Below are 72,089 nucleotides of genomic sequence, written 5' to 3' on the forward strand. Positions count from 1 at the left end.
GCCGCTCTCGCGCACATTGTACTTTTCGCCCTCTTTTTTGTGTTTAATAATATACTAGTGTTCTTTATCCAGAATTGTGCTCGTTTAACCTTTCCTACCTCGCTATATCCTTTAGGCCTCAACAGTAACAATAAAATAATTCTTATATATGTATGTATGTATAAGTATTTTCTTGTGTTACGCTACCATCCTACTATTTCTTTCATAAATACATAATTATTGATGTAAAATAAGGAAGCGAATAAAAGCTAATAATAATAAATAATGTAAATCATAGCACTCATAATAATGCTATGAATGCTATGAACTATAATGCTATGAACTATAATTATAAAAAAAATAGTAGGATGGCAGCGTAGCAAGAAAGTAGTTATTATTATGAAAAAAATAGTAAAATGGTAACGTAACAAGAAAGTAGTTGCAAATATCATTATATAAATATATATTCGAGAAAGAAATAGAAGGATCTACATTTTCCAATGTATACTACATATTGCATATCACATGTATTTGCAACTACTTTCTTGCTACGCTACCATCTTACTATTTCTTTCATAAATACATAATTATTGATGTAAAATAAAGAAGCGAATAAAAGCTAATAATAATAAATAATGTAAATCATAACACTCATAATAATGCTATGAATGCTATAAGCTATAAATATAAATTCTTTATAATTTGTCTCTTTATTTATTAGCTTTATTTATTATTTATTCATTTCCTTATTTTATATTAACAATTATAAATAACAAGATACATTTTGCAATATTATACTACATATATGTGATATACTAATACATTTTTTTATAATATAATAATAACTATTTTCTTGTTACGCAACCATCGTATTATTTTTTCATAAGAATATAATTGTTATAAAATTAATTCTTACCTATATCAAAAGACACGTATGTTGTTGTTGTACATAACCCCGCACACTGTTGTACATAACCCCGCACGCTGCTAATATCGCGGAGCGTCACTAACGCCGCCTGTGTCAAACGTGAGAACTGGACAAGATTACCACTACATGCATCTATTGCATGTGTTGTATACGTGTGATATACGTGTAGCATGATACTACCATATTCTTTGCATGTGTTGTGTAACGTAGTAGTATCACATATCATACATATGCGTGAGCGTGGACGATGTTGATGATGATGATGACGTGGACGTTTCTTAAAAGAAATTTTTCATATTGAGACTTTGCATTATGATATTTCCGCTTACAAAGCACGTAGAGCAAAAATAAAGACACTTTCATTATATAAGTTAAACTCAAGCTATCGATTAAGCTTATTAAAAACTCGATCGGCCCAACCATTCTATGAGAACCGATAATCTGAGATTCTTAAGAACTGGCCCACTCGCGTAAAGATACACGGGATGCCGCGCGCGGAGTCGGCTTCGCCCAATCTAGGCGCGAGACACTACCGTGTCTCTTGATATATTTGCAATGAAAGGTGCTGTATGGGATACTTACACAGCTATATATATTTGATATATTTGATTAATAAGCTACATATTTTTGATACTATATACACTTAATGATAAAAATTAGTTAAGTTAAAATTCTATAAGTAGTAATTCTCATTGAACGTTACTTAAATCATTTTATTATTAATTTCTTTAATTTTGTAAATGTATATATATTTTTTTAGAGTTCTTATTTAGGATCTCTAGGAGGCAATAATATATTTTCTCGAACAAATCGAATGTTAAAACATATCTTTACCGATGATCTTGCATCTCAATATAACTTTTTGGGTTCTAGACGGCAAAAACTTGCATTTAGTAAATTGCAGTTGTGTAAATGTATTATAAGTAAGTATTTGCATTTTGGAAACAAACCGTTTTTTGAGACATTAAATTTAATGACTTATTTATAATGTTTTATGTTTAAAGATGGATTTTATATAACATATATCAGATTATTGGTCTAAAATTTTTTTGGCTTAAAATTTTACAGAAGAATAAACCGTTTAATTTTTAGTCTATCAAATAATTGTAAAAACTTGATTTTTTTCTGAAAATTTTTTCAACTTTTCTAAATTTTTATTTAACAGTTCTTTTAGAAGAAAATTTTTGAAAAAATTAAGAGAATTTGAAAACTTTAAAAATTATTTTTATTATTAACTACTATTATTTTATATTACACAATTTTTCACATCTATATAATATTATCTTTTAAAATCATAATATTTTCTCTCTTTAATAGTTTAAGCTTTAAAAATATGTAATTGTTTTTATAAAAAACTGCTTCTAAAATATTTTTTTCAGTTAATATCAAAAATTTTAAACTTTGCATACTCTTTCTTTCTCTCTTTCTCTCTCTCTCTCTTCCTTTCTCTCTCTCTCTCTCTCTCTCTCTCTCTCACTCACTCACAATATCATTTCTCATATTGAAATATGTCAGTATAGAAAATATATTATAAAATATTAAATTTGCATTTATACTTTTCTAAATTTTTTTTGTTATTTCAAGTTATTAATACAAGTTTTTTTAAACGGTATTTAGAAATAAGAAAACTTGTTATTTTATTTAATATTAAGTGTTAAATCTTTATAAGTGTATTAAATTTTTTATCATAATTTTTTTAGAAGCTATTAAGCTTTGTGATTCAGAATCTTCAGAAAAACAAGTTGAAGATGCTATAAAAATATGGCTTAAACATGCTCCACAACGAATAAAAAATAGGAGAGAAACTATCTAAATAATCTTAAGAAAACTTTTTAAAAAATCTTAAATTTATTTATATATAGTACTTTAATATCACTCTTAAAATGATAAAAAGAAAAGAAAAAGTAGAGAAACGTCAATTCTATAGACGTGTAGCATGTAATGTTCAATCTGTTCTAAATGATATAGTTTGTGATGATAAAAAACAAAGCCAAAATGTTTCGAACATTGAAGAAACTATTTTATGTGATACTTACAATTGTGATATAGATTTTCAAAAATCAAGAAATGTTACAGAAGTTTCTTCACATGATAATAATGATGTCAATGTACTAGATGTAGGAAATACATTTGATGATAATGATTATTTGTCTGATAATTCAGTTATTATATCTGACGAATGTTCTATTGATTTTAATGTTAATTTTCAATCTGTAACAGATAATTCAGAATCTGAAAGCACACACATTTTAGATTTAAAAACATCATTAGTACAATAGATTTTAAAATTTCAAATACCTCTTGTAGCTGTCAATAATCTTTTACAAATTCTTACTCCATTACATCCTGAGTTACCTTTAGATAGTAGAACTTTACTAAAAACACCAATTTCTATAGCGATTAAAAAATTAGAAAATAGTGAATATTGTCATATCGGTATAAAATCTGGATTAAAAAATGCCATTTTTTCAACAAGATGTTTTTTAAATAATATAGTTAATTTAAGTTTTAATCTTGATGGTGTACCTTTATTTTCTAGTAGTAATATCCAGTTCTGGCCAATTTCATGTTTGGTAAAAAATTTTGAAAGCAAATCATTTATTGTAGGTTTATTTTGTGGATCTGCAAAACCGAAACCTCTTGACGAATACTTAAATGACTTTGTTGATGAACTTTCTGATTTATTACAAAATGAATTTAATTTTAAATATTTAATCAAATATACATAATTAAAATTCACAGTTTTATATGTGATGCACCTGCGAAGGGATATATAAAATGTATTAAATCACATGGAGGATACCGTGCATGTGTGATAAATGTACAGAAAATGGTGAATTTCATGGTCGTGTGACATATCCAGGTACAAATGCAAAACGTCGAACAGATATATCTTTTCTTCTTCAAGAAGATAAAGGACATCATAGGTACTTCACCATTATTAAAGTTAGAATTTGGAATGATTTCTCTTTTTCCAATTGATTATATGCATAATGTATGCTTAGGAGTTGCAAGAAAAATGTTATACTTATGGATGGGAATTAGTCGAAATAACATTAAAGTAAAATTGTCCAGTCATTCTAAAAATTTAATGTCAGATTATTTAATTTTGTTAAGACCATTTGTAACCGTAGAATTTAATAGAAAACCTCGTAGTTTATTTGAAATACAACGTTGGAAAGCTACCGAGTTTAGAACTTTTTTAGTATACTTAGGTCCACTTATTTTGAAAGATATACTTGATTTAGCTATGTATGAACATTTTTTATTATTGAATTTTGCAATAACAATACTGTTACGTCCGCGCGACGACCTCGCGATATTTCGAAGACGCGCAACGCAACGCAACACTCGCACACACACTCGCGCTGGGAAATGAACAAGGCTTATTTAATAAGAGAACTCGGTAGCTTTAATAATCTCAGAATTACAAGAGCACGTTAATAAATGCAATGAAAGACCGCACGACCGTACAATTCGACAGCTGTCAATCCAACCCGATATCGCATTCTCAAACAACCACGCGTCGGTTGTTTATCAACAACTCCCCTTGACGACGATATCCCGGAAACGCTCAAAGGGGTGACACCCAGGGACGCAACACTGCCCTCCTTCTATAAGATTGTCGTCCCGACAATCAGCAATGGGGGCTGCTTCACCACTGACTCCACTCAAAATTCTTGTGCTCCAATGTCGACTGCAGGGCACCGACGAATCTTCTTGCTCTACCCTGGGCTCCTGCCCAGGTTACCGAGCGAAACGCCTTATTGATCCCAATCGACGAACACACTCCTCCAGACGGTTCCTTGCCCTCGTCGAGCTGCTGCTACGGGTTACCAGGCTACGTCCTTCTTAGTGTGTCGCGATGCCGACTCCAAGGTACCGACGAATCTTCCTGCCCTCCCCGAGCTGCTGCTACGGGTTACCGGGCGATACGCCTTACTGGACTTAATCGAACATCCACACTTCTCCAGAGTACTTGGACGGTTTCTTCTTTGAATGCGAGTGCAGATCCTTAATCGACTCCTCCTTGAGAAAAAGTTGACCAGACTCCTTCCTTCTCCTGTCGACCACAATACTTCGAAATTGCGTAGTCCCTCTCCTTTCCGGTTCATGATCGTCGTCCTCAGAATATCGTTGATACAGGATTCCTCAAGTTCTTCGAACAAGAGGGGGATATCCACCGTGGACCCATCGTCCCCGAAGGGACTCCTCAAGTCCCTGCCTCGCATTCGCCCTACGACCCACGGAAAAACCACGGATCAAAAACCGTGGATGAGGCAGTCTTCTTTTAGCGATTAACAACTTCTAAGGAATGATGTTTATCCTTCCGAGAATCCACTCCGAAGTGATTTTTTCCTTGAAAGAGAAAACACTTTCCAAGTAAATAATTTTTTAAATGGGATTTGGATGTTTCTTTATTTTTAATTAAAGATTTCTTAAACTCGTTTTTTCGTAAAAAGAAGCTAATCGATCTATATGAACTATCTTATTTTTATGCCTACTTGATTTTTGAATACAATATACCACATCATTTAATCCTTTTACCACTACATAAGGTCCCTCCCAATTGCTTTGCAACTTAGGAGTTTTCCCTACAATATTTTTAGGATTGAATAACCACACCTTTTGTCCAGGTTCAAAATGAATTTGACGAGCTTTCTGATCGTAAGAACCCTTAGTCTTAAGAGATTTTATTTTCATTTTTCCCTTACTGTAAAATTCATTCGTTCCCTTACTGTAAAATGAATTTCATCTAATTTCTTTTTCAATTTTCCTACATAACTTTCTTCCGAGAAAATTTCTTCACTTCCTGGAGAATTATCGCAAAGAAGATCTAAAGGTAATCTCAAATCTCGACCCAAACACAGCTCAGCGGGTGAGACTCCCGTAGTCTCATGTTTGGCCGATCTATAAGCCAATAAACTTAATCTGATATCGGAAATGATATTTATCAGACGTCAAAATAATGGTTTAAACTTGCAGAATGATACTGATCAACTCGCAAATATTTATTTACCAACGATTGACAACATGAAAAAAATGTAACCAATATACTGGTATGACTTTGCGTGTATCAATGTTATTTACCTTTTATGTTTAGTATCCATGCTAATAAAAATATTCTTAGTCGTTAACAAACGTCGACAAGCATGATAAGCTTGTCTCAATACTGACAATACATCGTCTTTGTCAACTGCGTTTGTGAGTATCGAATTATACGTTGTTCTTTTCTAAAACTGTATCAATCAAATAACTATATTTGTCAACCTTTAGTGTACTGAAGATGGTCCAATTCCTAGGACCGAAACGTTTAAAATAAAGAAGAAAATTTCACTATTAGAAATCTTTATAAAGCACCTTCCATCCGGCACCGGTTCTTATTTGCCCAGAATTACTTAGGATTTATAAAACTTAATCTAATCCAACGATCCCAATCTCGTTGACTATCCGCAACAAATTTAGCTAAATAATTTATTAATGTCTGATGCTGACGTTCAACCAAACCGTTGGACTGAGGATGGAGTGGGGTTGTCCTGGTTTTCTTTATTCTCAATAAACGTGATAATTCTTGCATCAACTGGGAATCAAAATTCCTACCCTGATCAGTATGCAGCTCAGTAGGCACATCAAATCTAGAAACGACTTCATTGACGAACACTTCTGCGACCGTTTTTGCTCTAAAATTTTTTAAGGGAATTGCTTCAACCCATCGAGTAAAACAATCTAAAATTACTAACAAATATTTATTTCCCGAATAAGAAGAAGGAAATGGACCAAGAATGTCCATCTGAATTCTCTTGAACGGAATTCCCATATTATTTGCTGAAGTGGTTTATGCGGTGACCTACCTAAAGCTTTAATTTTACCAAAATAATTTTCAAATGGAAATGCGGAAAAGGAATCCAAAGGACCATATTTTTCTACTTCATCAGATAAATGACAGAGTGCATGCACATTATATACAACAAATTCAACACCATAAATTTTTTTACTATGACTTATAAAGATATTTATCAAATTTCGTGTAAAATCAAGGCCAATTTTTGAAATAAGTTTTTTTACATAAAAGTATTGTTGCGTCCCTGGGTGTCACCCCTTTGAGCGTTTCCGGGATATCGTCGTCAAGGGGGGTTGTTGATAAACAACCGATGCGTGGTTGTTTGAGAACGCGATATCGGGCTGGATTGACAGCTGTCGAATTGTACGGTCGTGCGGTCTTTCATTGCATTTATTAACGTGCTCTTGTAATTCTGAGATTATTAAAGCTACCGAGTTCTCTTATTAAATAAGCCTTGTTCATTTCCCGGCGCGAGTGTGTGTGCGAGTGTTGCGTTGCGTTGCGCGTCTTCGAAATATCGTGAAGTCGTCGCGCGGACGTAACATTTTGGGGGCTCGTCCGGGATAAAGACGGACAACCATGGCGACGACGCGTTCCCCGAGAACACGTTCCCAGACTCCAGCGATTCCTCCTCTAACGAGTGACACGACAACGGAAAGCACGACGCTCCAAGCTGCTTTACGTGAGATCCGGCAGCTTCGTGAGGAGCAGCAACAACAACATACATCTTTTGAGATGCAGCTGCGACAGCGCGATGAAATGTTTCGAATCGAGGAAAGGATGCGTGGCGAACCAGCTAAGTCATTCTAATAATAGCTGTATAGGGGACAATGCCGGAATAAACGAAAGCGAGCGTTTCGATACTATTAGTTTAGATTACAAATTAAAACTGGACACGTTTGATGGGACTATTCCGTTTAGAGAATTTTTCACGCAATTTGAATTGATTGCGCAAGCTAATCGTTGGTCTGAAGATGCGAAAAATATCGCGCTAGTATCTTGTCTAAGAGGAAAAGCGCGATCGGTATTGGAATGTGTTGATGATGTTAAGGGGATCCTAATGCTGTTCTGTTTTATCGACCGAACAATTATATTTTTCTGCACCAAAAACTTTTTATTGGTTGAATAGAATAATAAATCCTTTTCCACGATTAAAGTACATATAGAAACAAAGTTGGAACCTATCGATTTTAAGTTAAAAACCAAAAAAAATTAAAAAGCAACCGTTTTTTATCAGCTTTTGTCGTCAGGTCGAAAAAGTATTTGCTTAATATAAAAGTTCTGCTGTTTATACGTACAATGTGAGATAGGTTCCTCCTAGAAATTGTATGAAGGAGTATTAGTGAACTTTTAGATGTGAGTTTAGAAGTGTAATAAATAAGAAAACGGTGCCCCAACTTTTTGTGCGTATGTGTGTGTGAAATCAAGGCTGAACAATAAAACAGAGCAGCAGATTAGTTGCGTGATGTCGCGATAGATAGAGCTGCAACGTGTCGAGCTGACAAAGACAGACATAATCGTTCTATCTTTGTCTCTTTCATGCGTGTGCGTGTAATATACATGTACACATCACATTGCAGTCGCGCGTATTTGTTTCTCTTCGTCGTTTACTCACTCACTCTGTCTCTTTCTGATCGCTCACTTTGTTTCGTCCGTCTCGCATTCTCTCTCTCTCTCTCTCTCTCTCTCACACACACACACACACACACACACACACACACGCGCGCGCGCGCGCGTATATATATTTGTAAAGTTTCAAAAACGGAAAAAGTACATGGGACATTCATAAAGTTCCATATCTTTGCCTATAAGAAAAAGAATGAAGTTGTTGAAACTGTGCATATTTATCTTTTTCTATATATAAATTCTGCAAAGTTATAAATTTTTCTCAGCGATGCAAGATGTCACATACAATAACCAGCATTATTTTTTTCAAAAAAAAAAAATAATTTTTATAAAAATTATATTGCACTTTCATAAAATTATATGAAATAAATTTTTGTATATTTTATTTCCAATAAAATTTAAACTTTTTTTCAAAAGATAATGTGATTTTTACAATAATTGTATCTGACATCTTGCATCGCTGAGAAAAATTTATAACTTTGCAGAATTTATACATATAATATGCACAGTTTCAACAACTTCATTTTTTTTATAGGCAAAGATATACTTTACAAAATATTATAAAACTAACCTTTTCTACGTTTCTGGGGTTCGTTGCCCTTACTGCCGGTGCGGTCAACATTGGCATTGGTGCTGGGGTCGGAATCGGTGTCGGCATCGCCATCGGTGCCGGTGTCAGCGTCGGAATCGGTGCCGGGGTCGGCGTCGGCGTCGGCATCGCCATCGGTGCCGGTGTCAGCGTCGGAATCGGTGCCGGGGTCGGCGTCGGCGTCAGCATCGCCATCGGTGCCGGTGTCAACGTCGGAATCGGTGCCGAGGTTGGCTTCGTCGTCGTCCTTGTCGTCCTTGGCATCGGACTCTGCCTGGATGCTGGCCTCGGCTTCGGCGTCGGGCTCGACGTCGACGTTGCCGACAGCGCCTTTCGCCCCGGTACACTGCCTTCGCTTCGAGCTGCAAGAAAAGATATATTGTAAAATATATTTTATTTAATTGTTAGGAAATGAGAGAGTGAGTGAGAGAGAGAGAGAGAGAGAGAGAGAGAGAGAGAGAGAGAGAGAGAGAGAGAGAGAGAGGAAAAAGAAAATACATATATTATATTATTCAATGGCTACGGTCAAGACTGCATTACGAATGCTTTGGGTATTTTCCGATTCACGCATGATGCACATAAAGTGACAGAAAATCTAGTCATGTCACACATATAGAGTTTCTGTTGCTTCATGCAAATTCAATAATATATATGTATATTAGAACATATATATTATAAATGAAAATGTATTATTATAGCCAATTTTTTAATAGTTTATATTTTTTTACTCCAATCTTTTCGCATTATAGAAAAACTAAAATATGAAAAATAGCCCTCCGAATAATTGTATTATTTATATAAGAGAATATCGATGTGACCAAAAAATTTATTCGGCGCGCAGTTCAATGAACTTGAAAGCAATAGTATGTAAAATCACAATAAATATTAGCACGAAGAAGATCTAGCTATGACCTAATAAGACTCGTCTTTATTAATTGTGTATTATATATGTTAAAAAAAATAGATAAAAATTGAACAAAACGCCTTTTTTATTTTTTTAAATGATCTTTCATTCATTTTTTCACTGTGTTCTTAGTTTACTTTGTTTTAGAAGTTATCAACACAATCTACAGTAATTACTACGATTGAAATTTGAGTTGTTTTGATTCTGATAAAGATAGTCGAATTTATTGAGAAGAAGCCGCATTCACCGTATTATTTATGGGAAAATTTCAAGGCAAATGTGGAAATGAAATCTATTGGAGTTGGCATTTTAGGATAATTACTAACTTTTCAGCTAGAATGCGGGCGAAAATAAAAACTTTTTTTTACACTAATATATTATGTATATATACATATATATATTGTATACATACAGTGTCCCATTTATGATGCACGCAAATATCTTGAAAAATATGCAAAATACGGAAAAACATTTCGAACAAAAGTTGTTTGGTTCGAAGGGGGACATAAGATGGTGCCATTGATTTGACCTTGGATAGTCAAGGTCACGTGAAAGTAACCTTCAATTTCTTAAATGGAACTACCTATTTTTTATTACATATTCTTGTAGCTATCTCGAGACCAAAACACTATAATAAAGTATTTTTTTCAAGTACTTTTTGAGTTAAGCTTGAAATTTACTATTTTTTGACATAAAATGTAAAATATCATATAAAATATTTATTTTTCGATTTTCTTTCCCTAATACTTTTATGCATTGAATACTGAGACCAATCAATTGGTGTAAAGAAAATAGATAATTGTTTAAAAAAATATATGTTAGTTGCAACATGCAGCTGCGTACTTTTTTCTTAAAGTAACTATGTTTTCTTTGCATCAACTGATTAGTCTCATTATTCCGTGCATAAAAGTATTAGGGAAAAATAATCGAAAAATAAATATTTTACATGATGTTATAGCCCTAAAAGCTATAACTATAATTATTAAAATCACATAATATAATTATTATTATTTTTGTATATATTACACAAAAATAAGTAAGACGCATGCTTGCAAAAGCGCTGAGGCAATAAGAATTTCGACAAGCATACGAAATCAGAAAAACGAGACTAACGCTGAGTAAGCACTGCGCTAATTAAGAAATTACCAAAATCGCAAGCAAAGCGTTCCATTAACCTCCTTCGCTTGCGACTGGTAACCCAATTATTAGATATAAAAAGGACCCTAAGACAACTCTCGAGGTCCCCAGTCAAGCTGTAGTAAAGCGCAAGTACGTTAATAACAAACCACGACACGATTGTGAACAAGTGATCTACGCAACAACTGTGTAAGCATACTTTAATTTGCGTCATCCCAAGACGCTCATATACTTTGTACAACTGACTATTTATATTAAATTTATTGTGAAACCACAAACGGGAGTGAGATTCCCCCTGACGTTCCCGAGCTTCCTAGTTCTAATTCGGTAGCGATCCCATAACTATCCTGTGTCTCACAAGGGCATAACAATGATATTTTACATTTTATGTCAAAAAATTGTAAATTTCAAGCCTTATAACTTTATTTGAAAAAAGTACTTTATTATAGTGCTTTGGAAAGATTTCGAGATAAGCTACAAGAATATATAATGAAAAATAGGTAGTTCCATTTAAAAAATTGAAGGTGACCTTCATGTGACCTTCAAATGACTATCCAAGGTCAAATCAATGGCACCATCTTATGTCCCCCTTTGAATCAAATAACTTTTGTTTAAAATGTTTTTCCGTACCTTGCATATTTTTCAAGATATTTGCGTGCATCATTTACAATAGGACATCCTGTATATGTATATACATATAATCTTGAGGAAAAAATTTCTGAAGGATAACAACGCAGTCTTTTGTTTATATTTATATCTTAAAAAATTTATTGTATTTTATAGTAGTTAGTGCTAAAGGCGATCTATTCGTGAGCTGGCTGTAACACCAGATGCGCTTTGCATGTGCGTTCTGGTTATTACTTCGTATCAGAGACGATCTATTCGTGCGCTGATTATTTTAAAAAATCCAGAGGCGATCAATTCGTGTGCTGATCATAAAATCCAGAGGCGATCCATTCGTGTGCTGGTCATAAAATCCAGAGGCGATCCATTCGTGTGCTGGTCATAAAATCTAGAGGCGATCCATTCGTGTGCTGGTCATAAAATCCAGAGGCGATCAATTCGTGTGCTGGTTATATTTTATATCAAAAGCAGTTTGCACCTGTGTGTGCTCTGTTTACTATCAAATATGAAGACATTTATTTTCAAAACATTATTTATTGTAGTATATGTATAATAGTAAATTTTTTGTATTAGATAAAAATTTATAAACAAAAGACTGCAGTTGCTTTTCAGATATTTAACTTTTCGAGATTATAAAATAATAAAATTATCTCTTCTTTTTATAGTAATATTTTACAAAATATTAATTCATTTATTTTTCTTTGCAGGCGACAACAGTTATTGAAGCTCAGCAATACGCAACAGCCAAATTACTCCAGGAGCACAGAAAAGAGTATTGACAATGAATCCATCGACTTTCAGAAATCGATTCAATCAATTTCCGAAACGATGGATTCAGAAGTTAGTACTGAAACAGTGCAATGCCTGGAGTCAATTTCAGAAACAGGTATGTGTCATCAAAATATCGAACTTTGCGAAGATAACAATTTTGTTATCGAAATTAGCCCTTTGGATATAAATCGTATCCAGGAAAGCATGCCTCAAGGGCGTCGCATTGTCGACATTTCTTATATGTGGAATGAACTCCAGAGATCATTCGATAATCATATGAAAAGAATAGAGTGCCAATTAAAAGATTGGAAACTCATAAAGACACAAACCAAAGGCCAAGAGGAAAATGACTCTAGGAATAGCACATGTAAGGATAGCAATGAATCCATCGATTTTCAAAAATCGGTGGAATTATTCTCCGATACAATGGATCCTAAAGTTAGTATTCAAAAAGTGCAATGCCTGGAGTCAATTTCAGAAACAGGTATGTGTCATCAAAATGTCGAACTTTGTGAAGATAACAATTTTGTTATCGAGAATAGCCCTGTGGATATAAATCGTATCCAGGAAAGCATGCCTCAAGGGCGTCGCATTGTCAACATTTCTCATATGTGGAATAAACTCCAGAGATCATTCAATAATCATATGAAAGGAATAGAGTGCCAATTTAAATATTGGAAACTCATAAAGACTACAACCGAAGAGTTCAAGACGCATTTTACTTTCAAGTGCCAAATGTGCAATACTGAAGCCGACTTCTGGTCAGAACCCGAAGAGCCGGAAACATTAGACATTGGTATGGCTGGTGTAGCAGGAACTGTTACAGTAGGAATTGGCTATGCCCAGCTGAAGGAGTTGTGTGCAGCCATGAATGTTCCTTGCATGTCCGAGCCAATATATATAAAAAATAGAGAAAAGTTAGTCGATGCTTTTGAAAAAACAGCCATGGAAAGTATGAAAATGGCTGGCGAAGTTGAAAAGCAACTCGCTCTTGAGAAAAACGAAGTTATAAACGGTATTCCGTATATAACAGTTGTAGCGGGTGGTAGTTGGATGAAGAGATCGTATGGCAATGCCTATAATTCTCCTTCCGGTATTGGAGCCATAATTGGTTACCACACGAGAAAGATTCTCTTCGTTGGTGTCCGCAATAAATATTGTGCAATATGTGATATGGCAGAGCGAAAAGGTATGGAACCAAAAGCTCACAAATGCTACAAAAATTTTGATCGCAACGAGAGCTCCACAAGGATGGAGAGCGATGCCATCGCGGAAGGTTTCAAATGTAGCCTCGAAATGCATGATTTTTAAAACAGTTATTGCCGATGGTGACAGTAGCGTTTATCAGACCATTATTGATAATAGATCATATAGTGAACAGATGGTCACAGTAAAAAAAATAGAATGCACGAATCATTTACTTCGCAATTTATGTAAAAAGCTCAAAGCTGTGGCAGAGACGACTCAGCCAAAAACGCAGAGACAGCGTGGCTTTATAGAGTCGCGAAAAGTTGTGAAAAGCAACATGTTAAATATCAGAAAAGAGGTAGAAACAGCAGCCGAGCTACGAAGAAAAGACCAACAAACACCTCAACATTGTAAGGCTAGGGAACTGCAGAAAGATATATTGAACATTCCTAGCCATGTTTTTGGCGAACATAAGCGATGCGAAGCACGCGGTCGTATATGCGAAGAAAATGATAATAAAACAAACAAAAATTATGTTCCATTTCTGAAAATGCATGGTCTGTATCAAAAAATAGAAAGCGCTATCACATATCTAAGCGGTTATTCCGACAGTTTATTGCTGAATTTAACCAATAATCCTGCAGAATTGTTTAATTCGATAATCTGCAAAGAAATTGGTGGGAAACGCATTCATTTTGGTAAACGAGGCTCTTATAATGCCAGAGTTGCGGCGGCAGCTGTGCAATTTAATACGCAACAAGTCCTTACAGAATTGCATAAGAGCATGGATAAAACTGTACCGCCTATTGTTGAGAATCTGGAAAAACAACGACAAATAAAAGTTGCGAAAACCAGAGAATCTCGACAAGTGCAAGGAAAGAAAAGAAATTCCAAACGAAACACAGGAACAGATCGTTACTATGGTTCGCAGTCTGAAAAACCAGATCTTCCATCTGATGTATTTGAGCAACTTCGGCAAAATCATGTAGAAAAATTGTCCGAAAATGCGATAAACTGGAAAAAAATTGAATTTGATACGAGAAACCAAAGTGACTCAGAATTATGGTTATCATTGAGACGAGAAATGTTGACAGCATCCAATTTTGGACCTGTATGTCGCATGAGACCGACAACGTCTTGCGCAACAATAGTAAAAGCCATTTTATATCCTTCATTCATTGATTCCGCAGCCCTAAAATATGGTCGCGAGAAGGAAGACGTAGCAAAGAAAGAATTGACTATAAAATTAAATAAAGAAATAAAACCTTGCGGATTATTTATTGATACTGAAAATCCTTGCTTGGGTGCTTCTCCTGACGGAATAATTGACGAAAATGGTCTAGTGGAAATAAAATGTCCTCTGTCAGCTGAGCATTTGACAGCAGAAAAAGTTATAGAGACATTGCCTCTTTTGAAAGGTATCTTTGATAAAAAAAAATCCACATAAAATGAATCGAAAGCATCGATATTTTTATCAAGTTCAAGGTCAGTTGAACATAACACGGCGAGAATATTGTATTTTTGCTGTTTGGACTTCACAAAGTATGAAAATATTGCGCGTTGATGCAGACAATATTTTTTGGAGAAATGAAATGCTGCCTTTCTTAACACGCTTCTATAACGAATGCATGCTTCCAGAAATCTTGGATAGTTGTCACAATAGACATAAGCCGATTAGAAATCCAAGATATATTATGGAAGCTAAAGAAGCAAAAGAAGCACTGACAACGAAACGAAGTAAGAGACAAAATAAAATAGAAAAGGAAAATGGCATAGAAGAGAGCAAACGATTCAAACCGAACGTTTCAATTGAAACAAAAATAACTGATATTGCTTTAAATAAAGAGCAAGATGATGATTGCATTATCATAAGTTACTCAGGTAACGAACGAGATATATCTGAAGATGATATAAAAAGAAATGAAAAACTTTTAAACACGTTTGCTCCTCTTTATTTGGTAAAGGATAATATCTTGCGTGCGATAAGTCAATTAAACGATGAATCGTTGGATCTATTTTTGCTTATTATAAGAGAAACTTCTCATTTCGAAACGCAAAGTGTGCTACATATAGAATACCCTCACATGATTAAAGCTAGTTGTAGTAAGAATAGCTTACAAATAATTGGAGGTAATTGTAGTAATCACTGGAGATGTATTTTCTTTGACGGCACCAAACTTCACGTATACGATAGTCTACCTGGCTGTACATACGATAAATTGGTAGCTAAAGAGAAAAATTATATACATCTTCGTTATCCAACAGTAAGCTCGAGTGACATAATTTTTGAAAAGGTTCAAACACAACCTGATGGCATATGTTGTGGAATTTATGCTGCAGCCTTCGCCACGACTGTAGCCTTAGGAGGCAATCCTTGCGAGGAAAAATACTCCGAAAATGTAAAATACATGAGAGAACATTTTTATAAAATTATAGAAAGCAATAAACTCTCGCCTTTTCCAAAATAATAAGAAATTATCATTTTAAAAAAACCTATTCTGGTAAGAATATAGACTTCAAAAATCTATATTCTACAATTGGCCAGAAAAAGCTGCATCAATCTCGATTGCAAATTATAATCGGAGAGACGAAAAACATATTGGTTGCGTTCTCACGGGAATGGACGGGGAGGGGTCCATTCTATATTTAAATATTCAGAATATTGTAAAAATACATTATTCTGTTACAATCGAGACAAACAATGTATTGTAAGTGTGTGTATATTGAAATAATACATTTTTATCTGTCGCTTATATCGAATGAGAAAAAAATGAACTGTATTAGATAGATTGTAACTTATAGAAAGTTACATTATAATATCCAGAATATATAGGTATTATGCACACATCTGCATGCGTCATATACATCTTATATTTACATACGAGTATGCATACATACATATATAATATGTATATATATACAAAGTATTTTATTTGATACAGTGGGTTATCATAAAAATGAAACACTTTCGGGAAAAATGTTCCATATAAAAGCTGTAAGGTTTCGAAGGAGGACAATATCGTAATAATTGTTCTTGAGTGGCGTTTTTTAAAGATATTTAGAGGTCAATTTAGTGTTTTTAAACGAATCTACCTTATTTTTACTATATAAATCGAATCCTCGCACAACATTCAACATAAAAAGTTATAAAATAGCTAAAAAATGAAAACTACGAGATATTTTATAATATAATTTTACATAAAACTATGAAATATATCTCGTAAAATATTAATTTTTTATAATCTTTTACTTATGCACAAAATAATGAGAGAAATCAATTGCTGTAAAGAAACAGTTGTTTTCAAAATATATAAAGTATATAAATTTAAATTAGGAGCTACATATTTTTTCCTTAAAAACAACTATATGTTTTCTTTACACCAATTTTCTTTTTATCTTGTGCATAAGTATTGAGGTAAATTTATCGAAAAATGAATATTTTATGAGATATTTCATAGTTTATATAAAAAATTATATTATAAAATATCTCGTAAAGTTTTCATTTTTCAGCCATCCTATAACTTTTTATGTTGAATGTTGCGAAAGTTCGATTTATATATATATAATACAAATAAGATAGTTCAATTAAAAAAATGAGATCTAAATATAATTGAAAAACGCCACTCAAAAACAATTTCACGTATACTGTCCCTCTTTGAAATCTTACAATTTTTATATGAAACATTTTTCCCGAAAATGTGTTTTATTTTTATGATAATATACTGTAACAAATAAAATATGTACCTTATATATATATATATATATATATATATATATAATATATATATACATGTATATTTGCAGCAATCTCTTAACCTCGTTTCTTTTTTTTCTTTTCAGATCTTCTTCAAGATCAGCAAAAAACGTTTTTATCAAAACGACTTTGACGGCGACCGAGGATATCCTTGGGTAAGTAGCACCCACCGTTAAATTATATGCGAGATTCACGCGATCGCATTGTCTAACATTGATTCACTCTTTTCAAATTCTGTCGCATATATATATTTATATATTATATCGCACGAGTTATCGGAGGCAACTTACGACCAAGGACAGAGGTGAGTGTTGGTTACCCATTAATCTCATATCCTTCATTCACCCCTCGTTCCTCTCGAGGGCTCGACCACTACCACCATCGTCACCAACACTACAGTGGTGGTACGGGGGACTCGGAGGAGCGAGGGAATTTGTTTTTAAATGTCTTTTTTTCACGTTCCCCGAAACCCAAAGGAACACCCGAATGGGACCTCGCGGTCCTGGAAGGGTGAACCACAGAGTGGAAGGGATTTATGGGGGAGGCCCGACGAATCCCATAAGACTCGCCATGCCGGCAAGGGTCCGTCGTCGGTAGGGGAAGGCGACCCCGACTTCAAACGCCCGGCGGTACGGCGCCGTTAGGGGGAGGACTGCTCCCCGAGCCCGTGACGCACTCTTTTTCTTTCCACATTTTTTTGTCCACTCGAACCAATTTATCGTTCCCTCTCTACCACGCCATAGCTGTGTGTGTGTGTTTGTGTCTTGTACTTGTTTACTAATTTTTTCTTTTTTCTTTTTCAGGTTTCGCGACCGTCGAGCTGCACTTGGTCTCCGAGTACGACTCTTCGGCCGATCGTCGGACCGCTTGAGGTAAGTTTTTACATTTTGTGCGTGTGTGTGTTTGTGTGCGTGTGCGTGTGCGTGTGTGTGCATGCGTGTTGTATTCAAACTAATTTTTTTCTTTCTTTTTCAGGTTCGCTTCGACATGGCTGCAGCCAACGTCGCGGCGAGTACCGCCGGCGAGCGGGTATTGCGGTCGCTCGAGCCGAGGCCCGTACAAGACCTGGGCCCCGCGGAAGGCGTCATCATATGCCAAGACATAGACTCCATCTTAATATGTTGCGCGAACCAATATCCATTTCAAATAGTCTGCAATGCACAGTCTCAACTTTATTATGATTAATATATAAACATAAATGTGTGCTGTAAATAATACATAAGAGAAAAACTATTACCTATCAGCTTCATCAAAGACAACATATTCAACATTTTTCAATTTCAGGTCCATTTCTATACATATATGTAAAAATCGTCCTGGGGGTCGATCATGTAACTTTTCTTTAGAGCGAAAACATGAAAAGTGAACAATTTCACTATGGAAACCAATGCGTGATTGGCGGAACAGAGCAAAATTTTTCACTGTAATTGTCTGACTGGTATAAGGCAAGAAGTCAAAGGGGCGTGTCTCGTTCTAGAAAAAATCGATCGCTAGAAGTGTCATAGAAACCGGATGCAGGCCGTTTTTCAAACGGTATTTCTGTGTTATAATTGACGCCACGTTTGCGTTTGTTCTTTTGAGAAACAGTCATTCCAGCAGCTCCTAATTCTTTATGCTTCTGCAAAGCAGCGAGTCTACGTGCCTCTTCTAACTGTTTTTCACGTGCTTTGCGTTTTGCCTTTTTTCCTTGACTATTCGCAAGCCTAGCACGTGTCTGAGGCAACATTTCCAATTCTGTGAAAGAATACAATTATTATTAGAATTTATATTCTTTCTGTTACAGAATATAATTATTTTTATCATATTCAATAATAATTATTTTAATATTCAAAAATAAGATGCTTTAACAATGATTCTCACCATCTTCATCCATATCTTTAGGATCTGGTCTTGCTGGTTTTGTCTCTGAGTTAGGATCAATTTCACCAGGTTTGAGTATATCATATCGTATTTGTAATGAACGCTCTCGCTCGGTCTGTCTATTTACGTCTTCCATGAGCCCGTTTATTCTTCTTGGAATTGCTGCTTCTTCTTGCGTTTGTAAAAATTTAAATGTCGATAGTTGGAGATGCGTTTGCTCTATCTGCTCCGTTGTAATCGTCGTTCATCTACGGACCTTGGCCAAAACGGAGTGCGCATGCACCAACTAAATAAGCTGCCTAGTAACGCCATCTGAACTTCTCTCTCGAGGGTGCCGCCACTAGGGGCGTAAGGCCGGCAGGCCTATTCTGTAACTTTTTAACGCTTGCGATATAATTATAACGCATGATTTACTAGAAATCTTAGAATTTCATTGGTCGCGCATATTGTCGAGCCTCTAGTTTGCGAGGTGGGCGCCTCGCTTTATACGCGTCCAGTGCGAATATCGCGGTGCGAAAATGTAAAGCTCACGCGGTATTTGAAGGCGCGAGCGCAATTTCCGCGTTCAGCGCAAGTCACGGAGGAGCGCCGACGGCACGGCTTGGCGCGCAGCGGAGATCTCCACGCTCGGAAAAATCGGCCGTTCTCCGAGTTTAGGCTCGCGTCGGTGGACGATAGGTTACTCTTCGTGCTGTTCCAATTCGACGAGCGGTGCGATTTCTTGCGGGACGTGCAACAGCGCGCGACCGAACACGACGAGGCGTTAGCACAAACGCCTTTGTGCGCAAAGTTGTGCTGCGCGCCGCCAGTTTGATGGACTCGGACTGCGAGACGGCCCGCGGCGGGGCGAGTTACGCTCGGCACGACGTCGGGCGTAACTTCCCCGTGTTCCAGGCGGACTTTACGCGATTCGCCCGACATCTTACCGCGGTAATAGAGTCGCAAGATCTGCGCAAGACGTGCGGCATTTCATTGGCGCTTTTTTACGTCGCGCAGCACGGGCTGCGCCTGACGAAGGACCCCGCGCGCGCGTTTCTGTCGCGCATCGTCCACGTGGACCACCCCCATGTGGACGTTGTGCAAATTCACCGCGCCGACACTCTGCGGTGCGAGGCAGCGGACCAGGTGCTGTTGGTACGTTTGAGCGGGCGCATCCGCCGCGACTACGAATAGCTGGCCTCCATGTTCAGAGGATGCGTCCGCTTGGACGACAAGATCGATCCCGCGCCGGTCATCTGGCCGATTACGGCTATTTCTGCCGCCACGCGTCGCCGCCCGTAGAGGAGCACGCCATTACTTTTGCCCAAGCGTACAACGCCTCGGCCAAGATGTCGCGGCCGGGCGATTCCGGCTACTTGCTGTCCTACCTGGCGGCCGGCGGGTACTACGCCGAGGGTGGCGGCAAGAAAATGCGCCAATTGCGCGACGACGCGCGGCAATATGTGCGCGACGTAACGGCCTATTGCCTAAATTACGCGCGACGCGGCCACGCGCTTAGAGTGGAGGAGGTGACGACGATGGACTCGACGCGACACGAGTCCATCGCCGCCACGTTGGAGCAACTGCGCGTATTTGCACCCGGCGAGTCGACAATCGTGTTGCGCGAGATCCTCGTGCGTCGGCTCCTCACGCGCATGACCGGCTGGTCTCGCCATTTCGACGAGACGGTCGGGGCAAACCTCGCCACGCTTAGGCGCTGCGTCCACGACGCAGAATTTTGTCCGGAGACTCGCGCGTGGCCGCAGCGGCACACGATCGCGCGCGTAGCGCGCGCCGAATTGCGCCTTCAATACTTTGCGCACGGGTCCAGTGCGCGCTATAATTACGCGCTGATGCGCACCGTGTTCGCGGGCGGGAGCGAGGGCGCGTTTCTCGAAGCCGGGGTCGCGCGTTTAAAATCGTGCGCGCAACTTGACGCGAACGCCGAGTTCGACGCGGACCACGTGCCCCTCCACGCCTCGCATCTGCCGAAAGACGTGTCGGAGGCTGTGCGTCACGTCGCCGAGACGCAGCAACATATGCCGCCCGGGTACAACGCGCCCGAGCACGCGGCGCGATATTTGGAGGTGTGCGTGGCCGCGTGGGTCTACACGCGCTGCTGCGGATTGAGCCAGCCCGCGCAGAACGACCTCGATCAGGCCGAGCTGGTACGCTCGCTGGCCAACGCGGCCCGTGACCAGCGAACGACGGCCTTCTCCATGTCGACATTTATCGACATGTATGCCAATCGTCCGGTCGCGTGCACCGTAAAAATTATAAAGACGGTGACGGCCGACGTGGTGCTGCGCGCCATGTCCATGTGGCCTCAGACGACTATGGCCAATGTGATACGCGCGAGCCTTCGGGCGCCGAGAGACGGGGAGGAGGTGGAGCGACGACTGCGCGCCACAGTCGACACATACGACGTCTTTCCGTTCCGCTTCCTCTCCAGCCAGATCCAGTTAAACCACTGGGTGGTGATCGCGCGCGACAAGACCGCGCAAGGGGAACGCGTCACGGTGGAGAGCGCGCGGGAACGGATGCGCCTTGCGAAGCTCGGCGCGAAACAGGCGGGCCGCGCGAGAAGCGAGAGAGGCGAAGGAGGCGAGAGAGAGAGACAGGAGGAGGCGCAAAAAGCGCGCTCGATCCTCGTCATCGTCCACGTCGTCCGCGTCGTCCGCGTCGTCGCCGTCGCAACCTCGTCCGTCCGCGTCAAGAGGACGTCGCGCGCGAACGAGGCCCGCACCGCGGCCTACGCAGCGTCAGAGACCGCAGCTGCCGACCGAACAAGACATGTCGCGCTGGATGACGCCTCGCGTCACACCACCGCCGCCGTCGCACGCGTCGTGGCACGCGCCGTGGCACGCACCGTCGCCGCTAACGCCGGCATGGCTGCAGCAGCAGCCGCCGCCGCCGCCTACGCATCAGTCGTCGTCGTCGTCGTCGTCGTCGCGGCCGATATCGACCAGAGTGGCCGCCGGACCATCTAGCCACCGCGAACCTATTGCCGGCACGTCGCGGGACGTAACGCCGCCGCCGCGGGATCCGCGACCGTCGCCGTCACGGTCGCCCCTCCTCGGTCGTCCTCGCAAGCGGCCTCTACAAACAATAATCGAGACCGACTCGGAGGAGGAGGAGGAGGAGGAGGAGGAGGAGGAGGAGGAGGAGGAGGAGGAGGAGGAGGAGGAGGAGGAGAGAGAGAGAGAGAGAGAAAGCTTCATTTATTGAGCGCTCTGGGACGGAGTCCCCTCAAGCGCAAAAACAATTTTACAACAGTTAACGCTAGATTTATATAACAGTATGAAACAAAGTTTAAAAATGTAAAAAAAACAATAGCAAAAAACAAAGAATTTAAATATGTATATCCATGCTTAACAGGAAGGATTGCGTAAGAGTGTGTTTGTGCATGTGTGCGTGTGTTTGTGTGTATGAGTGTGTTTCGTGTGTCATACATATGGAATCGGGGGATGCTAGAGAGAGAACATGTAAATGACACAAAGAATTTGTGTTCGCTATTGAACTTGCTTATGATCCGGATGGCTAATGAGTTAGTAAATGCACATATAGCCCCTGCTTGAATCCCGATGGCGACTCAGCATTTTTGATTGACGAAGGAAGACTGTTCCATAGCTTTATCGAAGTGAGCCTGAAGGAACGCTTAAACAGCTCGATCCTGCATTGAGGTAAATAAAGGATGTCCTTACGAGCTCTTGTTGTACGCTCAGTAGTTGCCTCTTTATAGTTGATGTGCCCGCGAAGTAGGCTAGGTTGTCCGGTTCGTAAAATATTGTTGATCAAACAACCCACAAAGTAGGTTCTTCTCTCGACGATCTTCAGCCAACGTAATCTCTCATAATATGGCGTGATATATTCGTCCCTTCGTGCGTTAAAGATGTATCTTATGCAGGCGTTTATAGCTCTAGAAAGTTTCAAGTTATTTTCTGCCGTCATGTCCGTAAAAGCTGCACAGCAGTAGTCGATGTGCGGAAAGATTAGAGAGACTACTAACTTGATTTTGAGTGCCTCAGGAAACAGCTTTTTACAAATCTTTTGTTGATATCGTACTGCGTGTATCTTCTTAGTAGTACTATTTGCCTGCCTCTCCCATGACAGAGTGTTCGATATCATGACTCCAAGGTACTTTACCGTTGTCGAATATTGCACCACGACGTTATCGACTAGAACTCCCGGAAGAATATTCACATCAATGGCGTTAATGTATCTTGACATGCCCATAATCATAACCTGAGTCTTATCAGGGTTTAAGATCAGTTTATTGGCTTCGGACCAATCACAAACCGCCTCAATATCCTTGTTGACTTTTCGGATGGTGTCCAGCAGATCCCTAGGCTCACAGTGGATGTACAGCTGTAGGTCGTCCGCATAATAATTGTAGCTGCAGTATCTTAGAACGCGTCCAAAGTCAGACAAGTACAGCGAGAAGAGTAGAGGCCCCAGGACTGATCCTTGAGGCACTCCCGCATACACGTATGACACGGATGAGATGATATTTTTCAAGTTATCTTTCACGACTTGAGTCCTTCCGCTAAGGTATGAATGCACCCAGGTTAGGGTGCTGTCGGAGAAGTTTAAATTTTTCAACTTTTTGAGCAAGACCAAGTGATCGACTTTATCGAATGCTTTGGTAAAGTCGAAGAAGACCGACACCGTTATCATCCTCCTATCAGCCGCGTATCTAACCTCGTCCAGCATCCTGATCAGGCAAGTTCCCGTCGAATGATATTGCCTATAAGCGGATTGATTCGGATCAAAAAGGTTAGTGTCTTCCAAAAACTTCCCGATCTGCTCACCAACCATCCTTTCCAGCACCTTCGATATCACAGGAAGAATTGAAATGGGCCGATAATGTTGCACTGTAGTTGGATTCCTGACCTTAGGAATCGGACAGATGAGAGTAAACTTCCACTGCGTTGGAAACACCCCATTCGTCAACGAGTAGTTGAAGAGGTGCTCAACCATCGGCATTATGCTCTGAAAGGTCAACTTCAGTAATCTCAGAGAGACGCCGTCCGCCCCCGTCGTATTTGATTTTGTCCTTGAAATCGCCTTCGATATTGATGGAGGCGTCACGTATCTCCAATAGAAATCTCTATCGTCGAAGTTCCCGGAACAAAGATCATCTATGATGTCAGGAGACTCCATTGTCGCATCTTCATCAGAAGCAGAGCGCTCGAAACCGCTAGCAAAAAATGCACTCAACTCCTCTACAGAATAGAGAAGTCTCCTCCCCGCGTCTTTGACCCTGATGAGTCCCAGATGCCTCAAACCACTCCAGACCTCCTTGGCATCGCTTGTCCGATTGAATACTTTAAGATAATATTCCCGCTTCTTAGCTCGCACGAGGCTCTGAGTTTGATTGCGCAGTTCTTTATAGCGGTCATAGTGCAGGTCGCTTCTGTGTCTTCGCCATGTTCTTCTCGCCAGATCTCTCCTGCGCATTGACAGGCGCACCTCCTCAGTCAACTATGGAGCGGGCAGATTCTTGAAATGCCTATGTCTTAGCGGAGCATGTGAGTTCAAGATTTCGAGTAGCTTGCTGCTGAAAATCTCAATCTTCCTATCCATATCGCCCGCAGCAAAAAGATCTGTCCAGTCTATATCGCTAATGTCCGCTCTGAAGGACATCTCGTCAAACGCACTCCAATCCCTGCATATAACTAGTCTTTCTCGTCAACGCGGCTCCCTGATTCCATACTTTATGTATATAAGATCGTGAGCAGACAAAAATGTGACGTCGCGGCTGTCCGCTTTCTTTGAGCTTATCCTCATCATCAATTATGCACAAATCTATGAGTGTACTGCAGTTTCTCAGGTTATGCGTAGATTCATATGGAACAAGATAAAGGTTTGAAGCAGATACGAATGTTCTCAACTGCAGACTATCGAAAGTAACTTGGTTCATGTCCGCGTTGAAATCTCCCAGGATGATCGAGTGCCTATACCTAATCTGTATATCCAAAAATGCTTGAAAAAATTCGTTCATGTAACCGGAATTAGGAGGCCTATACACCACAGCCAATAACAGTTTTGCAGAGTTGTGGAATAATATTTCCGCAATCATAAATTCCGGTCTGCCAGTTTGTGTTCCTGTTCTCAAGAGCACAGAGGCACGAAGATGATCCAAGAGATAAAGCGCCACCTCCTCCCACTCTGCCTATTCTATCACATCTAAACAATGTGTAACCTGGCAACCCTATCATGATGTCAGTGATCTCCGGCCTGAGCCACGTCTCTGACATACAAATGACATGGAAGTCCGAGCCAACGAAGAAGTGCCTAAATTCATCGAAATGAGCAAATAGGGATTGACAGTTCATATGGCAGATTTTGATGTCCTCCAGGTCATCTCCTATTTCAGTCATAGTTGATGTGGACTATCTTTTCCTTTATTTTTCTGCACAGAATTGGACACTTTATTTACTTTATTTCCTTTATTTTTTTGAATCCAGGGCAGAGTGTCTCAGATCTCCATTTGCATCCCGCTGTCGTTCACAGTTGCTACATTTCGGCGGTTCACCTCTGCTTCTGCAGTCCCTTGTTTTGTGAGTACCGGCGCAATGTCCGCACGTCGGTCCCGTGCTACAGTCCACAGCATAATGTCCGAAAGAGAGACATCTGTAGCATTGCACCACTCTTACGTGGTCCGCAAACGGACAGGATGCATAACGAATATATATTCGCTCTCCTGCTAAAAGTGCCTTCCGCGCCACCGGCGATACCTCCAGTATACAGGGAGGGAGGGAGGGAGGGAGGGAGGGAGGGAGGGAGGGAGGGAGGGAGGGAGGGAGGGAGGAGAGAGAGAGAGAGAGAGAGAGAGAGAGAGAGAGAGAGAGAGAGAGAGAGAGAGAGAGAGAGAGAGAGAGAGAGAGAGAGAGAGAGAGAGAGAGAGAGAGAGAGAGAGAGAGAGAGAGAGAGAAAGCTTCATTTATTATGCGCTCTGGGACGGAGTCCCCTCAAGCGCGAAATAAATTACATAGGTAATTTGTCATACAATTAAATATAGAGAAGACTCATGTATTAATGAGTTTAATATAAAGACCAATTAAATGACCTATTTATAATAATCTCAATACATAATCTTTTATATTATTTTCGGTGTTTGACAAGTGATTATAATAAAAGATTGTTATATGTTTTATACCTATATATAATATATATATATGCACACAAACATGCACACACATATACAAAGACAATAGCATGTATGAACAGCGGATAATGCTGGAGCTCCGAGTGGGCTGTCTCTTCTCGCCACGTGCTTGTAGGCGCGCGAATTGGCCGATCTTTTTTAATTAATTTCTTAATTATTATTGCAAATATTGCAAAATGGTACAAGACTTTTCTACTAGGTTTAACCTGCTCTACCTGCATCTGGGTGGGGCGCGAATTACCGGATACCCTGTATATCACGCATCTCTCAAGAAAAAACTGTAGTAATTCAATTAAAAAAATGTTTGTTGTAGAATATGCGTAAAATATAATGATGTCAACATAACTTTTATTTCTTGTAAAATTTACATTTTTTAAAACATGCAAATTTTACAGAAGAGCTATATTGACATCGTGCGCCATGTTTACATTCTACAACAAAAGAAATTTATAAAATTGTTGAACTACGGTTTTTTTTCTTGAGAGATGTGTAATATATATACATGTGTGTGCATGCGCGCGCGCGCGTGTGTGTGTTTTTTTTTTATTGTACCATTTTATATAATTGTTACAATTAAATGTATAACAATTGTATAACATTGTTGCTTCCTTGAGTGGAAAATTACAAGGAATGAGAGTATTACATGTTACAATCCTGTAATATTACTTGTTACAGTCGGTTAGACTGACAATGAGTTTTGTAACCTTTATAACATAGTTATAAAATGTGTTTGCTGGGTTGATAAGACGTGAGCTAATTTTGGGACACTAAGTCAGTAGCACGCCGGTGAAACCGAAAATGATCAAATGTTCTGGATCGATGACTTGCGATATGATTGATGAACTAAACGCCGGCAGAAGAGAGCGAGCAGTCGATAACGTCAAACGTACGGTAAGAAAAGTAAATTGGCGAAATCGTGAACAATATTCTGAACGGAATCGTTTTCAGTTATTTTGTTTGCACGTTGCTGTGCAACGAGGATTTACTTTCTGCAAATCGAGACTCTAATTTTTTCGTTATTATTTTGTGTGTTCGATTACTGGACTCAACGCCGTGTGTTATATGCAAAAGTGCTGAGTTATTTAATCAGTCGCCACGTGTTCCCGCCCAAGATTCATTCTTTTTACATCATTATTACTTGGTGACAAAGAGGATGGATGCTTTTGAACCACAAAATCAAGGACACAAGTCGTTTATTGATTGAAAAATTAGTGTCATTAAAGCCTGAGTGAGAAAATACTGTTGAATCAACAACATCGATGCGGTTAAATTTTATTTTATTAATTCAATGATATTATTAATCAAAGCAATACGTCATTTTTTTGTTTTACAAATTGAAATCTTTTCTTCAAGAGTACGATACTTTTGAAAAATTTTATTATATCAATTATATATCTACTCCCCTCTAACAAATATGAATTCATTTTGATTAAATATGAAGTTAATAATTTGTTATTATGTAATTGAATAAGTGTAGTCTATTAAATTAAATTTTCTGTCAGTTAAACCGCATAAAGTAATTAATATAACTCAACAACATAATCGATTTGAAGAAAGAATCAAGAACTGAAGGAATGCCAAAATTTAAAGCCTACAACGATAAATGGATAATTATAGTTGCCATTGATAATATTAGACTTGCGGGGAAAGTAGATACCGGGGCGGACATCACTTGTATTTCCAAGGATATATTGCAACGGACTTTTCTTCCTAGTGCCGCGCAACTTCGTCACTTTTCTCGGTATCTCTAAACACAAAATCCGACAGATTTCTTGGGCGCCAGGTACGGTCAGGCCGCACCACTCAAAATAACACGATAATTAGTTCTACAATAGTGACGGCTTAAGCTCGGTAACTCAGTTACTAATTGGCAGAGGGGCGGGGTTCTTAATGCGGGGAATCGTGCTCGGAGCTTCGGAGAGAAGGAGAGTCATTAAATCAGCAAATCGAAATACTTAAAATTTTTGATAAATATATTTCATATCAGAAAGTGAATTGAGGTTTCCTATTACTAATTTTACAGCCTCGTAACTCGGTAGATCCTCAACACTCGAGATATCACCAGAACAGTCGTGGTTCGATATCTATCGCTACCGAGGGGAACATATCCCGTATCACATTTCAATTGAGGAGGCGAGGGGAGAAAGACATCTCCACATTACAATACTTAAAGACTTGACACGAGACAATCAGAAGGACGAAACTCGAGACTAATTAGACTAACATTTATATACAAAATTCTGGACTGTCGACTCGGTACGGCTCTCCACGGAGAGAGAGAGGCTGCGCAATTCTTACATTAATGGCGAATCTCGGTACGGACCTCGCGTTTCGGACACTGCCGAGTGCTCGGTAATGAAAATAATAAACAGTAACCTCGATAACAATCTTATCTGTTTTATGAAAACGCGAGTCCCCGCCGAGTTCGCTCTTACCGAGATTTCGAAGTGGTGGTCTTACAATTTACTGCGGTCCGTCGGTGTCTCACGTGGTTCGCATGCCGCCGTCTCGTCGAACAGTGTCCCGACTCTAGGCTCGCGGTACGCTGGTAGCCGGCGCCTGTGGCGCTGCGCGCGCCGCCGATAATCGATCCTTGATCCTATTTCGACACTAGTCGATCCTTGCGGGCCTCGTTGCCCCGGTAATTTCGAAACCGCTCTCGGTACGTTTCGGAATGTTGACGCGGATAATATGGCTGCTCGCTGTACGTCCCGAACAACTGCTTCTCTCCTTCTCAGATGTTTGTCGACTTGTTGAGGGACCCGCCGAGAGGTGATCAGTCTCCGACGGTTCCGATTTCTTCGGGACGATGCCGGCGGCCCCATTGGAGTAGCCATCCCTGTCTCGAGATGTCGGTACCCTTTTATGTGCTCCTCCGCTTAGTTCCTTCCGCTATCCGAGGCTGCAAAACGTATTCGGCAGTAACGGGCCCTTGCTTATTTATTTCATTTATCTTACAATAAAGACCTTACGTGACCGTGCGTTATCCGGCGTCCCCGAACGCACCGCTTCCACCCAGGTCGTCCACTTTCGCTGCAAATCCGCCATCCCACGATGGCTGCTCCCTTCGGTACATTTGGGTCATCTCCGACCACTCACTTCAACTCGGTATTACACGAAAAGGAATCGAACGTACCTAAATAAAACTAAAGGCGAGTCGACGAAAAGTATTCGTCGCTCGCCGACCAAAATCCGCCCTCTCTCGACCCTTCCTCGGCCGGACCGTGCCGGCCCTGTGACGGACGTAAAAACGTCACGTCACAATATATATAAAATATTTATCCGAGATTTGTTCACGATCTACAGAACGTCATATGTTCGGCGCTGATTGACAGGTCATGAAGTGTTTAGGATCGTTTAAAAAAAAATATCTTATAAATATAAGACAATAATGACAGATATCTACGTAATACATAGAATGATTAGACAGGATGTTACTAGATGGATCAACGTGCGAAAAATTTACTACTTATATTGAGAACCTCAACCAACCAGTCCCTTTTATTTTTCTTTCTTTCAAAATATATTAATTATCAATATATCAATATATTACTATTTTGATCAAGATACGACACACGACTTCTTAAAAAATGGATTAAATACAGAAAGGCACCACTGAAAGATCTGATCTTAATGTAAGAATTTCAATTTCATTTTCAATAAAATATATATAGAATTTTTGCAATATCTTTCATAAATAGTTTTCACATTTTGTGATTGACAAAACATGGTTTACATTTTCTAAAGCTGCATCATAGGCTTTTGTTTTTAATCTATGCAGCTGCCAAATTATCATGAACTTTTATATGCAATTTTCGAATAAAATCTGTAATTCACTAACCGACTGTTCCTCATTTAGACTCTTTGAACTACTTTTTGTCGATAACAGATATTCTAATGCTCTCTGATAACATTATATTGCAAAAGGCAGCACATCCGAATAAACCGTCAATTTTCACGTTTACATTTCTCATTGCTTTAAAAAAATTAATTCAACTATTGTGTTAAAAGTCACATAGACTAAAGGCAACCACAAGCTTTTTCATAATACGTTACGTTACATTAAGTACTAACCGTAAACTTAAATTCGTGATCTTAAATTTCAGTTAATACAGAAAGAAAATCATAACATAGTAATACTTTTGCTACATACGAGTATCTAAATTTATGATCAATGTTAACGTAATTGAGCGTACCTATTTAAGATCTAAACAAAATGAGAGTTTGAGAGAGTTTCATTTTCTTTTGAATGCTTTTAGTCGGACTAATGTACAAAGAACAATAAGATTGAATGAGTGTGCTTACTTGCACTTGCGCAATCTATAGAATCTATTTGGAAGGACTGTCGGAAAAAACTTAAAACTCATAATTCCCGCCGAATACGTAGATGTCTTAACTAAGCTTAAACTATTGCATAGAAAATTAAATTGATTCTTTGGTAGAGCTTTGATAAAAATATCCGCTCGCTGCAGATTCGTCAATACATATTGCACATCTATTTCATCGTTTTTGCCAGTTTCTCTTATGAAATGATACTTTATGTCTACATATATGTTTGATGCGTTTATGAACTATTCGAACTGCGCTCTTATTATCGACAAATAGAATCGTCGCACCCTTGAGTACGCAGCTAAGATCTTTTAATAGTTTCCGCAGTCATATCGCCACAGTATAAATATACACAGTAGCGTCGCTTCTTTATTCTATGTGAGATCAAATTTCCAGTACGCATGCGTCGGTTGTACATTTGAAGATATAGCTGCGCCCATATGTACGATATTATAACCTGTAAGGCCGGGTCTACATTGGTCGTAGAATCGTAGATCGTAAGAAATTTGACCAACCACATTATTTCAAAAATAATCAACTGTGGTTGGTCAATTTTTTTACGATCTACGATTCTACGATCAATGTAGACCCGGCCTAAGTACCTGTGTATGTAACCTGGGTGCCTATTACGGTTCTTTGAGTGAGTTTGCTCACGAGGTGAAAATTACAAAAGTGAGAGATTCACTAGATTATCTACGATTTCATTTGTCGAAATCTGGTGAATCTCTCACTTTTGTAATTTTCACCCCGTGAGCAAATTCTCACCCAAAGAACCGTAATAGGCACCCTGTTTTTTATAATTCGAAAAGGTGTATGATATTAAAAATAGTTATTTCTAATATAAAAATTAACATTCTATTTATTTATTTATATATAAACTAACTTTACATTTTACTCTGAGCATTCAAATTTAAGCGATGTACAATTTTCAATGTGGCAATGGGTCATATGACTTGGGACAACTACATCAAAGATGCCGACTACTCGCTCAGTGTCGCTACTGTGTGTACTTATACTGTAATATCGCTTCTTTCGCAATCGTTACTACCGCCACGTATTCGGCTTCCGTTGTGCTCAACCATAGACATATAAGATAGACCCAACATGCATATCTTTGGCAGAACAAAGAGGTAAAACATAGGAGAATTTTTTCTTTTCATCACGATACTTTATACTTTCAGATGAAGTTAGATTATTGTCAATTGCCGATCATTGCTGTCACCAATACGTGTACAAGAAAAGGACACAGATTCACCGATGTTTTGCCTCTCTCTCCGTTCTGCCAAACCTAACCTAACTTGTATTCTAAGGAAATATATGGCATGTTGGGATTATCTCATATGTCTACGTGCTCAATGTCATAAGTTTTCTGTCATTGAAACGACCAAGATACAAGATTATTAATTGCACATAACACGTAACCCAATAATTGACCTTCAAGTCTCCACATCGCTTGTGAAATTGAAGTCTGAAAACCCGATAGATTTGAAAATGTTTCCGTCGTTTTTGTACTTTATTTGGACACACATTGACCATTCAATTAGATATTTAAAGATCCTTTTTACGGTTTTCCAGTGGTCGTAATTATTTAAATATCTACTTACAGAATACGCAATATCTGATCGTGATACAACGAGAAACATTAGTGACTCGACCGTGATATATATACTTTTACCTAACTCTCTTCATCAGAATCGTTTTAAATTAATAATACAGATTGGCAAGCAACTTATAGCTTTTGTCCTACTCATTTGATATTGATCAATTATTCGCTTCGTATATGCTGCTTGATGACAGAAAAATATTTTATTCTCGCGATTTCTTTCTATTTAAACTCCGACAAATATGTGCCCGTCACCGAGAACATAATTTCGACACATAATTTTGCATTTCGCAGAGATTTGACAATTAAATCGAGAACTCGACGTAATTTGACTGCGATTAGCCTGTCATCCACGACTAATATACATTGATTCCGTCAACATAATCATAACCACAAAATAAGTACTTATCGGCCTAAGTTTTTCGAAAATTACTGTTTTTAAGAACCGCGAAACTTCTCGTTCCAGCACCGAAGTATATTTATTTTAAACCATACAACGATTTATTTAATTTGTATACGATGTCTTGTTTTCTGCTTCCTTGATGTTGAAATCCTGAGAGATTTCCATGTAAATTTCTTCTCACAGCTCTCGAACTGCACGAGCTTCAAATCTTTTTCAACTACCAAGATAAATAGAACTCGCAGAAAATCGTATCTCATGACTGGAGAAAAGGTTTCTGTATAATCAAAACACTGTTTCTGCAAGAATTCTCGAACGCAGAGTTGTGCTTTATAGCGATATGTTTTGTCGCGATGTATCTCGCAACATTTTGAACACGGGTACTTTGTATCGATGGGCTTCCGATTATGTTTTTTCAGTACGATCGTCTAAGTTGCGTTTGATCATTTTGTTGCTCTTATAAGCGTTGAACTCGTTCCTCATAGCCTCGATCCATTTCTCAGTCTCCAAGCTGTTTATTGCTTCCTAGAACGAAGGTGTATTATACTCGGCTATCTAGACCTCATACCTGGAAGGCCTCCAAATCGAAGACCGATCTAAAGTTGTCAATTTTAAATAGGCTCTTCTTGCTCGATTCTGTCCTCGATTGGTTTTGCATGCTCTTGTCCTCATTGTTCTTCTTGAGATACCAGCTCGATGTCTTCTGCTTGCTCGAGAGTATTATGTTTGTCTTTTTCGTAATTAGAGAACGTGTACTCGTTGCAAGTCTCTTCGTTCTTCACCGTTAATTCTCTAAGCGATTCCTCCTTGAAAACAATATCTCGTGATACGATTTGTTCAGTGCTCGTATTGTGCAGACAGTAGTTTGTAGAATCGTCCTGATATCCTATTAGGATTATCTTTTAGCCTTGAATTTTTATTCGGAATTGCTTATCAATATGCATGAACGCACATCGGAATCGAAAACTCAAATGAGGTACATATGATATCTTAGCCTTCCATATTTTGTACGGCGTTTTCTTGTTTTGTGCTCGATAATGTTTGAATGATACCATGCTTTAGTCCATAGCAACAGAAGTAAACCTTTCAATCATTGTATGAGCGCTCTCAATCATGATCCTGTTGTCATGTTTTGACTTCCTAAGACTTCTGTTAAGATGTATGCGGCGCTGAGGTGTCGAGAACGATTCCTCGAGTCGAAGACATTGTTTCATCTCCTAATTAATATATATCTCGTTCATTATCTGAGCGTACTCTCATTGACTGAATTTGTTTGTGATTTAAGCCTCTTATATTCCTTAAACTGAGTAACAACATCAGATTTGTTTCTGATAAAATAAAGATACAAAATCTCGTTTTGTCCTTGAAAGTCACAAAATATCTGGAAACACCGGGCGATTCGACCGACATTGGTCCGCAGATATCCGAATGTATGATCTCCTTGAGTTGAACGTTTTCCCTCACTTTATTTTTCTTGAAGGTTAAACGATGAGATTTCATTAGAGAGCATGACTCACACAGAAGAAGTCAGCATCGGACAATTTTATGTCATGGATCAGATTTTTTTTATCCTCTCCTTTAGCATTCGTGTTTATGTGTCCTGTTTGTGTACGTGCTCATGCCACAGGCACAAACTCATTGTGGTTACATTGACTTCATTATTAAGTTGAGAACGTTTGACCTTGAAGAACATTCGATCTCGTTGTCTTGTTTGATATTGATGGCAACAGTTTTACCGTCTTGCTTGAAAGTTATATATATACAGGGTGTTACAAAAGCATCGGATTTGCTTAACACCATGCGATAGAGAATGAAAATCTAAGAAGATTTTTCCTCAATGAAAATGTCGAGGCATCAATAATTTTCGAGTTATAAGTGATTGAAAATGAAGGGCTTTTCGCAAAATAAACATTATGGAATTAAAATATTAACAAAACTGCATTCTTCAGTTAATTTCAGGTCGAGTTTAATTTAATAGATTTTTAATTTAAGGCTTAGTTACTAAGATATATGATGGCAAAAATTGGGAACTTGCAAAAAGATGACCTTCCTCGACATTTTCGTTGAGGAAAAATCTTCTTAGATTTTCATTCTCTATCGCATGGTGCTAAGCAAATCCGATGCTTTTGTAACACCCTGTATATATATATATATATTACAAATTCAAAAGGAGGCTATATGGAGCCACGCGTAGGGTGTAGGTACGCAAATATTAAAAACAAACTTGTTGGAATAACAAATTTATTGAATCTAAACGTTTCGGTCCTTTCTTTGGACCTTCTTCAGTAAATTTAATACAATAAATAATAATGGGGAATCTACATACTACCGCACGTAGCGCAAAAGCCGTGAGCCCCCACTATCGATATCCCATTGGATAGACAAAGTGACATAATATGTCAGGTACTCAAAATGGACTCTAATAAAATGGACGGGTATAGTGAGGAATTTACGAAAGGGGGCTCACTCTTACTCACACACTCATCTATCGCACGTTCACACGACCGTACGCGGACGCGCCCGACGCACGAGTGAAGAAGATATTCGTTTTGATGCTATTTATAAGGCGCCCTACCACGGCTCATAGCCTGTTATCGAAGTCAATGTCAAACAATGTGTGGAATTTATTTCTCCTTCTCTCTCTCCCTCTCCCCCTCCCTCTCCCTCTCCACTCTCTCCCTCTCCCCCCTCTTCCCCACCCCCTCCGTCTCCCTCCCTCTATCCCTGTCCCCCCTTCCTATCGCTTCCCCCCTTTCTCTATCTCCCTCTCTCAAACATACGATGTATGGAGATTAATGTTACAAATGATTTATGGCTCTCTAAAGGAATTCGATAACAACTAAACGAAGACCGTCTTTCAAGAAATTTGAGGCATATTTGTCACAACAGATATATATGCTTGACTTAGACACTCTGTGTCTTCTTGTCGGTTTAGGCCATTTATCTGGCGCCTGATAAACAGCATCTCTGAAACAAGTCTCTTCCTTAGAAACGGTTCCTCATCCAAGATCTCAACGTTATCCCAATCAAATTCGTGGTTATTCAGCCTGTGATCCGTGATCACGGATTTTTGCGCGGTGTTTCTTTTTATGTGATTTCTGTGCTCCCTAATGCGTGTTCTCAACTGCCTGCTGGTCTGACCGACATAAGAGGCATTACAATTTTGACATGAAATTTTGTATACAACGTTATTATGCCAGTCTTTCTGCAGTGTGTCTTTATGCACGCGGATAAACGAGCGTAACTTATTCAAACCTGTGTAGGACATTTTTACATCTAGATCACGGACCACATGGCTAAACCGCTCGGATCATTTGGGTATGTATGGGACATTAAAATATGCAACGCGAGCCGAATTAGTATCAGGTGTTCTGTTAGCGTCACCTGAATTATTATTTTTATTTCTCGCAAACAAAGTCCTAAGCCTTTCGTGAAATGTTTCAAAAATCAGTTGTAATGGATACCCATTATCACGTAACACCCCAATGACCAATTCGAGGTTCTTTTGGTGATATCTTGGATGTGATAACCAGAAAGCCCTATCTATTAGGCCAAATATTGTGCCTCTCTTGTGGCAGAGAGGGTGACAGGAGTAATAATTCAGATATCTTCCCGAAAATGTTGGTTTATGATACCAATCGAATTCAACGTGTCCCCGGTTTAGAATGAATGTAACATCCAAAAAATCGAGTCTATTGCCCCCCTTTTCCAAAGTAAACTGTAATCTATTATGACACGCGTTAAACTGTCTTAGTATCTCTTGGCTCGTCCCGGGAGGGACGGCCAACGCGATATCATCAACATAGCGTACGTAGATCGGGAGTTCAAAAGGAAGGTCTCCTATCACCCTGCTCTCCAAATCGCGCATGGTTAAATCGGCTACTATGGGAGACAGCGGAGAACCCATGGGCGCTCCGAAGGTTTGTTGATAGATTATGCCATCAAAGGTGAAAAAAGTTGAGTGAAGAGGGGGGGCTCACGGCTTTTGCGCTACGTGCGGTAGTATGTAGATTCCCCATTATTATTTATTGTATTAAATTTACTGAAGAAGGTCCAAAGAAAGGTTTTGATTCCGAAACGTTTAGATTCAATAAATTTGTTATTCCAACAAGTTTGTTTTTAATATTTGCGTACCTACACCCTACGCGTGGCTCCATATAGCCTCCTTTTGAATTTGTAATTTATCAATGCAGGGAGCCTACATTGTTACTTATTATATATATATATATATATATATATATATATATTTCTGTCCTTAAATACTACTTCTTTAGAAGTACATACACCGACTGTGAACAGATTCTTTCACAATTTAAGAACATATAAAACATGTTTAATTCACGCTTTGAGCTATTTTCCGTTCACCAATTTATCGACCATGATATTGCCTAAGGCAATAATAACGCCTAGCATTATCGCCCAGCGATATTGGTGGCTCGCCATTGCTCGAATGAAATTTGCTATATCAGTTCTGTCGATAAGTAATATAGCGATGGTCCGCTGTTGATGATCCAGACCTCACATGTATTGACTGCCAAGAATCATTCATCTTCACCCAATGGCAATATGCACAGTCTTCTCGTTTATCACTACGTGGACAGGAAGTCACAACAAAAACACAGTTACGCGACTTATTTTTATTTTTCTTGTCTTTCTTTACTCGTTTTTTCTTGCGGTACTTGCGAGCATAGTGTCTTCCTTTTGCAGTAAAAACATTCCACGTTATCTTTCTTATTGCCTTGAGATTTTTCTCCGTCTTTGCTTTGCACGATCACTTGTTTCTGATTTCTACGGCCAAAGTACTCGTGACGTCATCGTTTTCTTTAATCGATTTTTTCCTTTATTAGTTCCAATAGATTTTCCAGCGTTTGACTATTTTCAGCGACACTGTATCATGCCGTTGAAGAGCGTTATATCGCGGAGAATGACTTCCGAGAATTTTCGGAAATATTCTCTCCCACATCCTTCAGTTGCGTTGCATATGCGACACGTGTTGAACAACCGATTCATTCAGGTTCAGGCGATATTCATGAAATTTTTGCTGAAGTAGCAGTTTATTCAAGACTAATTTTTACTCGTGTATATTTCCCATTTTACCCTGCATCTCTTTAGCTGTAGTGCAGGTGAGCAGGCATTTGAGTTGAGTGTATTCCAACGCAAAACGAGAAACATCACTTTTGCGTTCTTTTATCGAACTTTTTCCTTAAGCAGCGTCCGTAGGCATCACTCTAGTTTCAGACATAAAATCTTGTGAATATATGCAACAAAACTCGCATTGATTTGGAATTTTCTTGGAAATTCGAGCTATAGATTTCTTTTTATTTTGTGAGGATATCTCTTCTGATATTTTCGTTTCGAAAAATTTCGCGATATCAGCATACCGAAGAACAAAGATGATGACCATGTGGCGACCAATAAACAAATCGAAAAAATTTCTTTTATTACTTTTATCAAATAATTCCTTTCAGAGAGATTCTACGCAGGTTGGATGACTAAACTCATAATCTTTTAACGTAATTGAGCGAATCTATTTGGAATAAACGAAATGAGAGTTTAAGAAAGCTTTTTAACACATGTCGTCTTTTAAGTGCTTTTATTCGGACTAACGTATAAAAAACAATGAGACTCGAATGAGTGTGCTTATTTGCACTTGCGTAGAATCTATTTGGAAACTGTTCGCAGATCCTCGAGCTGATATTACAAACACCTTGGCAGAGTTGGTCAAGCAATACGATATTTATAGATTAAAATGTCCGTGGAAACAACTTTTCTTGATATCGAGTACGTGAAGTTGCAATAAATTGCTTGCGACTAATGATCCTCCTAAACAATACGAGGTGTTTGAGGCTAACTATTGGAATCTTACTAATCCATTATATATTGAAGATGTAATTAGTAAGCGTTATGCGTTGCAGATTTTAATAATAACGATGAATTAGTTGATTAGTCATCAATAAATATAAGAAATAATCCGTTACAATTATATAACGGATGGATCCAAGTCTGAGGGCGGCCTTTCCACAGGCTGTGCCTTTTTTGATGCTGGCGATTCTATGAGCTATACGTTTAGTTTAAAAAACAAAGCTTCGATTTTTACCGCAGAAGTATGCGCAATTGCCAAAGCTCTTAATTGAACCCTTTGATATCTAGGAAAAGGATATTTTAATCTTTACGGATTCGCTTACTTATTGTTAGTTTAATAAGTAAATTACACAATAATGATAAGAACATCTATACAAACCCATATATTACTGAAATCAGACATGTTGAAGATCTTAACCATCTATATTGACGGGAGGGCAAGAAAGTTGTGTTTATCTGGATTCCAGCGCATAAAGGTATATATGGGAATGAAATTGCTGAGTTAGCTAAAGAAATCAGAGACCAAGTTCACATGAATTTCCTTAATGTATCTTTTACAGATTTCTGCAAAGGACATAGAGAAGAGAAATATGTTTCAGGACAAACAATGAAATTATTTATCAATTTAAATTTAAAGGAAAACAATATTATCTTATATTATCTTATATTATCTTATATATATAAGAAATTCTTTGATGAAAATACAAGGTATCCATAATTCGTTGGCATTAATTTATCTAGAAAATCTGCAGTTACTATTAATAGACTTAGAGCAAATCATTACAACTTCAATGAATTTCATGCTAGAATAGACTATATTGAATCTTCGAGATACGACTGTGGATATAAAAGTGAAGATATCAACCGTTTAGTCTTTCAATGTAGCAAAATTTGACGATATCAGGATTGATCTCAATATTAATCTTAATAAGGTAAGAGCGAGTAGACCAGACTGCATATGGCATTGGCTTCAGAAAGAGGAAATGCGCGCACTCAGAATTGTATTTGTTATCTCGAGGACAGGAAAAATCATATAGCTATTTAGATCTTAACTTATTGCTTTAATTTAATTTAATTTAATTTAACTTAATGTGTTTTAAGCTTTAATTTTGTTAAAGCGTAATAGTATCATGTGTAATTCTATTTCTTATTATGTATATCCGACTCTCGAAAATTGTGTTTAAGTGTTGTTGAGCGATCGACTGAGACGAAATAACGAGACATTCAAAAGAAATGTAAATATTCAATATTGTCAACTCGAAATCTGTATCTCATCATTGTTATGATTCTTTGTCTGATCGCCGGATTGTCTCTCGGGTAACCGACTCTTTGAAAGCAATGTATCGCGCAAACTCGGTCCTCCCCTTCTAACTTCTCCGAACTTTCTGGATTATTTGCGGTATATAAGGAATCAATTTTTGGATCTTCTCTCTCTTTTCTTTTCGTGCGAAATAAGTCGATTGAGTATATCGAGATCCGAGCGTTCAGATAGATCTTTAATTGTTCAATATTATTCAGACTTGATGACGAAATATATCTGCATGGATTAACAATCAATTCTCTCGGTCTCTTCTCTTGATTCCTATGCTATTTCCCTCTCTCCATCTCTTCACGATTCGCAACCGAATTCATTTCCTGCATCTCGCTTGTTTACCTCCTAACGTTCTCTCTCTTTCTCTGTCAATCTCATTGCAAATCGTCCTTCGATCCTAAAAACGATATCTCGCGCTTTCTCTGAGCGAAACCGGCAAAATTCAAGTAACTCGCGGTCTAAATTAATACCGCGCGTGAACAAATTTCTAGTTCCTTATTTTACATGTGTAAGATAAACTGTATAGTCTAAAAGCACGTACTTTCAACCGAAAGTATTAAAAAGAAAAAGATGGTAGTAAAAGTGCTGGAGAAGGATGAGGACGGGGAGAGTTGGATGAAAGTTAGAAAAAGTAAGAGAGGGTAGATGGAAGGGGTTGTTATTAGAAGAAAAGGAAATGGTGAGAGCGGAGAGGAGAGAGAGGGGGAGGAATGAGGGGTAGTTTATGGAAGAGGGGAGAAAAAAGAGAAAGAGCGAGTGAGAGAGAATGTGAGGATAAAAGAGAAAGGGTTAATGATTGAAAATGCAGCCGAAAGCAAAGGTCCATTTAGGCTAAGTTAGAATATAAAATAGAATAAATAAATAGCATGTGTGTTACATTGAAAAAATTATTTATGTAACTGCAACCAACCCAGATAGCACAAAATGTCCTCAGGATAATCCTGAATATGTCCAGGATGTCCTTTCCATATTTCAAGGATATTTAATTGTGTATTTATGCATATTTTATATGTATATTTGACTTCATTAATTATGAAATACTTAAAATAATTTCTGGAAGTTTTAAGAACTACAATAAAAGTATAAATCATCCATTTAATGTCCACTAGACTCAAAAATAGCATAAAAGTCCTAAAATTATCCTATACACATATCCATGTCTTAAGGCGTATCCCAGGATGTCCTGAGTACGTCCCACAAAACTCCTCAAAACATACTGGGCACATTTTCGATGATTTTTGGATATTTTTATTATATCTAGTGAAAACAGTGTTTATTAGCTTGTTATAGTGTGTGAGTGCCTAAACAAACGCAGCCAGAGTGTATCGCGCTAAGTAAATTGATAATAAAATAACTGAATGAATTTTGGATATTTTGTTCTTATATGATCAATATTTTACTTTTTAAATTACGCGGTACAATATGGTAGCCGTTACAGACATTAGCATGATACAATGAGAGGACTTCCGGTTCCGGTCTCTCCTCACATCTCACATGGTTACACATGGAAGAAGCAGCAATCATAGCAACGTGTATAACGAATATCGATTTAATTTCAGGTAAGCTCTCCTTATTCAAAATAATATTATTCACATAAATATTTCTAAAAGTATTTTTGTATTATATATGTCTATTTCAATATTATTCAATATTATCCATATATTGTAATTTAGCGATTTGTCATTACTCTAAAAACGTGACATAATCTGTAAAAATCATGTTATGATTATAAAAATTATTTTAATGTATATATAATTGCGACATTTTTAAATGCATATATTAACATTTGTGATCTTATTAAGTGAATCTTTCAAGAGCTTATGCTGTATTAACAGCTCCATTCTTAAATCTTAACCTTAATCTCAAAATTTGTAGCAGTCCAATCATTTTTGTTATTAACATTTTTTGTAAGCAGATGTAAAAGTAATAATTATTATTTCTGTTTTATGTTGCAGTGTTATTGTTGTTCAGTAGAACACGTAGCAGAGCAATAGTGCATTCTGACAGCAGCGAAAGAGGAGGCTTTATCTATTATTAGCTATGTAAGTAATAAAAACTTAAATTTATTAATATAAGGCTGTGTTTCAACATTAATTGCTGGTACTGAAAATCTGAGATAAGAAAGATCTAACGTAACATTGACCATAGATTTTCAGTATGATCATTGAATATTGGAACACAGTCGTATTTAACTTTGTATTCTTATATTACATATGTAAGCAGATGTAATTAATAATAATTATTTTTGTTTTATGTTGCAGTATTATTGTGTACGTTCAGTAGATAACAGTCCAGAGCAATAGTGCAATTCTGATAGCAGCGAAAGAAAGGAGGCATTATCTATTATTAGGTATGTAGGTAATAAAAACTTAAATTTATTAGGCTACGTTCCAATATTAATTACTGGTACTAAAAATCTGAGATATCTAATGTAACATTGAGCTTAGCTTTTCAATATGAATATTGAATATTGGAACACAGTCGTATTTAACTTTGTATTCTTATGTTAGATATGTAAGATGTAATTAATAATTATTATTTTTATTTTATGTTGCAATGTTGTGTAACGTTCAGTAGAACACATAGCAGTACAGAACAATATATAGTGCAATTCCGACAGCAGCGAGAAAGAGGAGGCTTCATCTATTAGATACGTAACTTACGTAACGTAAGCAACAAAATTTAATTCAAGCACACACACACACACACACACACACACACACACAATTAAATATAATAAAGATTAATAGTTAATTTTTATGTAAAGTCTGTTCTTTGTTGTTAAACTAATGCATTTATGGAACTTAAAAACAGCTATATACATCTGTGATTTTTGATGTTGAAGAAAGATGAAAGAAAAAAATATATATAGATCTATGTATATAAGAAAAAAAATATATATCGAGTGTTCAAAAGAAAGTGTAACAATAAGTTTTCATCTCCAAAAATATTGTTTCTAGAAAAAAGGTTTTAAATAAAAATTGCAGTATTTCAAAAAGGACCTAAGTTGATGTTATAGGAACATTTGTGACGGTTTTTAAGGTCACTTCAAGGTCAACTTGATTTTTTTTAATAGAATTATTCTAAATGCTTTATGTAAATAGATTCCTTGTAACATTTGAATTATTTTAATAGATTATTTAAATAGATTCCTTGTAACATTCCACATAAAAAATTATACATATATATATAATATAAAGATAAAATAACAAAAAATTGAACGGTTCATCAACTTATGTCTCCTTTGAAATACTTCAATTTTTATTTGAAATAATTTTCTCTAGAAATCATATTTTTGGAGATAAAAACTTGTGACGTTTTATTTTGAACATCCGGTGTATAGGTCTGGAAAATTTATTGCAGGTGTTACCAATTTTTTGCATAAATGATTTCGATTAGAATTCCGAACAGTTTCTGAAGAAATTTAATTTATAAATTATAAATTTGTTTTTTATAGCCGAACTAGCTGGAATAATTTCCACTATTTCCACTTTTTACACACATATACACACACGCGCGCGCATGTATCATTATCTTCATATTTTTAAACAGTTGAAGTTATTGAATTAATTTTTATTTTAAATTACTACTTTTTTCTTATAAAAGCAATTGCTAAATTAGTTTTAGAAATACAAATTTAATATGTTGGGTAAAAAACATTCATACAATTACTTCCTCATATCGAATAAAAATGACAAAAATGGAAACAGATATTATAATGGAATCTCATAAAATCGTTCAATCAACATCTGCTTAGACATCATTTTCTGAAAATGCATTACAAAATGAAAATGTACATGATGATAATCGTATAGTACAAACTGAATTTGAAAATACTGTATTCAATGATGATATAGTACAAAATGAATCTGAAAATGTTTTACGTGATGATGATATAGTACAATATAAATCTGAAAATGTTTTACATGATGAGGATCTAGTATCAAATGAATATGAAAATGTTTTGTGTGATGAGAGTCTAATAATGTCGAATGAATATGAGTTTTTTGATAAAAATGGCAGAGTAGTACAAGATGAATAAACAATGTTACAGAAAATAATAATGTAGATAGCGCATCAAATAGGAATATTAATTTTAAGACATTTTTAAGCCAATGGGCTATTAAAGAACATATTTCGCAATCAGCATTGAGCTCTTTGTTAAAAGGAATTAAACAATATACATGTAATAACTGCAGTTTCAACATACCTTTAGATTCAAGAACTCTTATGCGTATTCCTAGAAGTAGTAATATTGAGATTTGCGCTGGTGGTCCATATTATCATTTTGGATTGAGAGAAAGGATACTAACAAGTATTTTACCAATAAACTCACAAGATATTACAGATATCAAAATATCAATAAATGTTGATGGATTACCATTATCGAAATCTTCACAACGACAATTTTGGCCAATTTTGGGATTCATATCTAAATCTAAAAAAGTTTTTATTATTGATATTTATTATGGAACACAAACCATCAGATTCAAATAAATTTCTTGCAAAATTTGTGGATGAAGCAAAGATATTACACGAAGAAGGAATTACTATTAATAACAGAAATATACCATGTACATTACATTCTATTATATGCGATGCACCAGCGAAAGCATTTGTGTTGCAAATAAAAGGACATAATGGTTATTCCAGTTGTACAAAGTGCATAATTGAAGGAAGTTACATTAACAGTAAAATGTGTTTTCCTGTAACAAATGCACAATTACGAACAAATGAAGATTTCCGTTTAAGGAAGGACGAAAATTATCATATTGAGCATTCAGCTCTTTTAAAGCTACCAGATTTTGATCTTGTGAACAATATACCTTTGGACTATATGCATCTTGTATGTTATTTAGGAGTCATGCGCAAATTATTATATATGTGGTTATTCGGTGTCTCTGATTAGTAATAAGATTTAATTTTATTTTGAGTTTTTGTGTTGTTGTTTGGTTTCTTTTATATTTGTATTTTGCGCCTTACCGCGTACATTGCGGTAGAGCTAGGTGGCGCCTCCAGCGCCACGACTGTTGTGCTCTCGAGTGCTTTGAGCAGTGCCAGTGGTACGTGAGTCTCGGTCCTGTACACTCAAGCAATAAAGACTGATATGAATGTCTTAAGTAAAGATTTGTGAAACTAATTATTCACTTCCCGAACTTCATCCTGAAGCAGAGCTACGGCTAAATGATCAACTACGAAACCCATTTCATTCAGAAAACTTGAAATACGTTTACAACACAGAAAAGTTGAGACAATATCATTGCAGCTGGAAAATGTATTAAAATTATATATACTATGCGAATTTGAGCATAAATCAAGATCACTTGCCTTTGTCAAACTATGGAAGGTAACTTTATGTGGGCCACCCTGCATATATATGTGTGTATATGATATATTACAGTACAGTACACGTATACATAATGGAAGATTTATGGTCCATTGTTGAGTTTGAAGATGGTATGGAAATGATTCCCACCTCCTGGATAATAGAAGGATCCTGGATAAAAGTGCTGCTCGTTGGCCAAATTTTACTTCACATTTAAAATGTATGAAAGCTATAAAGAACCTCATACCACATGAAAATGATTGGTCATTTTATAAGATAAAAAAAGTCTTAGCCAGTTCAAGTAAGTTACTTACGAAATATACAAAGTATAAATTTTGTTATATTAGTTTGTATACATTGAACATTTGTTATAAGTTTCTTGTTTTTGTTATACTTATTAAGCATCAATTACATTTTCCATTTAGGTACATATGACAAAGGATTATTAAAATTAAAAAAAGCTGAAATTTTATCGGACATTAATTCAGAAAACGACGATCTAGAAGATTTCAAGAAATCTCGAAAAGCAAGAGCAAAAAAGATTCTCTCAAGCAGTGATGATAATGATAATGATCAAGAAAATATACAGTTATCTCATTATCCCAACGTTCCGCAAATAAAAAGTAACACATTTTACAAATCAAAGAAATGTGATGAAAAATCCAAGAAACAGTGTATAAGTAAGTATGAAACAAATTGTACATATATTTATATAATACATGTAAAAGTGTATAACTAATTATTATTATTGATTGGTTCATTCAGAAAAGAAGCTGTAATTACTTTGGAAGGAAAAGAACTGAAAATGTCTACAGAGACTAATGTATGCGAAATAAGAAAAAAGAATGATAGTGATTTCATTTCTGGTAATTTAGATTATTTATAATTAAAAAATCAAATAAACATCAACTAACAATAATACTATACACCAATGTTATATTTTCGTATTCAACAATATAAATGTAATAATGCATATTATGTGCATGTTACGTATTACATTGTATTACACGAAAAATTATAGCATTGATGATGTTATATTACTGATAGTTCGTGTTTACATTGGATTGCTTTTTTAAAAATATATATTGATATATTTTCTAATTATAGATACGTGTAATAAAGATAATTTATCTGATGATCTACATGACAAACCTTGCGCTAAACGTAATGCAAGTAATACTGGTTTAAGTAAGTATGAAACTATCATTTATAAACATATAACGTGTGTATTTATTTTATTTTACGATGTACTAATATACTATTATGTAATTTTAGCAAATTCTGATTTTCAATGTTACATAATTAGAAAACTCGTAGACGTAGGATATCAATTACGTTCATTGCAAGAACAAGGAAATGTTATGAATAACAGATTAGATAATATTTTACAAAACCTTCAAATATCTTCCTCTCATGGAACAGAAGGCGAAACAGTGGAACAAGATATAATGAATAATTTTCCCATTGAAAATATTGAAGATTTACAGAGTTTTGAAAAATTGTTAATTAAAAGGTAAAATAAATCGCCAAAAATTGGTAAGTGTTAAGATTGGAAAAATTGGAATTAATTGTGTGTGCATGTGTGCGTATGTGCGCACATGTGTGTACATAAATATATATTAGTTTTTATTATTGATATTTATTATGGAACACATAAACCATCAGATTCAAATGAATTTCTTGCAAAATTTGTGGATGAAGCAAAGATATAACACTGTTAGTAAGTTGAGAGGTTGTGCGAGTGGGAGTCTTTTGACCACGTTGTTATTGACCACAGATACTTTTGACCATGTTGCAATTGACCACGTCGCGATTGACCACGTTGCTATTGACCACGTTGCGATTGACCACGCGTTGCATTTGACCACGCGTCGCATTTGACCACGTCGCGATTGACCACGTTACTGTTGACCACGTTGCATTTGACTACGTTGCTTTTGACCACGTTACGATTGACCACGCGTCGTTTTTGACCACGTTGCGACTGACCACGCGTCGCGATTGACCACGTTGCGATTGACCACGCGTCGCATTTGACCACGTCGCATTTGACCACGTCGCGATTGACCACGTTGCGATTGACCACGCGTCACATTTGATCACGTCGCATTTGACCACGTCGCGATTGACCACGTTGCGATTGACCATGCGTCGCATTTGACAACGTCGCATTTGACCACGTCGCATTTGACCACGTCACGATTGACCACGTCGCGATTGACCACGCGTCACATTTGACCACGTCACATTTAACCACGTGTCATTTGACCACGTTGCGATAGACCACGCGATGCATTTGACCACCACTTGACCTTTAATGATTTAAGGCGGGAAACGTATGTGCACACACACACACACACGGTGGGGTGCAAGGGGAGGCCTTTGGCCCCCCCTCCCGCATCCACCCCGCCGATAGTATGGTGCCTATGGGGGTGCAAGGGGGGCCTTCGGCACCTCTTCTGCACACGTAGGAATGACCCCCCCCCCTTGCAACCCACCTCGTATGTGTGTATGTGTATGTGTGTGTGCAAACGTTTGTCGCCTTAAATCATTAAAGTTATGGTAGAGCAATAAGGACGCGTGGTCAATCGCAACGTGGTCAAATGCGACGCGTTGTCAATCGCAACGTGGTCAAATGCGACGCGTTGTCAATCGCAACGTGGTCAAATGCGACGCGTGGTCAATCGCAACGTGGTCAATCGCGACGTGGTCAAATGCGACGCGTGGTCAATAGCAACGTGGTCAATCGCGACGCGTGGTCAATCGCAACGTGGTCAAAAACGACGCGTGGTCAATCGTAACGTGGTCAAAAGCAACGTAGTCAATTGCAACGTGGTCAATAGTAACGTGGTCAATCGCAACGTGGTCAATCGCGACGTGGTCAAATGCGACGCGTGGTCAAACGCAACGTGGTCAAATGCGACGCGTGGTCAAACGCAACGTGGTCAAATGCAACGCGTGGTCAATCGCAACGTGGTCAATAGCAACGTGGTCAATCGCAACGTGGTCAATTGCAACGTGGTCAAAAGTATCTGTGGTCAATAACAACGTGGTCAAATGAGACGCTGCCGGTTGAGCACACGAAATAAAGATAAAGCGGTTTGATATAACACTGCACAGAAAATTTATTTCTATATTATAAAGAAAACGTGAGGCATAACGCGAGAGACAACTTGAGAGAGTATCGAGAACGACTGATAGCGCGATGTTACTCTTACTAATGTCGATCGAGGACAAAACGGTTTTTAAAGGAACGGTAGAAAACGAATATCGAAGTCGGTCGATACACAGTAGGTCGATGACTCGAGTCAGCTGATTTTAACTGAGAAGGTAGAGCGAGGGGCGCAAGAAAAACTGTGTAAACACAGCGAACGATAGGCATCGGCGATGCGGTGATTTCGCGAGAACGCTATTTATAGACAATAACAGAGAACGTAGATAATCGATATAAAAGAGAGAATACAATTTTGCAAAATAAGGAAATAATTCTGTCGCACGAAAATTAAGACTTTTTAAAGAGTAACAAAAATAATATGAATATGAGACTAAAATATTAATGTTACTGCCCGCTTCAGGGGCGTGATTGGCGCCGCTGAATGTAAGATAAACGAATCGATGAATTACAGAAAGAAAAGAGATGAGATGAGAGATGAATTAATGATGGATGATGATTATTTACAATGTAGATGTTACAGAGAAAAGAAAAAGAATGATATTAAGTCGCGATCGGAAGCGGACAAAATTTCACGATCGGTCGTTTGAACTCAGAAACGGCCGTTCGAACCGTAACGACGCGTACGCGACCGTCAGTGCCAGGATGTACTGCTGTCACGCGTGCGAGAGGCCATTTGGTGGGTGGATATCGCTCGTCAAGGATAAAGACGAGATCTCCGATTTGAAGAGGCTTGGTGGATAGATTCCATTTGTTCCTTGACTGTAGACTTTGCAGATATTCGGTTGACCATCGAGTCCAGAATCTATCCAGCATTTGGCGTAAGAGTTGCCAACGCGGTAGCCGAGAAGTCGGAACGTCGTCAAACGGCGGTTCTGGAAGGACGATGAGAGATTCACCGATAAGGAAATGCGCTGGCGTGAGCGCGCTGACATCCTCAGGGTCATCGGACAGCGTGCAAAGCGGTCGAGAATTGAGCACCGCTTCGACTTGCGTGAGGAGAGTGCTGAACTTCTCGTAGGTTAGAACGATGTCGCCTAGAAGTCGTCAAAGATGAAATTTCGCTGATTTAACAGCGGCTTCCCACTTGTTTCCGAAGTGTGGAGCGGACGGAGAATTAAATTTCCACTCCGTTCCGTCAGCGGCCAGTAAGTGAGCAAACTCTACGATGTCCTTCGATGCAGAATTAAACAGGCGTCGGAGTTCAGCGTCTGCTCCGACAAAATTTGTCCCGCAGTCACTCGAGATTGTGATGCATCGTCCTCGGCGTCCGATAAATCGTCGATATGCGGCGAGGAAGCCCTGAGTTGAATAGTCCGTGGCCAGATCTAGATGAACAGCGGAGGTCGAAAAACAGACGAACACAATGAGATAGGCTTTGTACGTTCTGGATGCTCGGCCTCGCCAGGTGCGCAGCGTGTAAGGTCCGGCGTAGTCAACACCGCAGTGCAGGAATGGCGCGTCGGTGTGACACGCGATGCCGGAAGAGAGCCCATCATCTCTTGAGCAGTTGCTGCGCGATGTCGTGCGCATCGAACGCAGCGGCGAATGAATGCGCTGACCGGAGCACGTCCACCGAGTATCCAGTAGTGCTGTCTCAAAGTAGCCAGAACAACCTGAGCTCCGCCATGTAAAGTTCGATTATGAATATCTGAAATCAGAAGATGTGAGAACGAGGAATCACGAGGAAGAATGGCGGGATGTCTTCCGTCCGGATCGAGAAGTGAATTTTTTAACCGTCCACCAACGCGAAGAACTCCTTCTGAGTCGACGAATGAAGCCATTTTGAGAAGCGGATGCGTTCTTGACAGTGGCGTTTTGGAAGAACAGATCTCTAGCTCGCGACTGAAGTAAGCTCGTTGCGTGTCCTTGAGTCAGAAGATCCGAGCATTGAGAAATTCCTCAGGATGTAATGATAGCGAAGAATGATGATCTACTTTCTTAAATATGGCGGCGATGCGTAGGATCCATGCGGTGATGCGAAGGAGGCGATCAATACTGGAAAAGCGATCTATTAAATCCCAGCAGGAAGATGCCACGCTTACCACAGCTGCTGAGACTTGCTGAAACCGTTTTTCTTCGAGATTTGTGGCATCATCGATGGGAGGAAAGGTAGATGGCCACCCCACGGAAGGACCTTGAAGCCAGACTGGTCCACGCCACCACAGAAAGTGTGATTGCAGCAAGGTTGGAGAGAGTCCTCGCGAGACGCAGTCGGCTGGATTTTCGCTGCCGGCTACGTGATGCCATCGTGCGTCGGGAACGAGCTCCTGGATGACGGTAACTCGATTTGCGATGAATTCTTGCCACTGCGATGGATGTCCATGAATCCAAGCCAAGCTGACATTGGAGTCGACCCAAAGGTGAGCAGGAACGTGTTGAAGTCCGAGAATGTTACGAACGCGAGTCAGCAGACAAGATAAAAGAACGGCCGCTGCTAGCTCCAGAGGAATTGTCTGCTTCTTGAGAGGCGCCACCTTGCTTTTCGCTACGAGAAGCGTGACCTTGGCATCCGCGAAGGTTTGAATGGTGCGGATGTAAAGCACTGCGCCGAGAGCGTCCTGAGAGGCATCCGCGAATCCATGGAACTCGAGACCTTGAGTGTTAGATGAGGTACCAAGCCGTCACGGAATCGAATATTCGGAAACTCCTCGTAGATCGTCATCGAAGCAGTTCCATTGCTGTTCGACAGATAGAGGCAGCGGATCATCCCATCCGATGTTGGACTTCCACAATTGTTGAATGAAGATCTTGCCGAGAATTGTCACTGGAGCGAGCCAGCCGAGCGGGTCGAATAGCTGCGCTACTCGAGAGAGAATGGATCTTTTTGTTAGCTTGATGATGGGATCAGTGCGGGTTACATGAAATTTGAAGGAGTCTGATGCCGGATGCCACGTGAGACCCAGAGTTCGAGCTTCTGATTGGAGTTCTCAAGTCGAAGAGTTTTGAAGTGAATCCGAGATGCCTTGAAGAATTTCGTCGCTGTTGGCTGACCACTTTTGAAGTTTGAAGCCGTCCGCCCTGAGGAGCTGGATTAACTGGAGAGTTCGGGTCTGCGCGTCCTTCGGAGTGTCGGCGCCTGAGAGAACGTCATCCACGTAAATCGCCGTGCGCAAGATGTTGGAAGCGTGCGGAAAGACGTGTTCTGTATCCGTGGCGAGTTGCTGAAAAACTCGAAGAGCGAGGTATAGCGCACAAGTTAATCCGTACGTCACTGTGTTGAGCTGATAACTGCAGGGTGAGTCAGTGGTGCTCCAGAGAATTTGCTGATACTGTCAGTCTTCAGGATTTATCACGATTTGCCGATACATTTTTTCAGTCGGCGGCAAATGCGAAGGCGGGTGTCCTCCAGCGTAAAATGACCGCGTCAAGGTCTTGCTGAAGTTTCGGACCTGCGTGCAGACAGTCATTGAGTGAGACTCCAGTGGTGGTGCGAGCTGACCCGTTGAAGACTACCCGCAGCTTGGTAGTCGAGCTGATCTCGCGTAGAACTTTGTGATGCGGGAGGTGGATTGAGGTGAGATCAAGTTGAGAAGAAGAAGTCGGCACCATGTGACCCAGATCAGCGTATTCCTGCATGAAGTCCGAGTAGAGTTTTCCGAAAGCCTCGTCACGTTGGATGCGTTGGCGAACTCTAGCAAAGGAACGCAATGCAAACGGCAGCGAATCGCCCAGTCTGTTCATCGAAGATCGAAAAGGCAGTCGAACGATGTATCGCCCGGTCGCGTCCCGAGAATGCGTGGAGCGAAAATGATTCTCGCAGGCCTGTTCATCCGGTGTGAGGCATGGAGTAGTGGACGAAATGATATCTTCCTGCATCCAGAATCTTTGAAGAGTATCGTGCAGATCCACATCTGGAAGGTTGCAGCACGAGACGATGGAAGCTGAGTGAGACGATGACGTTCGAGCGTTGACTGGCCCGGAAACAATCCAACCCAAGGTCGTCTGTTGAGCGATGGGTGCTTGGAGCGTTCCGCGTTTGATGTCGCCGAGTAACAAGGAACCGTACACGTCGGCTCCGAGGATGATGTCGATGTGACCAGGTATAGCAAAGTCCGGATCGGCTAACGGCAATTTACTCAGATGATTCCACGAGGCAGTTACTGGGCTTGAAGGAATTCGACCTGTGACCTTTGGAATGACAAAGGCTGAAACAGAGAACTCAATAGACGGATCGTAGCGTGATCGAAGCTTCAGGTTCACGGCACCTCGGGTTGAGCCTATACTGTTAGCGCCGACGCCAATGATTGGCACAGATGCACGAACTCGAGGAAGACGTAGCAGCTGAACCAATGACTCCTCGATGAGCGAGATCTCGGATCCTTAGTCCAAGAATGCGCGCACCTTGATGCTGCTTCCCTTTATGTTGATAAGCGTGACGTAAGCGGTTGCCAACAGTACTTGAGAACGTTCAAGGTGAGCTGCGGCATTGTAAGAATGCACAGCTGTTGAGGTGGACGATCCAGAGGACGGCGTAACGTGCGTTGATTCCGTTGAAGCGATATCCTGAGAGTTGCCTGCAATGGTTGAGATCTTGGAAGAAGCGGCAGCTTCGCGATGAAGCAATGTGTGGTGCTGACTCTTGCTCTTCCGACATCGTTTGAGAGAACGACATTCATTGAGCTTGTGCGAGCCGAGACAATTAAAGCAGAGCGACTTTTGTATTACGAGATCCTGTCGTTCAGCTAGTGATTTCGATGCAAAGTCAGAACACGATGAGATGTAATGAGAGGCACCACAGAAGGAGCAGCCAGGTTGATTCACGATAGCAGCGTGAGCGCGAGCTGAGGTCTTTGATTTACTGTTTGACTTCTGCGATGATGCGGTTGTAAAGAGAGAGCGAGATTGCACGGATTCGAGAGCTCGAATACGTCCGTCCAAGAAGAGTTCAAGCTGCGTGAAGGTTACGAATTCAGGCGACGTTCCCTGCTCGAGCTCCCATGCTTCGAGAGTTTTTGCGTCAAGACGTCGGGTGACAAAGTATACGATCATGATATCCCATTGTTTCGTGGGTACTCCGAGAGATTGCAAGGGTCCTATTACTTCCTTGACCGTAGAGAGCAGAGACGTGAGTTCGGAGCTTGATTTCTGCGTTATCGGCTTGATACTAAACAGACGGTCGAGATAGGTCGTAACAATGACGCGTCGATTTTCATATCGATCGGTGAGCGCTTCCCAAGCGCGCGAGAAGTTTTCTGACGTCACGGGAAAGTTGACGATGTATCGCGCTGCTTTGCCAGTCACTTGCGATTTTAAATAATATAATTTTTCAACGGCGGTAATACCTTGTTGAAGCTCACCATTGATTTAAATAAATCGCGAAAGGACGGCCATTCCTGATATTCTCCGGAGAATTTAGGCAAACTGATCTTCGGTAACGCCCGACACGTGCTCGAATTATATTGAGATCCGCTGGAATCGTTGAAGAGACCCGTGATGGAGTCGCGAAGGGTCATGATACTCGAGCGAGAATCGTAGTAAGCTTCTTCGCATGATAAATATAAATCAGTGGAGAAGTAATTGTGCTTACGAGTCTCGTCTGTAAGAGCACGAGTTTGTCATGATGTTCCTGGAATCGCTTTCAATAAGCGTCGAGAGATTTAATTCGAGCTTCAAGGTTGTGGCGGTTGATTTTATCGCTTCCCAGTTTTTTCGTATTCTCGAACGCTCGAGCGATGAGACCGAAAAGATTGTTTTGTTTTTCGACAAGTGATCCGAAGGTTGACATCGTTGGTTGTTGACGCACAAGGTCACGAGAGTACTGATATAATTTTAAAAACGAATGTTAACGGTCACTAATGATTACCAGTATAATCTGGATATGCCGAATGCAGATTGAAGAGTTGCACTGAATATGTAACTGTCACTTCGCGATTGAGTGCGAAAGAGAAAGTATAAATAAGCGCGATGAAAGCGCGAAAAACGATCGCCGGTCGATTGCGGTGTCGCGACGAATGTTCGAGAATCCGCGAACGAAAGATCCGCGATCGAATATCCGGCTCGAAGGACCATAAATGTTAGTAAGTTGAGAGGTTGAGCACACGAAATAAAGATAAAGCGGTTTGATATAACACTGCACAGAAAATTTATTTCTATATTATAAAGAGAACGTGAGACATAACGCGAGAGACAACTTGAGAGAGTATCGAGAAAGACTGATAGCGCGATGTTACTCTTACTAATGTCGATGGAGGACAAAACGGTTTTTAAAGGAACGGTAGAAAACGAAAATCGAAGTCGGTCGATACACAGTAGGTCGATGACTCGAGTCAGCTGATTTTCGCTGAGAAGGTAGAGCGAGGGGCGCGCGCGGTAAGACGAGCGACGCAAGAAAAACTGTGCAAACACAGCGAACGATAGGCATCGGCGATGCGGTGATTTCGCGAGAACGCTATTTATAGACAATAACAGAGAACGTAGATAATCGATATAAAAGAGAGAATACAATTTTGCAAAATAAGGAAATAATTCTGTCGCACGAAAATTAAGACTTTTTAAAGAGTAACAAAAATAATATGAATATGAGACTAAAGTATTAACAAACACGAAGAAGGAATTACTATTAATAACAGAAATATACCATGCACATTACATTCTATTATATGCGATGCACCAGCGAAAGCATTTGTGTTGCAAATAAAAGGACATAATGGTTATTCCAGTTGCACAAAGTGCATAATTGAAGGCATTAACGGTAAAATGTGTTTTCCTAAAACAAATGCACAATTACGAACAAATGAAGATTTCCGTTTAAGGAAGGGCGAAAATTATCGTATTGGGTATTCAGCTATTTTAAAGCTACCAGATTTTGATCTTGTGAACAATATACCTTTGGACTATATGCATCTTGTATGTTTAGGAGTCATGCGCAAATTATTATATATGTGGTTATTCGGAAAAAACTTGAAGTTCGTTTACAACACAGAAAAGTTGAGACAATATCATTGCAGCTGGAAAATGTATTAAATTTATATACCATGCGAATTTGTGCATAAATCAAGATCACTTGCCTTTGTCAAACTATGGAAGGTAACTTCCCAGATAGCCAAATCTGTCAAGAGCATGTATTAAAACTGTGTGCTATATATTTTTGCCAGCAAAAAAACTGCAGATTTTATACAAAACTTGTTATATCAGATAATGATAGCAGAACGTTGGCAGAAATGTTATAAAATCTGCTGACATAATTTGGCAGCAAGTCAGTAGCAGAAATCAAGCAGGATTTGTATAGAATTATCATAGCAGATTGGTAGTAGAAACCGAGCAGGATTTGCGCAACGCAGTTTGGTGTCAGATTGACGGCAGAAATCGAGCAAGATTTGCGCGCGCACAATCTGATGGCAAATTGACAACAGGATCTGCATTTTGCAGTTATTTAATAGTTCCTTCACCTACCGCTATGTGATGTATTTTCTCGCAATCAAATTTCTGTTAAAAATAGATATAAAGTCTGCAAGTCGTGGCTATTAATAAAAGGTCAAAAGTATATTTTTCTATCAGTTTAATTTTTGATATCTGACAAGTCTAACATGAGAATATTAAACTTATTAGAATCAATAGGATATACATGAAAAATTATCCATTTACTTTCTATTTAAAGCATAAAGCAGAATTTAATTCTCATATAAATTATATCTTAAATTTGATAAATTATATTAATTTAATTATTTTTACAATTTATTTTATTAATTTAATTAATAGATTAAATTGAACATTTAAAATTGCTATGTGAGATATAACTACATACAATATAATATGTTATACATTAAATATCATATTTATGAAAAAAAAAATATATAAGTAGCGGGTAACACGTCTTATGCATCTGTTATATTCATTGAAAAATATTGAATTTTATTATACTTATATATTCAAATGGCAAGAAACTGTGCAGATCCTGCTCGATTTCTGCCGCCAATCTGCTATTAGATTGCGTTTGACAGATCTGTTCGGTTTCTGCCGCCAATCTGCCATCAAACTATATGTGCAGATCTGCTCGATTTCTGCCGCCAATCTGCTGTCAGATTTTGCTTACTAACTATGCTAGCAGAATATCATCAATTGCGGACACAGTGGATAGGAATCTGCTGTAAAGTCATGATTAGATCTGCTGTCATACTGCCGACATGCTGCTAACATTTTGCTATCTGGGTTTATGTGGGCCACCCTGCATATATATGTGTGTATATGATATCCCAGGTAGCAAGGTATCGTCATTATGACGTCATTTTTTAGTCATTGGTTACGTCAAATTCATCTTTGAAATGACGTAAAAGTGACGTTAAAATGATGGTCCTAAGTCACAGACCATTGACGTCATATTTATGACGACAAAATGACGACATTTCTCGAATATAAAATGACATACATACGACGTATATACGACGTATATACAACGTATATGCAACGTATATACGACGTATAAAATTGGTGAATTTACTTTTCAAAATTTAGCATTAATTTAGTAATAAAAATCCATTGGACTATTAACTCTTTATCAAATAAAATAAAAAACATGGAATATATATATTATAGAACACATAGCAAAATGAAATTACAAATGTAATATAATTTTTATATACACACATATATTTCACATATTGTGTGTGTGTGTGTGTGTAAAATATGTGTAAAAATTATATTTCATTTGCAATTTTATTTTAATGTGTGTTCTATAATATATATATTCTATGTTTATTATTTTATTTGATAAAAAATTAAATATATATATATATACTTATATATTTCTTGTTATTTTATATTATAGAAATATCTATATCTAACAAAAAATAGAAAGAAGATGGGTAAATTTTACAATAATACTTTAAAAACTGCATAAATGTTTGCCAGCTCTAATTGACAAAAGGTTATTGAATAAATCTAAAGGTGTTTGAGTGACTCTGAAGGTGCCACGCAACTTATTCGAATAATTAGAAAATGGTAAAAAAATAGTTTTTTCGTCATTTTGAATACGGCCCACCACTCAAACCTGTATAAAAATTATTGGAAAATTTGAAATTAATTAAAATGCATGTTTAAAAAAAATCTGGGATTGCCGCCCTTTTAAGGTACTTTTACATGGTAGCATTGAGCGTCGAGCATCTGCGCAGAAACTCATGGCGCAGATGTTAAATGAAATAGATTCTAGCTTTTTGCTGCTAACAACATAATGATGAGTCATACGAATACGGTCAAGATCAAAATGTTATATTCTAATATGCACACATTAGTACTGAAAATTAATGATATTAATTATATTCATTTATATTTGTTATATTTATTAATATTATTAGCCGCAAGAAGGTAAATTCTATCTCATTTGAGATCTGCGCAAACGCAGACGCTTGACTCTTGATGCTACCATGTAAAAGCACCTTTAGCTTTGAAAATATAACGGTTTTTAATTATTCTGAACTTTTTTACCTTGAAGATGACCTTGGAAAAATCTAACAAAATTTGGGTATATTTTGGTGTATGGCCCCTATATACCTAAATTTTTTCAGATATTTTGACCTCGGCGTTCCCGAGATAGAAGGCAAAATAACCTAAAACAAACGGTTTTTCGCGTTTTTGAAGACGGCGCACCTATAAAAACTTGAAAAAATTGGTTGGTATATTTATAACAAATTAGAATACGTATTTTAAAAAGAAAAAATTCGATGTATGGTTTTTTGTTTTAATGTTATAACGATTTAAACTTTTTCGGAATTTTTTTTACCTTGAAGATGACCCTGGAAAAATCTAAACAAATTTGGGTATATTTTGATATATGACCCCTATATACTCAAATTTTTACAGATTTTTTTAGCAGGAAATTTCCGAGAAAAAAATTAATTTACAAGAAAAGGGGTTTTAACCCCAGGAATGAGATGGAGGAGGGGGAGGCGGGCAGGGTGATAGAAGTTATTTTTTTAAATTTACAATAAGTTCCAATAGGTTTTTTTCGAAAAGCGGAGTGAGGGCATTTCGACTATTATAATGGGAAATACCCTTTGCATTTCTGATTTTCCTTTATCAAAAGGGCCTTTCCTGGCTATACAAATTGTACAGGATCTGCACCAATCTTCAACATCCTGTTTACAAGCAGACCAATAAAATCGTTTTCGAATTTTACTAAGGGTTTTATTCACACCAAAATGCCCACCAGATGGAGAATCATGAGCTTCTTCCAAAATCTGCTGAATTTTTTTTTTGGAACTACAATTTGAAGAAGGTGAGACCGTTAATTAGGAGACTCCCATCTTCTATATAAAACTCCATCCTTCAAAACTAAAGAATTCCACTGTAACCAATAGACCTTAGCAGAATTTCCTTCCGAAACAATTTCCTGCCAAGAAGGACGTCTATTTTCTTCTTTTCCACGAAAAATCTTAATTAAGACAGGATCTTCCAGTTGATCTTTCTTCCAAGTTTCTAAATCATTACTTTCAAAAACTATTCGTCCAACAAAATCTTCCTGTTTCTTCTCAATTTTGCGACAATAATTACAATTCATCTCTTCGCAAGGGCGTCTTGATAAACCATCAGCATTTCCATGTTTACTTCCTTTTCGATACATAATTTCAAAATTGTATTGCTGAATTCGCTCCAACCACCGCGCCAGTTGTCCCTCTACATTCTTAAATGACAACAACCATCGCAAAGAAATGTGGTCAGTCCTAACCAAAAAATTATTTCCATACAGATAATGATGAATAGATTTCAATGAATCGACAATAGCGAGTAATTCTCGTCGCGTCACACAATAATTCTTTTCTGATTTGCTAAACACACGACTATAATATGCTATAGCTTTCTCTTCCCCTTCCTGAATTTGAGATAACACCGCGCCAATACCATTTGAAGCATCGGTGTCTAAAACGAATTGCCCTTTATCTTTGGGAAAAGATAAAATTGGAGAAGTTAACAATCGTTTCTTCAATTCCTTAAAAGCTTTCTCACAGAATTCAGTCCAGACAAACTTTGTCGCATTTTCCGTTAATGAAAACAACGGTTTTGCTATAAGTGAAAATCCCTTCACAAATTTTCTATAATAAGAGCAAAATCCTAAGAATCTGTTTCTTACTTCGAGGAACTGGCCAATTTTCTACCGAAGAAACCTTTTCGGAATCTGTAGCAATTCCTTTTTCAGAAACTACATGACCTAAATACTTAATCTCTAAAAAGAAAACATTTCTTTGGATTTAATTTCAAATTAGCAGAGCGGAGTCGAAAGAAAACTTGCTCTAGACGACTTAACATTTCCTCAAAACTTTTGCTGTAAATTATAACATCATCTAAATACACTAAGCAGATTTTAAATAATAATTGATGTAAAACCTTTTCCATCAAACGCTCAAATGTAGCAGGAGCATTACAAAGTCCGAATGGCATGACCGTAAATGGCCATAAACCATTCCCGATCGAAAATGCAGTTTTCTCTTTATCTTCTTGACGAATCTTCACTTGCCAATATCCACTTTTTAAGTCTAAGGTGGAAAACCACCTATTCCCAGACAATTAGTAAAGCATATCGTCAATTCGAGGAATAGGATAAGAAGCCTTTTTAGTCACTGTATTTAATTTTCTATAGTCTACACAAAATCTAAGTGTACCATCTTTTTTTCTAACTAAAACTGCTGGGGATACCCAAGGACTTCGAGACTCTTCAATTATTCCTTGACGCTTCATATCTTTTATAATTTCATCTACTTCCTCTCGCATCCGTAATGGAATTCGACAATAAGCTTGTTTAATTGGATTGGAATTTTCCAAATTAATCATGTGTTCGACCTTATTACAATTTCCTGCAATTATTTTCTCTGAAAAGATATCCCGAAATTTAACTAAAAATTGAGTGAAACAAGTCTTTTGTTTTTCTGTCAGACCCTTAGACTCTCTATCAAAGAGTTCTTTTAAGAATTGGGGAACTTCATCAGTACAAGCTCCTATTTGAGCACAAACATCTGTACCCTCTTCCTCAATACTCTTTTTAAAAAAAGGTTCGAAAATATTTCCTAAATTTATTTTTGAAAGAAAATCTAACCCTAAGAGACAATCCTCGGCCATATCTATCACAAAAACCGGACATTCAACTGAAAATTCTCTTATACGAATTAAAGTATTAATTTTACATTTCACCGGTACTTTCTCTCCTGAAGGATATTTCAAACAAGAATCTTCTACCGAAATCTGCTTCCTAGGCATTTTAATCAGTCTGCTATTAATTAAAGAAACATCCGAACCCGTATCAATTTTCAAAATAACAGGTTGTTCGTCAATATAACCATTAAAACAAAATATTTTTTTATTTCCAAAATTAATTTTCTTATTTTTACTTAAATAATTCTTTAATTCTACCGGGGCTCTCTTTTTCTTCGTCGAACTTGCCCCTAACAGTTCGACAAAACCTAGTTTTCCTTTAATTTCTCTAAAGAGGGACACTTCGCCCGAAAATGACCTGTACTACCGCACTGCCAACACTCTTTCGTAAACTTTTTCTTATTATTTCCATTAATTACACTCTTCTTTTCAAAATCCTTACTCTCTTTTAGAGACCATTACTTTCTTTTAGAGTTCTTTCATTTTTATTATTTCCGTTTTTAATAAAATTAAACTTTTTTTCTTTATTCCCTTGTTTATAATTTTCATCTTTTCGTTTCTCAAAATTGGTTTCTTGAATACTTTTTATAGTTTTAGCTCTTTGTACGGCCATCCTCGGGGAAGTAATTCCCTCAAGTTGAAGTGTTCTTTTAATAAATCTGTCGGACAATGCAGAAATAAATTGCGCGCACGCGATTTTATCTCGAATTTGATGTAAACACTCAGGATAAGCCAATTGCACCAATCGTTCTAAATCTGTTCCCACAGTCGCTTCATCTTCTCCCAATTTTTGTCTTCTATTAGTAAATTGCGAATAATATGACTGGGACAAATAACTCTCCCCGAAACGCAACTCTAACTTAGATTTCAACTCTAAATAATTAAGACTGTTAAGGGGATCCTAAACGGTTGGCCGAACTCCGACGGGTTTGCGCCCTCATCTGAGCGGAACTAAAATTGTCGATAATTGTTGATAATTTTAGTTCTACCATTATCGACAGCGTTATGCATGTATAAAAAAGTAATTAAAAATTGTGTCTAATATGTTGAAAAGACATCATATATTTCTACTGTTCTATCACTTCGCACGCGTATCAAAGAGTATCGAAGCGCATAGATAACAGTATATCACATGTGTCTGTCTTTATTATGTGTACATGTTTGAACACAATTGTTCATATGTGTGAGCGTATTGCGTTTATAAATTTTTATTACATATATAATATATATAAATATTTATTTATATGATCAAAAATATATATAATTATAAAAATATATATTTATAAATAATACATTGTTATATTATATAATCGCCGATTATATAGATTAGAAAAAACGAACTGTATTATATTGTAATTTACTAGAAAGTTACATTATAATATTCAGTTATATATTAGGTGTACAACTTTGCTTCCGCCGTTTTCCTATAGATAGCTTTAGCGGTAAGTAGTGGTCGAAATAAATAGATCATAGACGTCATGCAATAAACTTGGGCATCTGTCAACATAACCCCATAGAAACATTAGTCGATTTGTCTCTGCATCATAAAGTTATTCTCGATTGAAAATGTCAGTTTACGAGCCAAATTCTCGTCATTTGCGGGAGGTTATTCGGTTTGGCCGTCGACGTGGAAGCATGGCCGGGATATCCCCATGATTTTCTGCGCTTGGGGTTATCGTAATGAACCCATTTTTCGTCCCCAGTCACAATGCGATGCAGAAATCCCTTCCGTCTTTCAAGCAACTATTCACAAGCAAACAAACGCCGTTCAACATCTCTCGGTTTCAACTCGTACGGCACCCAAGGTTTCCTTGCTTCTGAATCATTCCCATGTCTTTGAGGCGTTTTGAAATTGCTTGTTGAGTCACTCTGAATGGTTCACAAGTGGTTCACTGAATTTCGTTGTGGTTTTTGGTCGATTGTGAGCAAGCGCGGCACCCATCTGGCCGACAGCTTCTTCATGCCCAAATGTTTATGCAAGATATTAAAAACACGTTCGTTTGAGATGTTTACCATCTTGGCTATCTCGCGTATCTTCACTCGACGGTCGTCCAATACAATATCATGGATTTTATTGACTGTTTCTTCAGTTGTGACCTCATTCGGACGTCCCGGGCGCTCAGCATCATTCGTGCTTGTACGACCACACCGAAATTCAGTGAACCACTTGTGAACCATTCCATGCGACGGAGCAGAGTCCCCATAATACTTTTTTAGCTTTTCTTTAGTTTCCTTAATGGTTTTTCCACGCAAAAAGTAATGTTTTATTAGCACACGAAATTCACTTTTTTCCATTTTAGCAAAAAACACAAACTTATCCGCTTTAGAACGCTGTCAAAAAATTTCTATTTGACAGATCTACTTGAAACTTGGTGTGTATACTTAAATAAGATGGTAAATATCAGAAATAAAATTAGATTGCGATTTGAGTGCCATATCTTGTAAAAGTCACTGACTTATCGAACTGCCCTCGTATATATAGGGGTGAAATGTGGCCCCGCATGTTCAGTATCTGGCTGACATGCGGTGGGTCCCAGGTTCGAATCCTGTTCGAACCAATCACCCCATATGCCTGCTCGGGACTGATGGAAGGAAAAACGGTGTCGATGAGAGAGAGGGAGAGCAGGATGAGTAAAGGAAAGAAAAAGAGGAGGGAGGAAAGGAGACGAGGAAGATGGTCTGTGGAAAAGGAAAGAAGCGGAGTCAGTGAAAGGAAGGAGGAAAGCAGGATGAATTTAAGGAGAAGGAGAAGGAGAAAGGGAGAAAGGAGATAGAAGAGAAGGAGATAAGGAGAATGGAAAGAGGAAGAAGGAAAGAAAAAGAGAGAGGGGTTGTTAGTATATTGTTAGTATATTGTAAGGTCGTATATGGCCAGGGTAAAAGAGAGGTGGGAGAAGTGTGTTGTAAAAGGTTCGGGAACGCTCCTTGTGAAAAAGCGCCTTGTAAACCCTGAGGGGATATGCAATAAATGATGTTATATATATATATATATATATATATATATACATATATATATATATATATGTATAATATATATTTACTATTTACATATATATACATTTTTTTGTTTCTTTATTCTTTTTCTAGTAGATAGACTCTGTCTCTCTTCCTCTCTATCTTTTTCAATGTTCTTCTCTTAATCTTTTTTGTTTTCTTTTCTGTATCTCTTCGAAGCGAGAAATGTATTTGGCTTAAAAGGCACTGGCGATTATACATAACAACTTCATCTTAAAGCACAACAATCGTTAAAGAAATTGATGTTCAAAAACTGCATTATTTTCCATATTTTGTACTATTGGAATTACGGCATTAAAATGTTGCGAGTTGTTTATTTTTTATTATTAAGACGTGACAACGCGGGGCGCAACGAAATTATACATAATCGCTAATGTTCCCACCAAATACAATTTTCGCTTAAATCTTGGCTACCGCTAAAGATATCCACGTCATTCGAAAAACACATTGTTCTACGTGTTCCGCACTACAAGGATTAACGCATTAGAATTTTACATTTAATAATTGACGCAAGAGGGAGCGAGTCGATAACGTCACGATTTCGGCCTGCTATATGATTTTAATCGAAATTGTATTAATTGTAAAATACTAATTCGTTCATCCTTGTAGTGCAGTGTACTTATATTTTATTTATTTCATATTTTCGTATTTTCTAAGATATTAGATTAAGATACAAAATATCTCGTAAGTCATTCAACTTTAAGCTCTATTTTATTGTTAGAGGTCTATTAGATGTCTATTAGATGTCGAGAGATGACATGCAGCTCCAAAAAGAATTTCAAACAACATACCACCCAATAAACACCAAGTAACAGTTATATAACTATTACTTGATGTTTGCTGGGCATTACTGTGTGAATATTAAGTCTTAATTATGTCAAAGAAATACAATGACACAAAATTACACGGAATCTAATTCAAATATTTCTAGACGTTGTTTTCGACTAGATGGCTCCGATGTCTAATAGACATACATCCGATCTCGCGTTTCTCCTTGGGTAATGAACATCCACTGGATGCCTATTTCTATGTGGGTTCTTTTACTCTTTTTTTATTATATTATTATTATTATTGTTATTTTATTTGTTTTCAGATTCGTACAAATTATTAAATAACGTAAGAGGATTAGGCAGTTTCCTTAACAATATTATAAAAAGAAATATAATGAAATTAAATATATTTAATATACATTTTTTTTCAATGAAAAATACATATTTGTTAGAGGAAACTATTATAAATGACATAATAAGAATTTATAAATTGATTAGGTAAGTTATTAAAGTTTTTATTAATCCTTATCGGGACCAACTATTTTCTAGTGATAAAAATTTTGTGACTGATTGAAATTGACATAATTATATATATGCTTTCAGGTACGAATTATATGACAATAATATTTTAATTATGGAAAAATTAAATTGGCTTGGCACCTTTGCTAGGATAGAAAATATTTGAAGTACAAGAAAAGATCCTAAATTAAAATTGAAAATTGTAAGTATATATATAACATTATATGTCAATATTTAATAATTTTATTTATAATGTTACTTATATATATTGCAGATATTAGAAAAAGGTGAACAAATTACGTTATTAATAAATATTGAATTATACACAGAAAAAAATGTTAAAAAAAATGAAAGATAATATCAATGTATGTATTTGTGAGACGCCACAATTTGAAAATAACAAAGTGACACTTTTGTAAGTAAACTTTTTTTATTTAGAATGATTGTAGTATATAGAGAGAAGTCTAAAAAAGCTTCCCTCTGATTCAATCAATATAAAATAAAGAAAAATCTATTTCACTATTTGTCAAACAATACGTCCGCTTGTTTTCAAAGGACTTCCAAATTAGTGCAATAAATTAAACTAAAACAAATATATACTTTCTTTCATTTCAAAATTATTGCACTAGTGTAAATTAGTTCAAAAGTTCTATGAAAACCAATAAACCTGATTATAGTAATGATTAACATAGTAGTAATTTTTCAGAAAATCTATTGAAATAGCTGCATCTAAAAAATTTGGAAATTGTTATTATCATTGTTACAAAAATACATAAAAAATTTATAAGTATTTTTAAATTTAACATTCCATTATTTTGGTTTTATTAATAATAATAATGATTTTTTAGTGCAACACCAGATATAATGAGGACAGAGCCGTTTTTAAACGTCCCATCAATAAAAATAACAAAAGCAAATATAGTAAGTAATCCATTTGGTAAATTTTTGCAAAGCTTTTTATGTTTCTTCTTAATATAATTTACTAAAGTAAATAAAGTCTTATATATGTTAGATTTGAATATTTATAAATATATTTATATATATAAAATATATATGTAGAATATATTAAAGGATTTTCTACTTTCAGACGGAAGATATGTCATTAATTCCACCCGTAACCGTGCTAGATGATACAACAGCAGTTGTAGATGATACAATAGAGTAAATAAATATTTGTAAGTATTCACAACCAATATAATAATAAAGACCGTTCAACTAATCTGTTCAACTAATTAATATTCGTCTAAATTTTAGAAATATAGGTGACTCGAAACTAATACATATTTCACCTCCGAAATTTGCATGGACGCCAAATAAATGCTTGTAAGTATCACTATTTATGATATACATTTATTACTTATTATATAAAAATAAATCACGAATAATATCACTTTCTTTAAAGTAATATAATGAATATGGACACTGATTTATCTTGTGATATTGCTGATGGCGTCAAACCAACAACTGTCAGGTGAAATAGTTCTTAAAACAATTTGAGCAGTCTTGCAAATCTTAATAGAGAAGTTAACGATATTGCTACATCAAAGTGCTAAACTTCAAATCTGACTTTAATTATATTGTTGACTTTATATTTATTAATACATAATATATTAAAACAAGGGATCAATGGTTAGATTGGCTATGAGAGCTCAAGCACAGTTAATGAGGTGCGATATTTATTCCATGAGTATTTTCTTGCGGAATACGATTACAAAAATATGTATAATTGGCGTACGTTTCGGCTCTTTTTTTGAGCCTTCATCAGCGCAAAGTATGTGTAAAATAATAAAATTACAATCATTGGATTAAACTCTTATAATTACGCATTATGGTGTCGGGAAAACTACAGTTATGTTTTACGTCTTCAAAGGCAGCTGTGTATTGTATATTATGTGGCTGCATCTGAGATTTAAGTATGTTATTACTCTTATTTATCAATAATCAGACGATATGTGTGAGGAACATATACCTCATCTACTTACAAATACGATATCGCAGTTGCCATCGCAGTATACAGATGTAGTCTTTTTTTATTTTTTTTAAATAAAAAGAATGTCGAAAAGGAATGCACCGACAGAAGTAGTATAATAATTGTCTATTTAAACGACAATAATTCGACTAGTGTCGAGAGTGGTTAAAGCCAACATAAATAGGTATTTATTGTTAACAATAGTTGGGATAACAAAACAATATAAAAGGTCATCTATACAAGGGCGTTAAAAAGTATAATAAAATTAAATATAAATACAATGTAAATGAAATATAAATATGATGCGAAATTAAATGTGGATAAATTAGAATGTCATCTAAAATAATAATAACGGGAAGTTTTTTTTTGTCTGTATGAAGTCACATATAAATTAGTCTAACATATAAGTAAAATTAATAGTCCTGAATTAAAACTATAAGACCTAGGTCAGAATAGTTTGATAAATTTACAGAATCTGATATAAATTTGGAAATCATTAAAGTCAAATCAATATATCGAGAAATTAATTACTGCTGTCCTTATATTTTAGGAAGTTTATTAATTAGAGGCGAATATGTGTCTGGTAACAGTTCCGTGTCCGTCTGTAAATTTATACTACTTTGTTGTCTCTTTATGAACAACATTTCTGACGTTAATCTTTTAGATAATATTGGTTCTCTGTCTAATATCTGAACATCATCCCATTTAAAATCGTGATCGAATTCACGTCTGTGTTCCGTTATAACAGAACGATTTGCAGTGTTCCACCTTATGTGATTATGATGTTCTTTAACTCTCGTCTTTAACTGCCTACTAGTTTGGCCAACATAAGAAGCATCACAATTATTACATTCTATTTTATAAACTGTGTTACAACAGTTGATATTTAGTAGAGGGTCTTTATGGACTTTAATAAGGTCGTTCATTTTATTAAGGCCCGTATATGCAATTCTATGATTAATTTTTTTCACTGTGTTTTTAAATTTTTCCGAAATGATGGGAACATAAGGTATGACAAAAAACAAATTTTGCTCTTCGTTCTGCTTACAAGTAATTTTTTCTTCAATCACATGTTTTTTATTATTAAGTATCGCATGTAAACGGCTACGCATTGTCTCGAATATGAATTCAAGAGGATAACAATTATCCAATAGGACCCTGATGCATAATTCCAAGTTTTTTTTGGTGGTATTGTGGATGAGACAAAGAGACTGCTCTGTCTACTAGGCCTATTATGGTGCCGCGTTTCTGGCGTATCGGATGTTGTGAATGAAAATTTAAGTATCTTCCAGAAAACGTGTTTTTATGAAACCAATCAAATGTGATGTTACTATTGTTTAAAATTAATGTCAAATCTAAAAAATTCAATGTACCTTTTGTTTCAACTTCTATGGTAAATTGAAGACGTGGATGGAAAGAATTAAAGATCCTACGAGTATTATTGAATTCAGAGGGAGGGGAAGTAAGTATGATATCATCTACATATCTAAAATAAAAGGACGGTTTAAATTTGAGCATTTCTAAGGCGTTTTTCTCCAAATCTTGCAGGACAATATCTGCAATGATAGGGGATAATGGAGAGCCCATTGGCGTCCCGAATGTTTGTTTATAGATGACATCATTAAAGACAAAAAATGTCGAATCCAATATAAATTTAACCGCTAAAAGAAATTCATTCTGTGGAATGCAACATTTTTGCGTTATAAATTGTCATCTCCTCAAAATGCTGTCCATAGCAAGATCCGTGGGAATGTTTGTAAATAACGAAATTACATCCAGAGAAATTAACCTTATATTATCGTCAATGTGTGTATTGGTTAATTTGTTGACTACTTCTAAACTATGAGAAATGTGACTATTAGATTTAGGAAAATTGTTATACATGATTTTATGGATAAATGATGCTAAGTTATATAAAGGGCTATCCAAAGAAGAGACTATTATGCAGAAAGGGCAGTTTTGTTTGTGGATTTTTGGAAGACCATAAGCCCTTGGTAATATCCCATCGCTACAATAAAGATATGCATAAGTAGACCTCGGAATGTAATTCGCATTTTTCCATCTCGTCAGAATATCACGAAGATTATTAGTCAGTTTATTGATCGGGCTCCTCTTACATACCTCATATGTGTTCTTATCCTTAAGCATTGTCTCTATTTTTTCACTATATTTATCTTTGTCGAGAGCGACAGTTACATTCCCTTTATCCGCGCGCGTTATTATTAAGTTGTGATTATCTTTTAAAAATTTTTTTGCGAGGGAAACTAAATTAATGATCTGAGTATTAATTTTGTTCCTTGGAGTATTATATGATGGCAGATTGTTAATAACGCGTGTGGTCTGGTTTCTTATTTCAATTTGATTGGCCTGTGGAATTTTTTTAAGATTGTTTTCGATGCTTTTAATGAATTCACTTGTTACTTTAGTAGTATTCGTAACCGGACGATTGAAATTCTCTCCCAATTGTAGTAGACTTTGAATTTTTTGAGGGATGGAATATGAAGATAAGTTGACAAACCATTTATTATTTATGTCTGTAATAGAATGATTAGCATCTGTAAACTTTGTAGGTTCCAAATTAATCATTATTTCAGATTCTTCTACATTTTTAGGTATATTCGGTTGATTGAAATTAAAATCAATTTGATTGTTATTGTTGTGGAATCTACAAAAATATCGAATTGTTTTTATGTTGTCTATTTTATTTTCTTTCTTAGTTAACAAAGATTTATATTTTTTGTCAAAAATTAAAAACTGATTATTGTGATATGTAAATAAAGGCCCCGTTTGTTTCGAGAAAAACGAATTACAAATATAACTCGGGATACATTGATACAGGTTATTAGAAACTTTAAAAGTTTGTGATTGTGCAACTCTAACTTGGAAATATGCATCGTTGAGTTCCAATCTTAATAATTTCTTAAAAAACTGCATCCTCCTGTATCTGAACTTATTGATTGATTTACGATGTAACCAATACATATCGAAATTTGTAAGAACGTTGTTCAAGTGTGATGGTGTTAAGTCCGAATTGATACAGTTCTTGATAAAGGCAATTTTTAATCTCATATATATGGACATTTTTTGCAATTTAATCCATGATTTAAATAAGTTGACAGATTGAATGCCATATTGCTGTTTAATACTTTGAAAGAAATAGGGGGGACGCATTTTTTCAGCCTGCGTTAAGATCAATAAACTTACGATGATTATCGTTATCAATTAGCTCTACTAAAATTTAAACAAGGGATCAATGGTTAGATTGGCTATGAGAGCTCAAGCACAGTTAATGAGGTGCGATATTTATTCCATGAGTATTTTCTTGCGGAATACGATTACAAAAATATGTATAATTGGCTCTTCTTTTTAGCCTTCATCAGCGCAAAGTATGTATAAAATAATAAAATTACAATCATTGGATTAAACTCTTATAATTACGCATTATGGTGTCGGGAAAACTACAGTTATGTTTTACGTCTTCAAAGGCAGCTGTGTATTGTATATTATGTGGCTGCATCTGAGATTTAAGTATGTTATTACTCTTATTTATCAATAAGAGTAATATATCATAATATATTAGTCAATATTTCATTATTAATAACAGTTTGAAGACTTAAAGCAATTTTTATTTTTTATTTTGCGCAGAACTCTAACATCTCATGATGAACTAGTTGCTCAGCAGCCAGTTGCAAATTCTTCTTTTGGGTCGAATATAAAAATTAATTTATCTTGTGATGTTGCTGATGACGTCAAACAACAACGTCCAACAACTGTCAGGTAAAGTAGTTCTTAACACAATTTAAGCAGTCTTGCGAATCTTAGCAGAGAAGTTAATGATATTGCTACATCAAAGAGCTAAACTTCAATTCTGACTTTAATTATATATTTTGTTGACTTCAATAGTTGCAATAAACTTGATGACTTATTAAAAAGTTACTCGAAAAAATGAATGAGATGATTAATGTTTCTCTGATGAGTATGCATTTTCGTTGCTCTTTGTTCCAATATAAATTTATAATTATACGATAGTTTTGCAAATATATTGCGACGACTTTTTCCTCCGGCTCGCGCGGCAAACCGGAAGAACGGAGCGGAGTCGTCTACAAAAAACGATAGAGATAATTATAGTTTTAATTCGCGCGTGTGGGAGCTAAGGTATCGGTCGCTCTGCGCTACCGCAGCGGAGAAAAGGGCCGTGTATAATTAATACGAAACGATGCTTAGGGCGCCAGACACGATCTTTCACGCGTCCATCCGCGAAATAATTCGACGCGAAATCTTGGCCGAAAACCCGCTACGGGCCGGTCAGCCCCCTAACGGTAGAGGGGCAGGGTGGTGTTGCCGCGAAACGAATAGATTCGAGAATGGAAAAATCGCGAAATACTTAAACGCAGGACTTACAATTTACGTGACGAGACGAGACATACAATAAAAGATTAAATCCAATTAGCAAAAGAAAATCATAAGAGACATTTATTAAAGAAAAATTAAACAGAAATATAGAAGTAGTAAGAGAATTTAACAATTAATGTGTCGAATGCGACGGAAACATCACTCCGTTCAATGGTAATGATAATTTTGAGTTACAAGAATTCGATCCAGAAAATACAAAGCTAGTGCTTTGATTAATAGTAACGGTAACTTTAAATTACAAAAAAAATAATAATAAAATAACGGGACTAACAGTAACATCTCGCAATAAAAATAACAATTAAAGTGCGAACGTCAACGAAACCAAAGACGGTTAACATTAAGAACGAGATCGTCTTAAGCGGCGCAATCCGATATCCTTCCGACGGCCCGTGGCCGGGATTTCGCTCTCTCTCTCTTTTTCGCGTTCACGCTCTCGCGTGATCTCTCTCACGCTCGCGCTCTCTCGCCGATGGTCGCGAATATCGTGTATTCTCGCTATCGTAAATGCGTCACGCGAACTCTCTTCAGGTACGATCTTTAATCAGACCGGAATTAATTCCGCGATAAGACGATCACACAACAAGGACATTCGTTCGATCACACTACATAATTTTACAAAAACGCGACAACGCACAGTCGCGATACGTAACCCGACCGAATCCCGGAGAGACGCTAATCACGCGTAACTGAATTGACGGACTGACGGTCTCGCAAGCTCTCGCCACTTGACGTCGATCGCTCGCAAACACTAAAGCACCAAAGGTCGGGCAGAGCCCTCGCGAATTCCTTTAATCTTAAGGGTCGGCAGTAGACATGGTGGAGACGCCTATCGGCCGGCCGGGAATTACGGATTCTTTCATATAAGATATTAGCCAAAATACTGAATAAATCTGATTAAATTTGCGATATTTCTAATCAGTAGAATTGCCCGCAACTCGCCAAAGATCTATTTTTTGGAAAAAAGAT

At 37.4% G+C, this 72,089-nt stretch overlaps 2 protein-coding genes across 2 annotated transcripts; both read right to left on the reverse strand.

The window, feature by feature from the left end:
• Positions 1-18,795: 18,795 nt before the first annotated feature.
• Positions 18,796-19,338, reverse strand: LOC145947878 (cell division cycle 5-like protein). Its single transcript, XM_083057656.1, has 2 exons — positions 19,203-19,338; positions 18,796-19,076 (listed from the first exon to the last, which is right to left on the reverse strand). The coding sequence occupies exons 1-2, from the start codon at positions 19,336-19,338 to the stop codon at positions 18,796-18,798; spliced, it is 417 nt and encodes a 138-aa protein (XP_082913782.1).
• A 14,014-nt stretch (positions 19,339-33,352) lies between these two features.
• On the reverse strand, positions 33,353-53,812 carry LOC145947879 (uncharacterized). The gene is made up of 10 exons (XM_083057657.1): positions 53,642-53,812; positions 52,701-53,444; positions 51,813-52,487; positions 51,322-51,520; positions 51,005-51,273; positions 50,402-50,917; positions 49,919-50,224; positions 49,549-49,684; positions 49,256-49,393; positions 33,353-33,570 (listed from the first exon to the last, which is right to left on the reverse strand). The coding sequence occupies exons 1-10, from the start codon at positions 53,810-53,812 to the stop codon at positions 33,353-33,355; spliced, it is 3,372 nt and encodes a 1,123-aa protein (XP_082913783.1).
• Between the last annotated feature and the right edge of the window lie 18,277 nt (positions 53,813-72,089).

This window comes from Prenolepis imparis, unplaced genomic scaffold (assembly GCF_030444845.1).
Source record: "Prenolepis imparis isolate NDT839.2.m4 unplaced genomic scaffold, iyPreImpa1.0 SCAF_173, whole genome shotgun sequence".
NCBI classification, from domain to species: domain Eukaryota; kingdom Metazoa; phylum Arthropoda; class Insecta; order Hymenoptera; family Formicidae; genus Prenolepis; species Prenolepis imparis.

What these genes read in the sequence shown, in the direction of transcription:
- LOC145947878 (XM_083057656.1), bottom strand. Translation starts at nt 19,338, where the DNA reads ATGGAAGACGTAAATAGACAGACCGAGCGAGAGCGTTCATTACAAATA. An exon ending in TAAAGATATGGATGAAGATG is followed by an intron (nt 19,077 to 19,202) that starts GTGAGAATCATT and finishes ATTCTTTCACAG; the next exon opens with AATTGGAAATGTTGCCTCAG.
- LOC145947879 (XM_083057657.1), bottom strand. Translation starts at nt 53,812, where the DNA reads ATGACCCTTCGCGACTCCATCACGGGTCTCTTCAACGATTCCAGCGGA. An exon ending in TAAAGGGAAGCAGCATCAAG is followed by an intron (nt 52,488 to 52,700) that starts GTGCGCGCATTC and finishes GTCATTCCAAAG; the next exon opens with GTCACAGGTCGAATTCCTTC. An exon ending in GCTCGACTACCAAGCTGCGG is followed by an intron (nt 51,521 to 51,812) that starts GTAGTCTTCAAC and finishes CGAGTTTTTCAG; the next exon opens with CAACTCGCCACGGATACAGA.